The sequence below is a fragment of the Peromyscus eremicus genome, chromosome 3 (assembly GCF_949786415.1).
Source record: "Peromyscus eremicus chromosome 3, PerEre_H2_v1, whole genome shotgun sequence".
Taxonomy (NCBI): Eukaryota; Metazoa; Chordata; class Mammalia; order Rodentia; family Cricetidae; genus Peromyscus; species Peromyscus eremicus.
In genome coordinates, this window is record NC_081418.1 from 18,439,154 (window position 1) to 18,511,242 (window position 72,089).

Genomic DNA, 72,089 nt, shown 5'->3' on the forward strand with positions numbered 1-72,089 from the left:
GGACGCACAGATGGGCTTCAATTTGGACAACTCTGTTGCTGCATATTAAAGGCCTTTGATTTTAATATCCAGTAATGAATAAAACCACTAGTGGGTGTCCTCCTGAGTCATAATGTAATCAGAGGAGAATGGCTAAGCCTGCCTCTCATTTCTTTTCACTGTTGAATATTTGCTCTCAGCCAGATGTACCTATGCTGAGAACACAACAATGAATCATTGTGTATTTATCAAAGGCGACTGAGGAGATTTTGCCAGAAGGGAAGTAAAAACTGATTAGAGTCAGACAAAAAAGTGGGTTTGGAAATTATTGGAATTGTTGGGTTCCCTTAAAGAGATCAACACTGGACACCCATAGACCTTCAAATAAGTAAAAAGTTCTCTGCATTAAAATAGTTTATTGAAAACTTCATCTTCATTCTCTACCAGAAGTCCTAGGCCCACCCTGACCACTACAGCTTTTCACAATATCTAACTTCCCTAGGGACTCAGTGCTAATGGAGATCAGTTCCACTCTTTGCCAAGTTACAACTTCTTTTCATAACCACAAAGGTGTTACCCCTAAACGGTAGGTGGGACTGCCATGTACCTTACTTCCTGTACCTTTTTCTTTTAGCAAACTGTATTTCCTTAGTTGAGTTGGATAGATGGTAAATTCTGAAGTCCATTTTTCATTCTGTTCCCAAGTAAAACCATTATGTGGCCTCTATTCTCCCTTTTCTCTTCCACAGTCTTGACAATGTAATTCTGTAGCTGCTCCCTTCAAGCAGTGGAATTTATTTCTCCACCCTGCAACTGGATTTGACTGTTCTTTCACCCATTTTTGCCAATGTGATGTGAAAGTATAGAGTGCCAGTTCCAAGGGACATGGGATTTTTCTGACTTGACCCTACATTGACCATTGGGATGGAAAGTAAAAGGCCACTCACAGGGGTGCAGCTGAGAAAGCAGTTGTCCCACTCATGGTTGCACAGGAGTCTACAACAAATCAGCAAAGCCTAGATCATGTGAAACTGGAATGACCTTGTGCTGCTCAGTAGTAGGAAACAAAAACAAAAACACAATCATCCCCTTAGCGTGAGGGGGGAGGTGCTGGTCATTGTTTTAAGTCACTAGAGTATGTAGTCATTTTTTTTTTTTTTTTTTTTTTTTTTTTTTTTTTGGTTTTTCGAGACAGGGTTTCTCTGTGTAGCTTTGCGCCTTTCCTGGGACTCACTTGGTAGTCCAGGCTGGCCTCGAACTCACAGAGATCCGCCTGGCTCTGCCTCCCGAGTGCTGGGATTAAAGGCGTGCGCCACCACCGCCCGGCTGTAGTCATTTTTAACATAATGATATTGAACAAATGTAAAAGATGCAACCACCACAGTCTGTGTTCTGATGTGCACCCCAAAGTAAGCTGGAATTTTCATTGACAAAGACACTGTTTCACACTCAACGCTTCGCCAAATGTGCTAATATAACAAAAGGTATCACAGAACTCATATCATTGAGCACTTGGGTTGTTCTTTCATGTAAAACAAGATCTAACAAGGCTGAAGAAGATATATTTTGGTATTTATGCATGTAATTTTAGAACATGGGATTTTGAGGTAAGAGGAGGGTGAGTTCAAAGCCAGCATGGGTTATGTAGTTAGACCCCATCTCAAAACCAACCCAACAAACAGTCTTCAAACAAAAATGCGTACAAGTTTCAACCATCTTGGTTTTTTTCCACTGTGTCTCTTATATTCTTAGTTTAATATCCTTTCGTTCTTTCTTTCTGCTTTAATTTTTATTTAGACAGAAATGACTAATAAGTTTAAGAGGATAAGCTTTCTAAATTGTTTTGGGAGAAGAATTGTGAAAGTGCAGGAATTGGTGAGGAGGACATATAATTCTAACATGAATTAGAATGGAAAGTTTCAATCAATGTATGGATCTGATAATACAATTAGAATCACAGAACAATTGTTAGAGGTATTATTATAGAACAACTCTCTCTCTCTCTCTCTCTCTCTCTCTCTCTCTCTCTCTCTCTCTCTCTCCTTCTCTCCATGTATGTATATGTGCACATATGTATATGTGCACATATGTATGCATGTGTACATATGTGTATGTATAACATGCTTATCTTTGCATTTTAAGGAAGATACCATATTCCCCTTTATTTTTTCTTTCAGATAGAATCCATCAAATTTTAATTAGTCAATGAAAGCTTTATGTGGCAAGGCAGTGAGTATGTTTGGATTATTTTCTTTTCTGTACACCTTAAGTAGTGAAATTGGTGCTGGATTAAGAAAGCTATTGGACATTATCAAGATGCTGTAGATGTTGTTCACTTGAAGATTAACTACTTGCTTTCATATTTTAGAGGTGTATGAATTTTAGAAGATCATAAATATCCTTCTAGATGGTGCCAGTTTGGGGAAAATACTAAAGAGGAAACAACATACTAATCTAAAAAAATAAAAGTGTAAACAAAGGCCTGGAAGACTAAGCATTGACAGAGGAAAGGAAAAATATACTGGAGTGACCCACCATTGGTTGTCTTTAACAACTTGTTAAACTCCATATCTTTATTTTGTACACTTTTCTCTATATTTATTATTCTTGCATGTAAAATATTAATAAAGTGGAGATATATTAAGAATGTTGCAAAAAGAGAAACAGGACAGATAGTTATCAAAAAATGATTAGATGCTGCTAGGGAGCTGAGAACAATTATACTTCAGGAAGACAATTAAATTGTTATTTCATTTCAGAACAAATTAGACTGGCAGGAAAAAAAGAGAAGGTGTTCAGGTATGATTTTATTCTTCTCACCAGAGAATAAAAATCTTGTCTGTATGTAGATGTTACCAATTAGCTTTCTCTTGTACCCTACACTAAATGCAGTCTACAGTTTATTAATTTTTATATTGCCTAAGTTTACAGATATTGTATGCTTATTCAATCAAAACATGCTACTTTCTTTAACATGAAAATAGGTAATTCTATTCTACACAATCAACTTTTAAAATATCTACATCTAGGTCTTTACAGTGCCCATGAAAATTTTATCTGCATATTTCCAGTCTATCAAAATTATTTTTCATCTATTATTCATTCTTCTCCAAAGCTAATTTTACTGTTACTTGTTAAATCATTCAATGAATATTTACTAGATATTTCTTATGTGTTAAATGCAATTTTAAGTACTGGGGCTATAGTAGTAATTAATAGACACAGCTTTCTGCCCTTGTTGAACTTAAGTTATAAAGATGGAGAGTTAAAATTAAAAGTAGACAGAGGAGCAGAAAGTATGCAAGAAGGTGATAAGAAATGAGAGGCCAAAGAAGACACGTGAGATAAAAAGCATAATGGTCTGTAGACACTGAGATCAGCTTTGGGTGGGAGAGAAAGGGTGATGAGATCAGTAGAATTAACAGTGAGAGGGAAGTGAGAAGTGAATATAAAGATATGGAGAAGAACCAGACCCTGGGGAACATTCTGGAACATGGAAAGACAAACTTTTACTAAGTACACAGTGAAAAGCCTTCGGAGAGATTGAGCAGAGCTAAGATATAAACTAAACAGCATTGTAGAGAAATCACTCGAGTTGCTGTGCTAAGAGTAGACTGTAGAGGTGAAGTAATCAGACCTTGTAGCAATCCAGGGTAGGGTTCATATGGATTCAGACCAGGCAACATCAGTAAAGAGATATGGTCAGATTCTGACAATATACTTTGAAGGTTGACTCCTACAACTTACTGTTTGGATATGAAGCATTAGAGAAAGAGAATTTGAAGTTGATTCTACAGTTGTGTGCCAGAGCAAGCAGGAGGATCAAATGAATTATATACATGTATGAAATTATCCCAATGAGATTCACTATCTATAATTAATATATGGTAATGAAAAATTAAAAAATAGATAGTCAGACCTCCAGATTTTTCAGTTTCCAATAATGACTGCAGACATTCATGCAGCATCTTTATACAAAATATGTGAGTGGAGTGGCTGGGCATAGCATATGTATCTCTCACCCTTTTAAATATCACAAAATTGCCCCTTGAAATGGTGGAGCAAATTTCTGTTGGAGAGGTGCTTCAGGGGTTCTTTTCTGGATTGGTTGGCACTGCTTAAATCTGATGGGATGAAAGTAACATCTCTTTATTGTTTTACTATCCTGTTCCTAAATTTCTCATGCTATCAGGTCATCTCTCAGGTAACTTTGAGGTTCTTTTTCAGTGAACGGCCTGATCAGATATTTACTCATTCTATCATTTTGTTTGCTAATGACTTTCACATCAAATCTTGAGTCAAAAGATCTAGCAATAGTAGCCAACTTTTTCACTAGGGAACTCTGAGGTAAACAAACAATTTATTTTGCCATAGTCCCAGCCACTCCTTACTGCACACAACACATCTGCTTCATTTGAAATGGGGAGCTACTTTTACTTGGAAATGAAAATTCATCTGGATTCCTCTTGAAACTGTTGATTACCTGTTTAAGTGTTCATTTAAATTGGACACATGATAAAGATTTTTTCATTAGTAGAGAACAAAACAACAACATGACAATGTAACGTATCAATAGATGGATGGACACAAAACATCTGGCACATACACTTGATAGAATTCTATCTGATCACACAAAGCCTATGAAATCCTGTCTTTCGTGACAACATTGATGGACCAAGAGATCATTAAATTTAATGAAATAGCCAAACACAGAAAAACAAAAACCGTAAGATCTCTTGGTAAGTAAAGTCTCAAAAAGTTGATTTTTATAGACATTGACAGTACAAGAGTAATTGTCAGAATGAAAGGACAGTGGTTAATTCAATCAACAGGCACACTGTTATCCTTATAAAGGAGAAATGAGTACTGGTGTTCTATGGCACACTGAGGTGAATATAATTAACAGCAAGGCATCAAATGTCTCAAAATATGTAGAAGAGAGGATTTTGAATGTGTTTACTATACAGAAATAACTTTTTAAAAAATGTGGAGGTCATAGAAAAACTGAAAATAAAAGATGCATTCGATGCTCTCAAATAAGTAGGTTATTTTATAGACATAGTCACTGTCTGAGGAACTCCAAAGCATAAAATACAGATTGTTAAAAGAAAAGGTCATTTATTCTCCTCATTTAATAATAATCACTTCTGTGGGTGGCCCTCATAATATACCAAAACTCATTTGCTTTCTTTTACTAATCAAGTTCCCTCACTCCACTCAAAAGCATACATTATTGTTCTGCCAAAAGGTTTAACCAGCCTGCCATCACAGCACACTTTCTGAAAACATCGATCTCTTAAAGGATATTAATGTGTACCTTGTTGATGACAACTTTTTCATCTGCTTTAAATAAAAAACATACACTCATTAACACCTGCGACGCTTGAAAGTCAGAGTGATGAGAACCCTGGCAGAACATGGAAAGCCTAGAAACAAGAGCCAGAGAGAAGCTGTGAGAAGTTTTTACTGATCAACAAATGAGTTATTCTGAGGTTTTTCTTCACTGATGAGGAGCTGAGATGCAAGGCTGATCTGAGAAAGTGAATTATTTCCCCTGGGCACTCTGTCTGCTCTTCTGGTAGCTGCTACCACATAAATATTAATGTCAGCTTTGGATAGCATATCCTCAATGACGATGCTCACTTCAGGCATGGATGATGTACAGAAACAAGAATATAATACATTATTAATTTCCTGATGTTCTTTGCACAAAATAAACTTTAAAATGAATCTGCCTAAACAGATTAATTTCTATTTTGATTGATGTTCTATTATTCAAGCAAAGTTTGAAAACAAGACTGCCTTCTAAATTTGTACTGAATACTCTCAGTGTAAACTTTTTACCCCCTTCAACACTATTGTGTGTTGAGAGACAGAGACCAAACCATTGAAATTCTCTGCTTTATAGATGAAACACTCTTCATCTAGACCATGCTTTATACTGCATGACTCATGAGATAATGCTAAGGCCAACAAAGCTGTCACCTCTACTTCTCCTGGAAGCTCAATGTCTTGTCTGTGCTCTGTGCTCTTACTTTCTGTCATCCGTTGGCCAGTGCCAAGTGATAGAAGAATTAGGCATCGAGGAAAAGAATAATGAAAACATTCTCGAAAGGGTGCCATTTCAAAAGACACAAATAAAGAAAACACGTTGGCACAGTACTTGTTAATATGCTGATATGGTGCTAGAGGAAGCACTGTGTTAAAAAAAAAAAAAAGATAAGCATATGGAGACTTCCCAAAACAAGAATGGAAAGTCATGGCACATGCAGTGAACTAAGTCAGTTATTTGTTTTGTTGGTTGCATTTTACTGAGTAATTTCTGGTCCAACATAGCCCTCAAATAAGGACCTAGGTCTAGGCAACCTCACTGATTAAAGGAGGAGTTTTATTAGATATAATCATAATAATACCGGGATAGGTCTTGGATGATTGGAGTCTAATCATCCCTACCTATAGTTTAGAGCACTTAACAGCTGAGACGTTTTTTCATTTTTCTGCATATTACAGCCTTACTGGAAAACCCAAAAGCATTCCTGATCATCGTGGCTTCCAATGATTTGTATTCTTCTTGACACATCTCTGCAGTAAAGCTTGATACTCACTGTTGAAAACAAATTACTCTGCAGAAGCATCTAACTTTGTTTAATGTTGAAACAACTCACAGGGTTTTCTTTTAGATGGAAATAAATATTTTGCACTCAACTATTGGTACTGAAATTATATTGTAGAGCATACAAAGAATATTTGCTGCTACAGTAAATAAAGTTTATAGCTGCTTGTTTTTTCACATAAAAAACTGTAAAAAAAATTCTAAGAATGTTGAATCTACAGAAGATATCAAGGCATGTGTCTAATGATCTGGAGTTGAGAAAGATCGATCCTGTGTGTCAACTAAACAACATCCCTGCAATAGTTCTCACAAGAGACTAAGACTTCTCTGCTAGAAGGTGGTAGGCTTTCATATTTATTTAAGAAAGCATGCTTACCTCTGCGAGCTATTATTTTATCTCACATAGCATTTCATACTCCAAATATCTGTAAATCATTTTATATAAAGTAGACTTCAGAAAGACATAAGTTATACTTGTATTTTTGATACCTTTCTTTCTCCTGTACTGAATCTAGATTTTTACAGGGCAGTAGCTTGTTCTTCATTAATGATTCCAACATTGGGGACAGTGTCTCTTTTTTATCCTTACCATCACTGTCATGTTCTACCAGAAGATCCCACAGCTTACAAGTATTTCAGTTGATGGAAACCCCTAGCTAATTAGCCCTGGTTTCACACATTCAGTCTTTTCCTTGGACATGTCAGAATACTCCCACACACACACAAGGCATTTGCTTTTCTTGGTTGAAAGAAATGGAAGAAGATCCAGAATTTGATTTTTGTATATCAGTTTAGATATTTTTCAACATCTTCAACTCCATTTGAGTCCTATTATAGATTATTTTTACTAGATATTTATTTGACTCTTCTTTTTATCTGATGCATGTCAGATTTGAAATCTGGTACTATTGGTGAGGACCATGCCAAGACACTCTGTGACAGATGGTTATAGCAAATACAAACCTCTCACCACATCTTCAAAACATATTAGCTGTGCACAAATTAGAAATCTTCCTTTGACTATGGATGATTCACCACATCTGTGCTTCTGTAGCCTTCTTTACCCTTCAGCTTTCTCTCTCCAGCCTGACAGCAGCGTCACTTGGCCTGCAACAACCAAGTTAGTCTCAGCTTTTTCAATTTATAAAATGACCATCACCTTCTCATTTGCTCCCCTGGACACAGCTTCTAGACTTTGTAGCCTACAGCCCTATTTTGGGTTTCAATGGAGACTGACACTTTTTTTTTTTTTTTTAGAAAAAGGTATTGATGTCAAATAAATATTTAAAGACAACAAAGATGAAGTTTTGAGAATTTTAAAGTTTTTGGCTGTGTAGTTTTCAAAGTATGTGTTTAAAATCACCGTCAAATGCCTAAAGAAAATGGTGCATTGTAAATATGTCCCAGTTAGGACTTCTGCATGAAGAACCTTCCAAAATGAATGTTGTTGAGTCCAACATTGTCTCCAGTTAAAAAAAAAAATCAGGGCCTATAACCCTACTGACCTTTGTTAAATGAAGGCTGGTCATTATTTCAATCTTTGTGTCATCCATCAAGATCATAGTCCTAACTGACTTGCACTTCCGTAATGAAAGACAGTCTCTGCTATGGTTTTCAAAAAATAAAATGGCTGTGGCTTCAACTACATTTTCTGTGTTCTTCAAAATGGGACTTTTCACAGTAAAGAGGCCTCTCTGTGCTAGCGTCCTCATTAGGGAGATATATATGTTTACCCTGGCTTTGCTCAACAAATATAGGAAGGGTATTAAAAATGCAAAATGTGATCTCAGTATTTGCCTCTCATAGAAACAGCTAAATATTATCATCCATAATGCACAAGGGTTGGTAACTTTTTGCATATTACCATTTTCTCATTACTTCCCTTTTCAAACTCAGGAAATTAGTTTGGCAAAATGAAATTTATCAAAGGCTTCAGGAGGTGGTTTCTTGGTGTGAGTCATCGGCCTCATCAGCATCAAATCAGAGACAGAAAAGCCAGGGAAAGGTCTAGGCAGGCATGATTAATTTAAGCAAACATCTCTGCATGCCCATATCTCCTGCTTCTCCTTAGATGGCCTTTATCAAACTTCAGCCATTTAATGACACTTTCTCTTCCACTTAGATTCATTAATTGGTTTGAATTACTTCTGTTTTTAATTGTAAAATAATGCTTTTTTTGAGCATTGAGAAACAAAAGAAATTAAAGAAAAATATCACTTCTTGAGAAGCTCACTTGCTAAAGACAAACAGACTTTGAATTATCTTACTATCTCTCTATCCCTCACTGTCTCCCAGATTTTGTTGTTTTAGTCTGCCTTCAAAACAAACTTTAAGTTCTTTAATACTGAAAAAGCTACAAAATTACCTTGAAATGCAAAAGGTTCATATTGTTTGTGATTCAATACATTGTTCTCCCTCTTTGAATTTTAAAATTTGACTTTGCTGAGGGGAATTTCATTTCCTCTCATCTGAAATTACAAGCAGATCTCTTTGTGCCTGGGTTAAGCATGAAATTAAGGTAATTAAAGATGAGTAATGCTCAAAGTTCCCTGAGCAAAATCAAAGTACAAAAAAAACTGAGAGTCGTGACTGCAGCAGCGTTGCTCACAGATCCTCTGGGGCTTGTTCTTCTTCTGCGTTTGTTTTCATTTTCATATTCTCCGTTTTCTTTTTTCAGGGAAAGCTGTAGGTGAGAATTTGAGAACAAGAGACTGGTCAGCTAGAATTCTCTGCAGAATTACTACACTGGTCCTTTCTAACAGTGCTGTGTCACTCTTAATGCAAAGGTGCCTGACCATCACTAACCTACAATTCCTAACTTACCCTCTATGCCTTAGGCCCAATGCAGGAAAACCTCACGTGCACAATGGAAGAATGTGGATTTTGGTCTTTGCAGGGAAGAGATGCCACAGCATGTCATGGATTTGAGTGTGGGTTTAGTGACAAGGTCCAAGCAACGGGTTTGCTCTAGAGTAGGTGCTCTTTGAAACATGGACAGTCCTATAAGAAGTGTTTCACAGGTTTTGTCTCTGTAGGTTTCCCCATCATGATCTTGATGCTCCTTGCTCATAGACAACCAAACCAAACTAGTGGGAGCTCATGAAATTTAGACCAACACCTGTGGAGCCTCCATGGGACTGGACTAGGCCCTCTGCATAAGCGAGACAGTTGTGTAGCTTGATCTGCTTAAGGCGCTTTCTGGCAGTAGGATCAGGATCCATCCCTGGTGCATGAGCTGGCTTTTTGGAGCCCACTACCTACAGTGGGACACCTCCATCAGCCTTGAGGCAGGGGGAGGGGCTTGAACCTGCCTCTACTGAATGTACCAGGCTCTGCTGACTCCCCATGGGAGGCCTTACCTTCTTGTAGTAGGGAATGGGTTGTGGGTTGGGAGGATACTGGAGGGGCTGGAGGAGGGAAGAGGGGAATCTGTGATTGGTATGTAAAATGAATTAAAAATTTCTTAATTAAAAAAGAAGTGTTTTATAGGTGGCACAACAGCAGTGTTTTGGGTTGTGTGTTGGAAAGGTAGGGAATGCCCTTTCTCTGTCCCACTTCATCAATGTCTCAGGGTAAATGTGTCTGAGGTTAATTTTTATGTCCAAGATGAGAAAAAAAATGGCCTGGCTTTGGGTATCTACAATAACAGTTAAATCAACCTGTGAATATCAGATGATTTCTTGATATCAAAGAATACTTGTGTATAAGTGTGTGTGTGTGTGTGTGTGTGTGTGTGTGTGTGTGTGTGTGTAGATGTTTCCTACCCATAGACACTCTTCCTTGCTGTGGACGGGCTTCCAAAGATAGATGGTTTTATCTTTTAGTCTACTACTTTGGTATACTGTATATATTACTTCCCTTTCTTTTCCAGCACAAGTGACCTGAACATGAGAGGAAACACAGTTAGGCCTCTTCTTCACGTCCTGCATCAGGTGGGGAGAGAGATGTGCTGTAAGTATATATGTGTGTGTCTTTGAACTACAGTGCTCTAGCAAGCAGGTCCACAGCTCCACCTTCTCCCTTGGCCCCATAACTTATTGTCTATTCTCCTTATCTGCTACCATCCACTCACCTCCAGCTCCAGTGGCAAAGCTACTTCCCTGCCTGTTTTACCCATGTGGTCTCAAGCTACAGAAGAAATGGGCTCTATAGATCAACTTCCTCTCATATCTTCTCTCTATGTGGAACCCATTCCTCCATCATCTTCCCTGGAAACTCGAGTCTCCATCTACTCTCCCTTGAAAGCCTAGCTGACCCTGCTTTATAGATGAAGCCTCAGCACAAGGAAGCACTTGCTGAATGTTCCCAGAGTATACTGTGATTAACCCTTCATAACACTTGTCTCTCTTTGTTGTAATCACCCAACATCGGCTTTTTTGAAGATTGTGTATTGCAAAGAGTCTGTCTATGTTGGATACAGTTTTACCCCAATGCCTGGTATTTCAAAGATATTAATGAAAATATTGCTTGATATAAAAACATGCTCTCCTATTTTGTTACATAAATAGGACACCATAAATGCAATTGCATTATTTATCAATGTTAGTACTAAGGCATAGACAAGATTTTAAAAAAAGGATTAAGTAGATCAAAAAGACAGGTTGGACCTGGCTGTGATTGCCATACTATGACATATACATGCTGTGTGTGTAAAATGTCAAATATTGTTCTATAAGAAGAGATCTAAATTCTGAATAAATAAATGGATATTTTCTGTGACAATAGTTCCACTTAAACAGGTAGATTTCTCAAGCACTTTTGTATTAACTATTACTTTATATTGCCCAACTAGTTAGCTATGTTTCTCATTTCCCATTTCTTCAATTACAACATGGAAGCTTTCAAGACAAGGAATCTATCACATATTTGTACTTTTCACAAATGTAATCTGTTTCTGAGACATACCAAGACTAGTGTAAACTTTCTTTTCTGATTTTTGCACTCAATTAAATGGACATGGTTAGTAGAACTGATTTCCATGGAGGAGTAAATGGCACCTGCATCTTCTTTGATCTGTGAATTATTGCCCATTCCTTCTTCATTTGCTCACTTGTGTTTAATAGGGCCTTTGCTATTTATCTGGTTCTATATTAAGTATTTGATATCAGTCTATATCATCAATAAATAGATAATAGCAATATGAAAGTAATACTAACAACAACTTTGAAGGAAGAGCAGATATGTGTTTTTCACAGCATTGAGGTATACGGAGGCATGCAAGTTAGTGCCCTGGGGATAGTTAGAATAACAGCATAGAATAAAGCTGAAAACGAGACTGGATCTGGTTGAGATTGTGAGTTAACATTTTGTCCAGTTAATTTTTTGTCTTTTGTGATAGTTTCACTATGTAGCTCAGACGAGCCCAAAACTATCTACAATGCCAATGCTTTGATCTAATTCTTGACCCTTCTACCTCAGCTTCTTGATTTCTGAGATTAGGTGTATATTACCACCTCTGTCTTTCATCTTGTTGGGTTATAGGTATATATCATATTGTAGTATCTAGATCCTCCTTTAATGGGTAATGTCTTATACTCCGAGCTTCTTGGAGAATGACCAGCAGAAAACTCTTAGTGTTTAGCTTGTGTTAGTCCAGTCCTGGTTTGTTTTTGGTTTTTGTTTGTTTGTTTGTTTGTTTGTTTGCATTGTCTATAATGCTGGAGAGAGACATGGCCAAAGTCATGGCCTGCTTCCCATTGAGACCTACACTCGATGACTGAGTGACATGAATACTAAAGACCTGCATCCTTCACCATACTCAGGACAGGACAGAAGATTGTCTCAGCCTCAGAACTCCCTATAGAATTCTATGTAGCCATGACCCTTCCCTCACCTTCACTTCTCTGCTTTATTTTCCTAGTTTGCTATTTCTTTCCCTCATTCTTAACTCTTTCCCCTTTCTTTCTTCACTCTTCAAAACTATTCCTTAAAGTAGTGGTTCTCAACCTGTGGATCACAGCCCCTTGGGGATTGCACAGCAGCTATCCTGTATATCAGATATTTACATTACTACTCATAACAGTAGCAAAATTACAGTTTCGAAGTAGCAAAAAAAATAATTTTATGGTTGGGGATCAGCACAACATGAGACACTGTATTAAAGGTTTGCAGCATTAGGAAGGCTGAGAACCACTGCCTTAGAGAGATTCTTGAATGGGAACACAAGCATCCAGACCTGCTTACTGGATACTCAGACTGTAACAGGTGGTAGCAAGTTATCATCAAGAGTCTTAAGCAAGAGAGTATCATAATCAAATACTTATTTCTTCAACAAGAATTTTCCTGAACATATGAAAACAATTAGGTTTTAAACGAAAATTCATGTCAATTCATTTATGCCATCAGGGATTATTCCTGTGGGATTAAAAAAGCTGGTTCAACAGCTGTAAAAACATGTATTGTTTGTATTTTTCAATAATGAATCATTTTTCTTCATTACTGACACCATATTCATCTTCTCTAGGATATTTTAAAACATTAGAATTCATTAAAGTTTGTCTTTGAGCCAAGAAACTATAAAATAAAATCTTAATATTCAAAATTTGATAATTAGGAAATTATCTTGATTAAGAAGTAAACTATATTCCTAGTTTTAACGTTATTATCCTAGGAAATTAAAAAGCAAGGCATTCCCCAAAAATAGTATTTTTTTAATTTTTTATTTATAAAAATTGTTTTCTTTGAAATTGTATTATTTCTCTTCCTTTCCCTTTCCCTTTCCCCACTCACATCTTTCTCATGTGATCCATCTTGATCTCTCTCAGATTCATGTCCTCATCTCTTTAGCTGTTGTTACATGTATGCACACACACACACACACACACACACACACACACACACACACACATTACTAAATAACATAGCACTGATTTTTTTAAATTCTCTGACTTTACTATGGAAAAATCTCATGTTTGCATTCTGTAAGATTAAACCATTTATTTCTACCATTGTGTGACTAAAAATTATTATTTTAATTCATTAAAATTCTCAAATGTGTGGAAATTGAGAATATAGTAGAATGGAGTTGCTGGAGTCTGGGAAGAGTCTGTAGACGTAGACAGTCGAATGATGGGTACTAAATACTAACTAAGTTAGAAGCAAAAAGTTCTAGTGTGCTGCTGAGCAGGAGGGGGACTACTGCAGACAACAGAAATGATGCCCTTTGTATTTCAGAGAGCTAGAAAAAGAGGCTGTTGAATGGTCTCACCATAATGAAACAGCAAGTGAAAATATGGTCACTTTGACTTAATATTATAAAATGTATACCTGTAATGAAATAGCACATGTTATTGCACACGTGTGTGTGAGTGTGTGTGTGTGTGTGTGTGTGTATCTCAGTTAAATATACATTTGATCCAATTTTTAATGCCCCAAATTCTGAAGACAGAGTGTGAAGTATATGATGAGTCATATTAAGTAAATCTGCAGTAGACTTCTTGTATTTCTTCATTGTTCTTCATTCAATCTATACATATTGAGAATTGATATAAGGAAAGTATCAAGAGTGGTAATAAATTCAAGTTAACCAAACATCTTAAAAATGGCCCAGTCTCCAACTCTTCAACTCTTCCTCCTTTTATACTTCTAAGGCTTTTTTTTTTTTTTTTTTTTTTTTTTGGTTTTTCGAGACAGGGTTTCTCTGTAGCTTTAGAGTCTGTCCTGGAACTCACTTTGTAGACCAGGTTGGCCTCGAACTCACAGGGATCCGCCTGCCTTTGCCTCCCAAGTGCTGGGATTATAGGTGTGCGCCATCACTGCCCAGCCTAAGGCTAGTTTATGAGGCACCAAAAATCTATTAATGGCATCAACAGCCACATTTGGGGTTGTGGTCTGCTTTTTGCTCTAGCAGGCTAACGCTGAGCATTCCAACCTCTGACTTCTTCAGGAAATGCCTGTGCCAGAGAAACACCACAGCCTCCTCAAGGTGCTACAGTGGTTTACAAAGACTTCAAGAGTCCCTACAAAGCATCCTCACAAGCTAGTTTGTTTGGCCCCCTCTTTGGTCCTAAGGTGAAGGAAGCACTGGAGTGTTAGAGGTGCAAAGTTCTACTAAACTTTCTCTTTGTTCTATTTCATATGCTTTCTTATTTTTGTTTTCTTGTAATTAGCCCTCAGACTTTAGGAAATCTGATCTGGAACACAAGTATCAGGTCGAATACACTTGCTTTTGACTCAAAGATTAAGGATTGGTTAAGCTTTCCCTGTTTGAATTCCCCTTCTCTTGAGATGAAGTTTCTTCCTGACGTCCTCCAGGATCCTAACATATTGACTCATAGGATATTCTTTAGTCCATTCGGTATTTCTTAGTTTTTGTAGAAATTATGATTGGGGCCAGAAGTGCTAAGGTCAAAAGAGCATGCAATGTCTGCCTTGAGATATTCTAGTATTTCTATAATTACTAACTTATCTCAGGATGTGTTAAAACACCATTAAAATTTTGTAAATAACGAAGAAAAGGGAATAAATCTCTGCTATTTCAAATGACCCTTGCTTTTTCAATCTTGAAGAACTAAGAACTAGTGCTTCAGGCCACAGGAACATATCATAAGAACTCAGCTGGTTATGGGAAAGTCACTACCTGAAGGGATCAAGAAATTTCTTCAGTGGAAGCCAAATTCCAAGGAGCTTTTGGTGTTACTTGGCTTGTTATATATCAGCTGTCTTCTGTTATAAAAATCATGTGTGCCTTCATAGTTTTCCCAATTGATTTTTCCCTAAGAAGGGCTAACAGTGTGGACTGATCACTCTGGACATACACATTCAAGGTATTTGGAGAACAGCCTCAGGAAAAGCTTCCTCTGAAATCAGATATCTCCCTTAGCCACTTTCAAGGACAAACAGTAATAACAGTCCACATGCAAGTCTCCTGATTTAAGGTAAATTCCACAAGGAGACACCACCTAGGTCAGGTGGATGTTAAGTAATAGCTTTACACAATTTAGCTCGGACCCTCCTTTCTTACAGCCTTACTAACTTAATAGATCTCTAACTCCTTATCTAAACACTTCTAGGAATGTTTAGATAACCTTCTGTGCTGACAGCTATGCTCAGCCGGAACCCCAGTTCAAGCCTCCCTGTAATTATCATCATTAGCAGCATCCGGCCAGGTCCATTCCCAGATGGAGGAAAGTACCTTATCAGAGACACCTCTGTACTCTCTTAAGTGTCCAGACTACCCATCTGAGAAGGCCTGGCGGATGTGCCAATTAAGCTTAACTTCCTCCTTTCCCAAATCTTACCTCCATTTCCAGATCTCCCTTTAACTACCACCAGAGGCATCTAGCTGTACACAGGTTGCCTAGTGACTGATTAAGCACACTTTCCCCCACCCTGCAGAAAAAATGACAGATAGCTTGGACAGATAGGAGCCACAGGAAAAAAGAAAGCAGTTTTATTTTCTCCCATTGACCTAGCAACTTATAGATTCTTAACATTTTCTACCAATCATGTTTAAGATTGTAGTTGAGCACGTAAGATCCCTCTTCTTAGATATTACCCTAATTTAGCCTGTAGTTAATTCATTAGTCACTTCCCTTTTGGGTTGCAGATGATAATTAACAATTACTGCCCCTCTATGTGATTCTTATCACCCCTCCATTTGACCCTGGAAGCCTGGTTTTGCACTGCCAAGGGATTACTGCTTGTAAGTGTATATATACCATATATACCACAACTCCCAGGGCACGGGAGGATGAAGAAGAAGATTTGGAAGAATAAATGCCTGGACTAAGAAGAGCTCTGTGTGCTGAGATTCTATTTCCCGAAAATAGTCCTCACCATTTGTAGTTTCTCTCCTGAGCCCCTGGGATGTATAATATTAAGGCTGGTCCCTCTAATATTATACAAGAAACTAAAACTTACAGTCTATTAATACACTTTTAAAGAATAACTTTGAATATTTAAAATGGTCTTGGTGCATTTTGTGAACAGACAAACATCTGTATATCTGAGAAGAGCATATTAAAATGATCCTAAGAAGTCAGGGATGCTTAGTTGTTCTTGACAATAGAGAAGAAGACTAAAAATGACTCATTTGAAAAGTGAAGGGGGAATTGAGATACTTAAAGCAAGGCAAAAAAAAAAAGCCTTTAAAAGTTGTTATTGTAGGAAAGACAAATAGTTTTTCAGGAGAAAAACAATCTGTATTTGCCATTCAATATATCATCATTTGATATGAAGGACAGCAGAATGCACTCATTATTTGCCTGAATAAATTTGCATTTCAGAATATCTTAATTTTCACTAACATGATTTGGATGACTCAAGTGGAACAAAGAACTTAATTGAGCACATTATTTCAGGTACAAATTTTATAGAAATCAAAATATGTTGCTGTGTACAATGTGTATTTTTATTTTCTAAGGTAAATTTTAAGCACTTTAAAATGATAATTATGTTGCAAAAATCATAAAGTTCCAACATATCTGAACAAAGTAATTTCAGTAAGATGATTTTCTTTCCTTCATAATCATAAGCTTCACTTATAACTCAGGAAGTTTCATTGTTCATAAACCATTCAATTTCACTTGTAATTGTTTATTTATATATTGACATTTTATTTCATAGACTTATGCAAGATACATAGATCTGGTTAAAAGTAAGAAAACAAAGTAAATGCCAGTCTACCTTTGTCTGAACAGACAGCAGCCACAGTCCTGGCTCTCTGGATAGCCCACTCCAAACAATGAGGTCCATTTGACTTCCAAAGATAGAGAAGAATTGGCAGTAGCCTCATTCTGTCTCTGTGTCCATCTGCTGTCAGTCCATATTGCAGGAAGTTTGACACAAACACTTGCTGTGACATATGGCTAATGCTGTATTTTTCTGCAAAAAAATAAATAAATAAAAGGAGCTGATATTATTACATAGTGTTTTCTTGAGAAATCAGAAGTTAAAGGCCTGGCAGAAAGAATTCAAAGGGTAGGTGATTGCTAACACAAAGCAAAGTCTTTGCAGAAAAGCAACAACACTCTAAAAAAAAAAAAAAAAGCCTAATATATATGCAGGATGATTTGGAAAAGTCACAGCTATATCACTTTACAGTTTTTCAATATATTTGTACAGTTTTATAAGTTGGAGACTTACAACCAAACAACCCCATTTAGAAGAAATGAACTGTAGCTTCTTAGGGCAAGTGGTGTTTGCTAACTCCATGCTTACAGATGTCCAAGCAAGTCTGTGTTATGTATAACGTACCACGTAACTACGTAGTCAGGAGGAAGCTCCTTCTTACATTCACCACATACAGAGACTATTACAAAGGGTAGACCAACGAAATAAAATATTTAAATTATATACCCAAAGAATTATCTAAAGACCAGTAAGTTTAAAATTAGTGTGTTATGGGCCTCTTGAAGGAGTGAGAGGGGTAGTGTATAGAACATATACCTACACTACATTTTGTCCTCCATATTTTCTGAACAGTTTTAGCAATGTATTCTATATTATTTTGTTTTTTACCTACTTTGTATCAACTTTAAATAATATTTAAAAATTAAAGTGGTATCACTTACAAGTTCCCATTCTATTATAATTTAACAATAACAGGAGAACTGATGGTCATTCACAAGTTAACAGAAGTCTTTCTTTCTCCTTATCTGAGCTATCTCTTCTAATGATGCATACTTGTAATCCCGGGAGATGGGAAACTGAGGCAGGAGATTTATGAGTTAAAAAAATACAAATAAAAACAAAACAAAATGAAAAGATTTCTCACTCTATCAAAGCCAATAATTTATAGTTGACTCAACATTTATTAGTATAATTGAAATACATTTTAAGTCATCAAAAGACATTTTATTTCATCAACTAATCTGTAATTGTTAAAGCTTTGAAGTTAGAGGAATGATAATATAGCTGAAATATACCATATATTATATGTATTATAAAAATATTTATATTTTATTGGGTATTATTAAATAATTTTAGTAACTCTTCTGTAAACTAGCCAAAACTTTCAGGATACAATGAAACTACTAATAATCACTGTCAACTGATTTTTTTTTTAAATGTACAAGAATAAGTTACATGAGGTTAACAATATTATCCGGTAATAGCGTCCCAGTGCGTTACCTCCAAGGTTGATCTATGAATGATGAGATGGTGTCATTTGGAACAATAATTCTATGTTTTTTAATAGTTCCTGTATAGTTTTTAATATATGACACATACATCATTTTCCTTTTCTGTTAGGATGGACATGTAGCATTAAGGGAAACTAAAAATTACATTTGAAAACAGCAAAATTATTAACTAACAAACTAAAACAAAAACGTTTTCAAAGTTTATGTGTCTATCAAAAAAGTATAACCCACATAAGTTGTAATACCTGTAATTTTTATTTGAAAAATGTTTTCCACATTTTTATGAATAAAATATAATTAGCATGATCTAAAATAGCAATGCTTTCAAGTTGAAAGATATGAAGCAATTATTCTTTCTTCATATTCTCAATAATTTGATTTATTAATGAACTCAGAGATTGGCACTCTTTATTATTAATTTGCTGTTATTAATATTTATTTCATTTTGCAACATTTAATATTAATCTATTTTAACCAAGTTTAATTTGTCTTTGTAGTATTAGAACAGCCACCTTTCCTATTGCTTTTGATGGTACATGATCTACAGTCCCTTGTTTCACAAGGGCATATTTTCAGAAGCCTCTGCCAAGTTTTGTTCATTATGGCAGGGTCTGCTTTTGTAATGCTTTTGTTAGCTCATAATTCTTAGATGCCATTTTTAAATTTTTATTTTCTTTTTAATTAAATTATAACTAATTACACCATTTCTACTCTCCCTCTAACCATGTTCATGTCCTACACTTCCTCTATAATTATATATATATATGTGTGTGTGTGTGTACATATGAATAAATACATAAATACAATCTACTGAGTACATTTAATATTGCTTGTATGTGTAGCTTGAATCATAAAAGGTCTTATTAAAAACAAACCCAGAGCCAGGTATTGGGGTGAATGCTGAAAGATCAGAGAAATAGAACAAGCCACAGCTAAACTCACCTCTGCTAACTTCTCAGCTGAGCTTGTTTCCTCAAACTGGAAGCCTCTGTGTCCTCATCTGAATGGATCTCAGCTGAAATGCTGCTAAATGCTAAAAACTTAAAAAGGCCTCTAATTCCTCGTCCTCATGCCTTATATACCTTTCTGCTTCCTGCCATCACTTCCTGGGATTAAAGGCGTGTGTCACCATGCCTGGCTGTTTCCAGTGTGGCTTTGAACTTACAGAGACCCAGATGGATCTCTGCCTCTGGAATGCTAGTATTAAAGGTGTGTGTGCCACCATTTTTAGCCTCTATGTCTATCTAGTGGATATTCAGTTCTCTGACCACAGATAAGTTTATTAGGGTGCACAATATATTGAGGGACACAATATCACCACATGTATGTATACTTTTTTTTAGGCTTACCACTTGGTATTGGATAATCAATTGGTTGCTCAACTCTGCTGAAGACTAATTCTGGCTCCCTCGGCAGCCATTAATTGCCTATATCTCATCATCTAGGGATGGAGTCCCATGAAAATTGCCTCTGTCCATGTTGGCAAGTTAACTGGTGGCATTTCCAGGTCTTGTTTAGGCAGTCATATCTTTGAAATTTCATGGGTGTAGCTTCAATGTCATATCTAGAAGACACCATCTTTTAGCAGACTTTCTTGTCCTTGGCAACAGCAGAAACCAAGACAGTGAAAAGGAACCATAGGGGTGCACTCAAGCGTGTATTAGCAGGATACAAGCTACATGACGGGAGAAGTGGGGGAAATGGGGAGTGTAGCTAAAGTTTTCCTGCCTGGCCCACAGTCAGGACAAATCTCTCTCACTTGCCAGTCCCACAGCCACTCAGACCCAACCAAGTAAACACAGAGACTTATATTGGTTACAAACTGTATGGCCATGGCAGGCTTCTTGCTAACTGTTCTTACAGCTTAAATTAATCCATTTCCATTAATCTATACCTTGCCACATGGCTCGTGGCTTACCGGCATCTTCACATGCTGCTTGTCATCGTGGCGGCTTGCAGTGTCTTTCTCTCAGCCTTCCACTTCCCAGCTTTATTCTCCTCCTTGTCCCACCTATACTTCCTGCCTGGCCACTGGCCAATCAGTGATTTATTTATTGACCAATCAGCAACACACTTGACATACAGACCATCCCACAGCAGGGGGGCTTTAACTGGGGAGCAAGTGGGGAGGACACTACAAAGGAGAAGGACAAAGAAAAGATAAATAATTCTAAGGATATTTGAAAAAGTCAAAGAAATCATATTTCGCTATATTTACCTAAAATTACATATAATAAATATAAATGTACACACACACAAAAAAAATGAAGTTATGCCAATTGAAATAAAGATATTTTCCCCAAGAGCCATAGGGGAAACCTCAGTCCAGGCATGAGAAACCTCCTTTCAAGTTGATGGCAAGGGAGTTCAACAAACCAAAAGCAACATAGGCTATTGATATTACCCTCCATTGTCTCCAGTAGTAGAAGACAGGCCCTGTTTTTTAAGACACCACACATTTCAGACATAGGACTCAGAAGACTAAGCTGAATCTGATTGCATGCCATTTTCAAAATTTTTTTTATAAAATCTTAGAGAATTTCATGCAATGTGCTTGTTTAGAGTCGCCTGTCACTTCTCCCCATAACTCTCTCAAGATCCACTCCTAGCTCCCTACACCCACCCAACTCAACTTCAAGTCCTCTTTCTTTTCTTTTTGATAATGCATTGATTCCAATTTGTTCGCCCATATACTCTTGGGCATGGGGTCATCCACTGGAGAACGTGTACCTACTGAGAGCCTCACTCTTAAAGAAAACTGACTCCCCCTGCCCCCAGAAGGGCAGGTGCTCCTAGTTTTGAGGAAAGTTTACCATGTTTTGTACTAATTTACAGAAAGTCAAGCACTTTCACTAGACCTGAACATTTGCATCACAACCTCTCATCCAGAATATGATGCTGTGATGGAAGATGGCACATGCAGATCTTGCAACAATTCTTATGACTAGAACTTGTGCTGTTTAAGTATTTTTATATTTTTGGTATCAACTTGATTTTTTTGGTTTCTGTCATTATCTGAAGTTATTGTGCTTTACTTCAACAAGGAGCTCCCACTCTTTAACCACTAACTCATCAATTTGATGGACCACACTGTGTATTCGTTATCTTAAAACAAGCATGATTAATTTGAAATTGTTGTTTGAAACAAATTTATTAAAGTGTATCAGTAAATGTATTAAAAAATACATGTGTTATTGGTAATGAACTACTGAAAATCCTATGCAAAAGATACAATTCATATAGTAAATCTTGGTGTGACAGTAATATATTTCTGACTACCGTGAAGCATAGACTTCCAGCTCTGATGTCCATCTCCATTCTGTGCCACAGAATAGCACCTCTGAAAATCGGCATCTTTGAGCTTGTTTATTAACTTCTCTGTACCTCAGCTTCCTTGTCAATCAATGAGGGCAAATAATTACAGCAATTTGCAAGCTGATATACAAACTTGCATTAGTTTTCTATTGCTGCCGTAACAGATTACCACAAATTCAGCATGTGAACTAAAAAACAAGCAACAACAAAAACCATCCATTTATATCTCAATCTCTTGGCTTAGAATTCCGGAGCCAGCATGGTTCAGTTGGCCTGACTGCTGAGTGTCTCATAAGGCCAAACTAGAGTTTCACAGACAGTGGCCTTGAGGAACGGACCTCTATCTGAGCTCATTTAAGCCTTCAAGTATATTGTTTCCAGTTCTAGAACTGAGACCCCCCACACACATTCTTGTTGACTGTCATGCAGGGGCAGGCCTCCAAGCCTGCCTTCATTTCTTCTCAAATCACCATGTGTTCATTTTCTGCAGTGATATACTGAGTTTCTCTCACATTTCAAACTCCCTCGTTTCTGCCGGTGCATATTTCTGTCTTAGACAAAGAATTTCCTTTGCCTCTTAAGGCTCCTGTGACAAAATTGGAACCATTCAAAAAACTTCAAATGGTGCCTTAATTTTAAGGGTCTAAACCCAGAACAATGTCTGCCAAGCCCCTCCTGTCAGACTTACAACATGTTCCTACATCTAGGAACTCAGAGTGGATATCATGGAGATGTTATAATTGTGTCTGAACAGAATTTGATGCATCAATTCACATAATGTTTTTAAAATAGAGATTGTTAATAAATTATTGTTTTTTTTTAAATTGAATTAACTGCTTTTGCATCATCTCCCTGGAGCATCTTGTACATCTCCACCTTTGCTATTAGTCAGGATGATTGAATATGACTGCACTATATTCCCAGGATATTTAATGAATACATTACTCCGCCATCGTATTATTTTGTGCTATCATACTAAACTGCTTTTTAACTATATTTAAAACTAAAGTCAATTTATGATCCAAAGTGATAGTATGTAATTGAAAGTTATATCATAAATTGACTTTAGTTTTAAATATAGTTAAAAACCAGTTTCATATTAATAACTAGGAAAACAATTCAGCCTGAATATTCCACAATCTCTGGGCCACTATTATCACTTTGACACTGGGAAATGAACAGCAAGGAGGTGAGCTTGTCAACTCATTCTAAGAAAATGGTCATCCTAGACATTAATTTCATTAAAAACTCAACACAGCCATATTTGTAATTTTATTGTGATTGTTGGGCATAGCAGAGTCAGCCTGATATTCACAAATAGAATTTTATTAATATTTCTGAACAACATTAAAAAAACCTTCATGTTATGACATAAGGCTTCCTAAGAAATGAGCAACTACTTATGATACACAGATCCCAGGTGGAAAACACTGAAACTTGAATGGATTCCTGTAGAAATGACTGTTATACAACTATTTTCTGTGAATCCTGTCCTCTAGAATAAGCCTAAAAAAGGCAGCTGCAATTTTTATGTCCTGGAATCTCTTCATTAAACAAGATATATTCTATTACGTATGGTTAAGGAAAATTTAACCCCTTACTTAGTAAGTATACTATGATAAACCAAAAGTTAGTTAGACTCCAATATCCCAGACTACATCAGGATTTTCATTCTGGGTTCCATGTGAAGTATGATTATTTCTTCAATTTCACACAGTGAAAATCTGAATGAAGTGCATAGAGCAATTTTCTCAGGTACTAATTCTCCTGCTGTCTCTCAAAAGATTAAAATCTGGACGCCCAGAGTGTTATGCATTTTCCACATGCTTTCAAGCATTTCAGTTTTTGTTTATTACTGTGTAAGAGTCTGTTATTACTTTGATGCAGGAGCTGATGAAACCTAAAAGCTAGTTAGCATTCTAAAAGCTAATGCCAGAGCAAGGCAAGCAGAGAAAACAAAACATAAAATGCAAACACAGAAAATAAACCAAAATTCATAATCAGTCTGGTTTTCACACTTGTAGATTGGCAGCTCTTGAGTCGTCCCCTAAGTAACAAGGTGGTTGTTAAATAAATGTATGCCTTTTTAAATACAATAACAAATTGATTTGTTCTGAAATAACCTCAAGAACTTAGAAAAACTAATAGTCCTCTTGTTCTGACTCTGAAATCTATACTGAGTTGAAAGTTCATGAGAAAAATAAATCAGTAAAGGTGGGTGGCGAAGGTAGAAGAGAATAAATAAGAAACATTAAAAGAGAGAACAAATGACACACAATAAAGCTGTTCCAAATATTATGGATTTGTATATAATTCCCGGATATGCTTCTGTATTTAAATGGCTTGTCTCTTCCTTTCCAGGGCTGCAGTGTATCACCTGGTCACATGTTAAGCAGAAAACAGGCTAAATTAGAGCAAAATAGTGTTCAGTGGGAATGAGGTCCGTGGTGTGTTGCCAATTACATATAAAACATATAAAATAGAGGATTTCAGTTTTGTCACAGTTCGGAAAGTGCTCATTTAATCCAAATATGAAGCTGTTTGCTCAGAACATGGCATAAACATAGCTGGAGAGTCACTAATCTGAATATAAAAAAATACACGAGGAGGAAACCACATTCCATCTCCCGTCCTCACTTCCATGACAGTAGATCTTTGCTCAGGCACAGTGTTATTTTAATGATTTGTTGAATAACAAAAGGCAAATCTAAAGAAGACAGGAAATCTAAAATACTACTTACGTGAGTTAGATTTCAAGAGTTCATTAGATACTCATAGGTAGATAGGTATCAAACAAACGGATAATAAAGATATTGTGCTCAAAACTTAAGTCCAAGTGGATCAAGGACCTCAACATAAATCCAGCTACTCTGAACCTGCTAGAAGAGAAAGTAGGAAGTAGTCTTGAACGCATTGGCATAGGAGACCACTTCCTAAATAGAACACCAGTAGCACAGACACCGAGAGAAACAATCAATCAATGGGACCTCTTGAAACTGAGAAGCTTTTGTAGAGCAAAGGATACGGTCAACAAGGCAAAGCGACAGCTTACAGAATGGGAAAAGATCTTCACCAATCCCACATCTGACAGAGGACTGATATCCAGAATATATAAGGAACTCAAGAAATTAGACATCAAAATGCCCAACAGTCCAATTAAGAAATGGGCTATAGAACTAAACAGAGAATTCTCAACAGAGGAAACTCAAATGGCTGAAAGACATTTAAGGAATTGCTCAACATCCCTAATCATAAGGGAAATGCAAATCAAAACAACTCTGAGATACTACCTTACGCCTGTCAGAATGGCTAAGATCAAAAACACTGAAGACACCTTATGCTGGAGAGGATGTGGAGCTAGGGGAACTCTCCTCCACTGCTGGTGGGAATGCAAGCTTGTACAACCACTTTGGAAATCAATATGGCACTTTCTTAGAAAATTGGGAATCCATCTCCCCCAAGATCCAGCTATACCACTCTTGGGCATATACCCAAGGAATGTTCAACCACACCACAAGAGCACTTGTTCAGCTATATTCATATCAGCATTGTTTGTAATAGCCAGGACATGGAAACAACCTAGATGCCCTTCAACTGAAGAATGGATAAACAAAATGTAGTACATATACACAATGGAATACTACTCAGCAGCGAAAAACAATGACATCATGAGGTTTGCAGACAAATGGATGGATCTAGAAAAAAATCATCCTGAGTGAGGTAACCCAGACTCAGAAAGACAAACATGGTATGTACTCACTCATAGGAGGATACTAGATGTGGAACAAGGATGACTGGACTGCTACTCACATCACCAGGGAGGCTACCTGGAAAACAGGACCCCAAGAAAGACACGGGGATCGCCCAATGACAGAGAAATGGAAAGAGATCTACTTGAACAGCCTGTACATGAGTGGGAGTAGTGAAGGGCAAGGGTCGAGGGAAAGAGAGCTTGGGGGAGCTCTTTATTGCAAAATAAAAAAAAAATTTAAAAAAAAAGATATTGTGCCCAAGAAAAAAGGTCAAGACTAGAGACACAAATTGCAGAGTTAAGCATATGACTGCTGTCTACAACTATTGGTAGAGAGTGAGATAACTGTGAGAGTGCCGAGAAAAAAGATGACTGGGGTTTAAGTTCTGCAGCTCTTTGCCAGTAGGGATCAGGAAAAAGAGAAAAGCCAAAGGGTCACTAGTAAGAAGCATCAATTAAAGGAAGAAGGAAAGCAGAAAAGAGCCCTGTACACATGCCAAAGGTATTTCAGAGAGAGTGATGAATAGCACCAAAGGCACTGAGATGCCCAGCAAAAGAACTAAGAGTAGTCTACGATGTTCAGTCATGACAGTCATGGTGACCTGTCATTAGGATGCTTGGTAGGACAATGGACACTAGAACTAAGTAAAGGAAGGACAGTAAATAAGAAAAGACAGAGACAAGAGATAGTACTCTTTAAATCTCTGGGGAATTTTTGTTGTGTTTTGTTCTGGCTTGCCACAAAAAGAACCTGGAGAATATGCTGGCAGGTGAAAGGCAAGCTACTGTCAAGAGCCAAACTTCCAGATTTTTCAAAGGCTCTTCTTTTATGAAGGAGTAGTTATCTATCTGACTGCAGGCCCAATTTTCATGGGAGATATATATTGGAAGTAATGGAAGAGAAGCTGAAGGTTGGCTGGTTTGGGATAGGAGCTGAAATAAAATTACCATTCATAAATGAACTTCATTAGGAGAGACAGCCTCTCAAACAATCAGGCCTTGAGTGAGAGTGCCTGAGGGGACAAAACATTCTATCAGTGGCAACATGATGGGTCCTTAAAAGGGAAGAGAGGCTGCCCTTTAAAACCCAGAGAAGAGCTTCATTAAGAGGGATAGCTTAGAGTACAGGGGAAGTAGCCACACTGGACATGAAGACAGGGATATAGAGGGTCTAGAGGAAAACATTCAGAGAAATTCCCTGAATATAAAAAGTACATGACTTTTTTATCTAGTGTGAGAAAACATACAAGCAACATTAAGGATCCAGTACTGGGAAAAGTAATAAATTAGAAGCTGTAAAACCCACAGCTCAGCACTGGTTTCTTAACTCTTCATAGATAGAAATCTGGAAGTAGTGTGGGATGTGGCCTGATTTCTTCAGATTTTGAGGTCTGGCCACTTAGAGTGACCAGTGACCTACCAGTACATGGGGCAGTGAATAGAATAGGAAGGCTCCCAGACAGACAGACAGACAGATGCATACTAAGTATATATCTGTCTCTCCGACCCGAGGTCGGATTACACCAGGGAAAGTAAATCAGAGACCACAAAGAAGATTGGAGCTTATTCAGGTCTCCTATGGCTATGTATCTCAGCCAGGATTGTATTACAGGGGAGAAGTCAGACAACTCATTGCTGGTGTTGTTTTAAGTCAGTTAATGTAATGGGCTTGAGAATGTCAGAAAGAAAACATATCACCACATGTCTGAAGTTAGAAATGGTTAATGAGTATCAAAATATGTGATTAATATTGGGATGATTTTCAATATAATTCTCCACAGAGAAATTATTAATAAAATTGAAGTCATAACCTAAAAGGTCAGCATTAACTGGTGTCACTTGTTTTCATTTTGTGACAATAATCTTGGGTCTTTATAGTTCATAGAGCTATCAGAATCTAGGTATCCATTTTGATGAATTTGAATTTAAGAGACATGTTGCCTGAGGGGAAAAATAATGCAGCTGCTGAAACCATGTCTTTTCCTTTTGGTAGAAAATGTTCAGGCAGCTGGAGAGGAAGGTATAGAAGCCCACCCAGTCTATAACAATCAGCTATTATTTCTGAACTGCTAACTTTTATAAAAACTATTTAGATGGTGGTGTAATGGCTAATACTGGCTTCCGAAATAAAAAGGACACAGTCCCCCAAGTACTTAACAGGGTCTCTCTCTCTCTCTCTCTCTCTCTCTCTCTCTCTCTCTCTCTCTCTCTCTCTCTCTCTCTCTTTCTTTTCTGAAGAAAACTTGGGCAATAGTTTGGCATGGGCCTATTTTGCTTCAAGTAGAGTATCCCCCACCCCTACCACACATACCCCCATTAAACACTGTCAAGGATTGTTTCCTGAGGACACTCTGGCTTTTCGAACTTCAAATTAGGCCAGTCCCTTCAGATACCTGTCATACCACATAGTCAGTGGCTTCCAGGATGCCTGGAACATAGTAGGTGCTCACCAACCAGCTGCTGAGTGAGCAGAGGAGCAGGATCCGGTGCTTCATCTCAATCAGAGCTGATTGACAGCTGTGGGTAACGGGAAGGGAGCGTCAACAGCAAAATCAAAGCAAAGTATGCTTCCAATCACGTCGACGGCTTTTGGCTCCATGGTTGCATCTGTGGTTTTCTGCTTTTAATGTTGCTATGAACGCGTTCCAAACTCCCTATGCCAAGGAAGTTCTTAATTTTTTTTTGGTAGAAATCCAATTATGCTTTGTAAAAAGGAAAAATTTCTCCAAATCGTTTTAGTAGAGTTATATTTTACTTAGCTCCTATGACAATATGAGCTTGGAATTTTTTAAGGTGTTAACTGGCGATGCTTTTGAGGACACATATGGATTTTATGAAGCATAAAGAAGAGTTGTTGCACTCCTCTGAAAATTTTAACTCATTTTTCAAACGTTAGCCCACTAAGATGCTTCTTTCTCTGACCTGCTTTTACCCTGAGGTAGAAAATACATATATTTGCTTATGTAAAGGATCAATAGAAAAGTAGTTTTCAGAAAGAAAAAATCATTAAATCCTCCTCCTCAGAGGGAGATGTACAACAGTTCAATAAGTCATGGAGTAGCTTTGTTTCTTGTTAGTAATTCTAGACAATGATGTTTGGTTTTGCACCCACGTGTGTCTGCGGGGTGAAGTTCAGATGTTCATACTTCTGTGGGCTCGAAACACAAAATTGAGCCTGATTTCTGTGCATGTTCTCAGAGACACCTAGAATATGCACTCGAGAGAGATAATTCCCCTGCCCTACAGAATTAAAAATACTCGGCTTTTAGGAGAGATCAAATCCAGAGGGTTCAGAAAAACAACATCGCCTTCCCCAGCACCTTCCAAGCTAATGAGGCAACCGGAAGTAGCCAATTCTTTCTCAGAAACAAGTTGGCCAGAGGTAATGAGCCGTTTCTGTTGAAGCAGAGCACAATTTTTCTCCCTTTCACCAAGCATTCATAACCACTCAAATTTTGAAAACATACCACCTACAAACTACTCATCTAATAACTTCGACCTTTTCAAACTAATTATAAAGTTCTCATCTCAATAATATCTGCAAAACATGTCTGTGAGAAACAGTTTGCATGGAGAATTACCAGTGCACACGACAGGGGAGTGCTGTGTCTACCAGCACCCTTAAAATGTACTTTGGGATCACATTCACATTTCACTATTCTGAATGCCAGCCTGTGTGAATAGCTCAGAACTGCCCTTTGCAAGGAAAGAATTTAGAATTCTTATCTCTGCACTTATGACAGAGACATTTGGAAAAACACAAAATCACTAATTATCTACAACCTAAAGCAAAATTTTAGTTAATCTTTCCCATTTATTTTCAGGCGAAAGTTCAGTGAAGTTATTATGAAAATTATTTCAAAGAATAAAATCAGTTGGCAATGATGGAACCTAATGAGCAAATTAAACTACTACATTAGTTTTCTGAAATGAGTGCCCTTTATATTTCTTCCTTAAATGTAGCAATTTCTGTCAGAAGAATTGGGTATTATTAGTCCTTGACATCAAAAGCCACGAGGGACTAATTACATAAAGTTGAATAAATATCTTAACTTTGTTGTGTGCCAGGCTGTAGCCAGGCTTAGTTATGGAAAGCTACCAAGTAGATTAAAAAAAAGGAAAACACCTTGCATTCCTGAAGCTACAGGAGGTGTGTTCTCTGACTGAGGACAGCAGCAGCTCAGAGAACAGCTCAGAGAATCCATGGCCTCCTGTTTCTGCGCCAGTGACCACTGTTGCAGATGACATGACAGTTACAACTGACAGAATCTACAAACTGTCAGAGGACTCAGTGCAGATTTCAGGTCCAGTCCATAAAAACTCCTGAGGCCTTCGTTGTTTCCGGTTCTTGGTTCGGTAAGCACAGGGACTCTGAAAGCCATGTGTGGAAGACTACACAGCCACAGATGAGGGCAAGTGCTGAGCCCCAGGTCACAGGATTGTCCACCAGTCAAGAGCCCCAAGCTTGAAAGTTGCGCGAGAACTGAATGTCTGCAATGCTATTGAGTTGTTACTTACGGTGCAGTGGTTTGTGACATCACTTTCTGCAGCGCCAGCAACACGCAGTGAATGCACAGGAGTGAAAACTTAACGTTGTGAGGATTCAGCAGGTTTCCAGACTTGGAGTGCATGGGCGGCTTGTATGATTTTCGCTGAGTCACCAAATGATTGTCTTACATGGACTTGGAATCAAATTCATTAGTGTGGCCTTTGAGGGAGCTTGAAGCTTCAAGGTCAGCATGGCTGTCTGCTCTGGTCCACTTAGAAAAGGACTGTTCTGTCCTATGAGCAGGACAGGGACCATCTCCCCTTCCCTAGCTGCTCCTTCCTGAAGAATAAATAGAGGATACAAAGAAAGCGTGACCATTTTAATGTATCCTTATTACCAGCACCCCTTTCATATCCCTTTGACACAGGCTAACGTGAGAAGGTCTAATTGGCGTGGGTGGTTTTGGAATCAGCAAACTTTCTTGGTCATTCCTATGTGTCTTTATGTAAAATCTGGGCTCTATTTTGTAATGGCTATGGTCAATCCATTGCTGTAAATGAAACTTCAAAATTACTTCCTAGATTCTCTTTAGGCCCCTTGTACTAATTGTGTTTCTGTTGCTGTTGTGATAAGCACCATGACCTCCAGCATCTTGGGGAGGAAAGGATTCATTTTAGCTTATAGGTTATATAGTCCGTTATCCAGGGGAGTTAGGCAGGAACTGGAAGCAGAAACTCAAGCAATAGCAACACTTGCTAGTTTACTCCCAGCATCACGTTCAGCTAACTTTCTTATACAAGCCAGGCCCACTTGTCGAGGGATGGAACCCACAAGAGTAGACCCAGGCCTCCTATGACAGTTAGCAATAAAAGAAAATGTCACACAGATGTGCCCACAGGCCAATGTGATGGTGGCAATTCTTCAATTGTGGTTCCTTTTTCCTATGCGATTCTAGTTTATGTCAAATTGTTGATAAAAATCAACCAGTGCATCCCTACTTCTAGCCTGGCCACTGACCTGGGAGAAAGTGCTTTTATCTTCTTCCTTCTACTTAACAGTTTTAAGTGTTTAGACAGAAATATCATTTCCGAATGGCTATAATGTTACAGCCAGTCTTATTTTATAAATATGTAATATGTGACATGATAATATAAAAGTGGGAAAGTATGTATGAATTTAAGAAAATGTCTACGTTTAGAAAAAATTAAATTTAAATATTTTCCTATGTTAATGGCTGTAATCATGCCTTTCCCACTATCCATTAGAAAATATTGAACATTAGCTGAAATACAATTTTAAACCATGGGCTTTAAATTCTATTCCATCAACAACATTGATGTTTGATTTAGGGAAAATAATACAATTTTCTTACTGAATTATAATTCAATATGAGAATGTGTTACCTCAGGCAAGCATATGAAATGCTATTAAAAATGCAATTTATTCTGCTATATAAAAAATAACTAAAAATGTTTCAAATCACAGAAATGATATAAGCAATGAACTGAGACATATTTCACATTCATTAAACTCCAAAATATGTTCCTTCTACTTCTATACATAAACTAGCACTCAGAAAAGCTAATGCCACTTTTAAAAATCTAAATTACACTGTAAAGTGAAAGTGTTTTTGAAAATATTGATAATTGTTGAAGCAGGCTGCCCTTCACTGCCTGACGACTCACTAGTCTCTCAAACTTCACATGTGTTTTAAAATTAACATAATAAAAACTTTTGTTGTGATAACTATGGAAAATATTATTTGAATAACAAGACATTTACACTCGAGCCAATTAACTAGTTGTAGGAAATCCATACGGCTCTTTCTCTGGTAGTCAATTTCTGGGGGGAAAAATAAAAACAAAAACACAATAAATAAAAGAGCCAAAAATCAATAAAAGTAGCAGACAGTAATTTCCCAATACCAAGTTTACATGTAACATGACAATGAGATAATCCTGAAATTAACACAGTGTGTGAGCAACTTTCTTCCAGATGAAATATCCCAAAAGTACAAGTTGACTCAGTGTGCTCTGCTGAATTTAACTGGAGATTTGCACTTCAAATACTTTGGTCCTCTGAATCTGCACGTAACTGCCCACTACAGTGCTGACTTTTGTAAGAGGAACTACCTTGTCCCTTGGTAGTGACATAGAGATTTATTCCTGAATTTTGTATTGCCTAGCTTTGCCAACTTTAAACCTTCACTTAAATGGGGTGTACTTTATAGACGTGTGTCTTTCATTTGGAAGGGTGTTTGAGAGCTCCATTGTGATGTGCTTAACTGCAATTGAGCCTTTACCATGTATACCCAATATAGTCCATGAAACATGTCCACCTACTTCCAACCTTTCCCATCTGGTAGCGACAAAGCATCAATAGGGCCAGCTATCTTCTCTGATTACATTCAGCCACTGGAAAAGCCCAAAAGAAAACAAGGGAAAGAAATTTCACTCTTGTAGAAAATATGGTCTGTCTCTTATCCAGGAGGTTGGGTCTTCCCACAGTACTCTGTTCCACTATTTGGGGGTTGGTATGCTGTTTTCCCTCAGTCAACTGAGGACTGAGGATGGTGTGACTCTTGTCATTCCAAGCTCCCAAGGTACCCAATATCCTTTATGATTTCCTTATACCCCAAGCAAATTTGAAGCAGTTCTTCAAATACACATCTGTTTCCTGTTGGGACATGTCTGAGACACTACTCTAAAGCAGACAAACTTTAGCGTGCATCAAGTCAGAGCACAGAGTGATGGATATCATCTCTGGAGCTTCCGACCTGGTAGGTCTGATCTGGGACTTGAGAATTTATGCTTTTGAGTATTTCCAAAGTGTTGCTACTGGATCACACATAAAAAACAACTGTATGACACTCTTATAATGTCTCTTGGTCAAATGACTTTGCCACCACTCTTTTGGGAGAACTGCCAGCTAGCTATTGAAATCTCAAGGTCCTTTGAGGAAGCCATTCTGTTTGAGTAGAGGATTGAACCGGCGCCCCTAGAACCTTAAGATACCAGGGGAAGGTGGTAAGGCAGTTTAGGTATTAACAGTCATGTTCTGTCTCTGGTTTTAGTGAATATGGGTAAAAGAAGGAAAAAAGCTATTTCTATAATTTTGCCGTTTCTTCCTTGTAAGAAGTAAAATCTATTGCAGTAGAAAATTTACCATGTAAAAATTTCTCCTTGGAAGCGCAAAGAGTAAAATGTTAAAGTACATAGCTTTATAGGGTTAATTTTCTTCTCCAAATAGCAAGTCAAACAAAATGTATAAAAGTAAAAACACCCAGGTGAAAATAAAAGCATATATTAATCTCTTTGAAATATTGGGAGAGAACCAATATTTATTGAGTACCTACTGTTTGTCAGTATTTCACAAGCACTAATTCATTTTGCTCTCCCCCAAATTAGATTGGTAGTGGGTTAATGAAGTGATAGACAGTGTGAAGTCAAATGTATAGCCCAATAATGTGCAGCTCATAATAAACTCAGTGAGTGGAACCTAACTCTACCTCTAATGACAGAACATTCTCACATCACACAGATTCCGAAATAGAACATCAAAATCATTAGAGAACTAGTCATGGAAACTAAAGGATGTCAGGTACAGGAGCATTGCTGTCTTACTGTCCTTGGCCAGAAAGAATTGATCTGCAAGATTGCAATTAATCATGGGGGATTACTGAGCTGGTGTGAAGTCCTGGCACTCCCAGCAGGCCACAAGCTAGCTAATCTCTCTACACTGTGCTCCCTTTTCTTTGTTTCCATGATGGCTGATCCTGAGAGCATTCCCTAATTAATTTTTCACATGTCAATTTCCATCTCAATGGTTGTTTCTTGAAGAATCTAAGCCGTGGCAAAGATAGCCTCTTTACCCTTTTTAATTGATGTGAAAATAAATAATGGTTCATAAAAACCATAAATTTCCCTATATTATGTTGTAACTCATAATTTGGATGTTGAAAGATCCATTTAAAATTGTGAACAGTAATTTAACTGAAAGGTCAATAACTCTTCATTGCCTTGAATGTAAATGAATTTCAAACATTAAAAAAATTGGGACCCATGCAGAATACTTAAGACTATCTGAATATGTATTTTCTTCATCTATTCTTTAGCTGATATTTATATTCTCACTCTCCTTTCCCCTTCCCTCCCTCCATTCTCTCCCTCAAATATTCCATTATTCTCCAATTTGTGTCTCTTTTTAAATCTTCTTTTTCTATAAGTACATGCCTTTTGTTTCAGAGACTGTAATTTTATTCTTCCCCATGTTTTTTCCTTTCAAACTTTAAAGGTAGGATCAGCGTTTACCAAAGTCATTTGGTTGTGGTTACCTTCTTGCCCGAGGTTATTAAATTCTGAAAACAATCATTTTTCTTGAGTGTGGTAGCAGAAATTTTATGAGCTTCTTGTCCCTGGAGATTCCTAATCTCTTTTGCCAACAACCTTAGTCAACCTTACAAACCCCTAGAAGAGGTTTGCAATTCCAAAGTTGCTTCTTCAAGGAACATTGATTTTAATCTTGGTATGAAAGTTGCTCACTTATCTAAACATGATTGGAACCCATAGTTTTCTCAGTTAGCTAAGAAGCCAGTTAAAAGGTAGAATAAGCCATACAAGTAAGACTACATACTTAACTTTTTTCTATAATGCGTGGTTATATGCCAATATATGTTTACCTTTTGATGACAAGTTACATTTTACATTAAATATAATCAATTGGTTAGCATGTGTGTCATTCTTGAACAAAACCTATAATGCATCATCCTGTTTCCAGTTTCGCTTTCTTTAATTAAAGCAAAATAAATGAATAAATAAATCATAAAAATAAATAACAACAAGAATAAAGTGAACACTTATAAAGCAGCTAAAATTAGGGAATCTCCCCTTGTATATGTCCTGCTTTGTTGATGTTTTTGTTTTTTTGTTAAGTGCTCATATGAATATTTTTTATTGCAAGAACTATTTTAAACAATCCACTTTTATTAAATATTTCTAAAGTATGCAATTTAGGTTCTCTTTAAAACAATATTTCATCTGCTAGTATATGTCTACATATAAAGATTTCAACACCACGAGCAGTTGCTACTCAGAGATCGAGACCCATACAGCTGCCTGTCTTCACCATGGAAGACTGGAAGTAGCTGGAAGTAGCAGTACTCAGAGGAACGAAGTAGTCATGAGCGCCTCATTTGCCATGCCCACCAATCAGTATGAAATTAATTTGGTTGGCAAAGTAGATAAAGCAAAATTGCTTAAGAAAGCTTCTACTTAATTTCCAAACCCAAGGAATTCCCTCATCCATATTATTTGACAATTCATCAACTTTCTTTACAAGGGCTTTTTCTTCTTATGACCCTTATCCAACTAACTCACCTGTTACCAAAATCTATTGCTTTTAAAATATTGTGGAAGAATAATGTTTTGTGTGATAATTACTGTGCTAACTAATCTTGGTTGTCAACTTGACTACATCTGGAATCAACTAAAATCTAAATGGTTCAGTATACTTGTAAAGGATTTCTTGACTGGATCATTTAAGGTAAGAAGACCCACCCTAAATCTAGACCACATATTCTAGCAGCAGTCCTGGAAGAAGAAGGCATCTCTTTTTTGCCTGCTTGTCCTCACTTTTACTGGCAAAACCATTTATCCTGTTCCTGAGGTGGCCATTCACTGGTGTTAGGACCCTCTTCAGAATTCCAAGATAGAATGGTGATAGGCAGCTCTCCAGGACTTCCCTGCGACTCCAGTAACAGATTGAGGCTGCTGAGACATTTAGTCTTGTAGACTGAACAACTACCAGCTATGTGGCCTTTCCATCAGGAGGTAGCCGTTGCTGTACTATACAGATCACAACCTGTGAGGAACTCTAATAAGTCATAGGCAGATTATAGACAGACAGACAGATAGATAGATAACCCTCACTAAGACATTTGCTATCATTTAAAAACAAGTGTGTGTGTGTGTGTGTGTGTGTGTGTGTGTGTGTGTGTAGCAGTAGTAAAGAAATACATTATAGCACTCAATTCAGAAGAAAAGAAAATCATAACATTAATGTCTATATTATAAATAATCTCTGAATTTCTTTTCAAGAAGTGACCTTGTTTTCCTGTGACACAATTGGTTTTGGTATACCGCTCTTAATATCTTAGATATTATAAATGAATTCAAAAACTAATTGTAACTATTTGGGTTAATCCTAACACCAAGTAAGTATGTACTTCCCATGCCCAAATATCATTTTACAAAATATCATTGTTTTTCTGAGAAAGTCAAAGTGAATAATACTATCTATAAGATAATCACTAAATAAATTCCTTGGGAATTAAAGTTGAAAATGTTTGAGATATATTGTCAGATAGAAATGTGAAATTTTCCCTGAAAGTACAACTTTGCAGTAGGTAGGCAAGAAGAATATCTTAGTGTATTCTAACCGCTTACTATGCAATAATAATAGAATTCCAATAGTGTTTTAGAGATGATCTATTATCTGTGTATACAGAAACAGGCTCCAAGAAGACAGCAACTTTTCCAGTGTTATGCATTAATGATAAAATAGAATTAAAAATCATGCTTATGTAGAACCCTACTGTTCGACTTCAACTCAGCTCAGCTCTTAGACCACCAATGATTCTAACCATCAGTGTGTTCTTTTTTTAAAAAAATCTTTAAAAGAATTCCCATTTGGACTTTTAAAAAAAAATCTATGGCTGAAATATATCATATTTGACATCAACAAAATTACAATGTTAAAAGAATAAAAAAAATCTGGTTTCTCAAAGCTACAGAATATATTAAAAATTCTAATATTTACATTAGTCAGCATATTCTAAGTTCTTCTGCTGTGACAAGCTACCTCAAATGCAACAAATGTTATTGTTTATGCCACATTCCTCTATATTTCTACACATAGTGAAAGCTAGGAGAAGTCTCAGTGTTTTTTAGCTTTATGATCTCCTTCAATATGTGGTATCAGATGCAAATAAAAATGTCTGGCTTAGAGGCTGAAAAAATTGTCTGATAGTGTGTGGGCATCCAAAGGCTCAAACAGAAAAATGATACAGTGATTTTCTACATGTTTAGGACGAGCTTCTCAGATGATGTGGCTGAAAGCAACACTTTAAGATTCAGGAAAACATGGGGCAGGAGAGATGGCTTAGCAGTTGAGAATGCTTTCTGCCCCTGAACAGGACATGCACTCTGTTCCCAGCACCCACACTGGGAGACTTAAAATTGCCTGAACTCCAGCTCCAGGGAATCCAATTGCCTCTTCTGGCCTCCCCAGGTTCCTGTACTCACATGAACATACCTACACACACATACACACGTAAACATACAATTAAAAATTATAAAAAAGAAATCTTTTTGCAAAAAAGATCCAGGATATCTTTTCATGAGTTTTCTGGAAGATATGGAGAAACAATGGGAGAACATTAAGTCCCCATTGCCATCCACCTTGACTCCTTACAACACTGCTATTTAGACATTACAAGATGAGAATACACAGATTGTATTTTGTGCTTTAGGTAGCTTCATGCACTCATGAATATGATCTCTAAACTCTAGTTATATTGCCTATATTTTCTTGTATTTTATATATAACATACATCAAAAAATAAGTTTATTACAATCCTAAAGTTATTATTTTTGAAAATGTAAAACATATTTATTTTACATTAATTGTATGTTAAAATAGAAATGTTGGATATATTTGATTGTGTTAAATACATGTTAAATTAATATATGTAAATATACATTAAAATAATATATATTAAATATATTATTTCAAGCAATGACATTCTTTTCACTATATCAAATATGGCCCATGGTCACGAAGATTTGAGATTTTTTTAAGTTACTTTCAAGCTAACAAGTTAGCTTTTCATGGATGCTGAGAAAAAGCATTAGTCAGAAGTGAAGGGCTTAATTATACAAGATACAGCAAACAGCAAGCTCAAAAAAGAACATCAAAAGAAAAAAAAAGAGCACAAAAGGGCAGTTGCTGCCCCATAAGAAAAATGAGAGATCATGAACAACTCTTTCAGAGAAGAAACTCCTGAAAAGTTGAGAATTGCATAGAAGGCAAGTAGCATGTTGCTCTGGAAGTACAACCCTGTCACATGGACAACTTGTATGGGGAAAGCCCCTTTGGGCTCATGTATGGAGCATCTCCTCACTGTATATTAAAGTCATATCCAGTGATCATCTTATCTGGGTTAAATCAATGGTTGTCTTAAAACTTTGTTTCATATAGCTGAGTCTGTAAAAGGACTACATAAATCTTAGTGGAATTATGTCTAGTTTTGCCTATACAGGAGAGAGATGTAAGGACTCCCTTAATAGTCATGACGTCCTTTCCAGAGTTTTCATTTCTTTCAAAAATGCAAATAATGTTGAGCCAGTCTTTTCAAGAACCTGGAAGCAGAGACATTAGTACCTCTAATTAGATCTCTCTAATTGTGTGGATGTCAATGGGACACACAAACCATAGTAAAAGTAATCTTCTCTACAGTGCACCTTATGCACACAAGGTAGGGAGTGCATTATTGTGCATAATCAACGTAAGCCAAGCTTATGGGGAAATTAAATACAGAATTGCTACTGTATCTATACTATCTACAGTGGGAGATAATTATTGAGCCAAAAAGGAGACACAATAGACTCTTGTTTAACCTTGTACGGGGGTTAATTTTTCTTGTCTACTGGACTGGGCTTAGAATCATCTAGGAGACATATTCTATGTATGTCTGTGAAAATTTCTTCAGAGTAGCTTAACTAAGGAAGGAAGGCCCACTCTGAATGTGGGCGGTATCATCCCCTAGGCCTGGGTTTCAGAATGCACTCCTGTTGTTCACTTCCTGTTCCACTGAGATGTGAGAAAGTGAGGAATCTCAACTTAAAGCCCTTTCCACCAGTGCCTCCCACTGGGATGGACTGTCCCCTCAAACTGTGATCCACACAAACCCTTCCTTCTTTGTGCTGGTTCTTGACAGGCATTTGCTCACAGCAGCAAGTAACTAAAGTACCCTGGATAACTCTTCTTCTTCCCAATGTCTAAAGAATGCCTTGCATTTCAGGCGATAGTCCCCAACTGTGAGGTGATAGTCACTGCCACCCTCTACAGGTGAAAGAAAGAGGTTAAGTTGCCCATCTGTCAACTACTGTCACAACTGTTTCCAGTATTGATAAAGCATCCATAGGACATTATACTAAATGTGCTCACACGCACATGTGCACGCACACTCGCGCACACATGCGCGCGCGCACACGCACACAAGTATACATGTGAATTTATAACATACATTTAAATAAACTCCTTAGTTAAACTTTTATTTATTACTTTATTTTTTTAATTTTCTAAAAAGAGCACTTGCACTTTCAGTCTTTATTCAGAACTCAAATTCTCAGTCCCAAAGCAAGAGACACTGAGGAACACAAATTTCTAACTTTTACTAGTCACTCTTACTAACAGAAAAAAACAAAACAAAACAGACAACTAAACAGTTTTGAAACTTTACATGCTTAGAAGTGTGAAAAGGAGGTCTTGGCAGGAAGTATCAATAGAATATAGTATTTCAGTATCTGTCATGTTAGGATGAGAACCCAAAACCAAATCATACAATGACCAAATTTACTAGACCCCAAATTATGAGATGCAGTGAGATCAGGTACTCATAAGGTTGTGTGATGGCAACATAAATTGGAGAACCTGCCTGAACAAGATAAGCATAAGATAAAGCCAATAAAAAATGAGGACGAGCATGCTTTCAGATACTTTTTAGAAATGTTTCCTATTGTATCTATAAATTTAATAACGCCTTACACAGTTTTTCTGAATCAACCTTTTAGAGCCCATAAGTTGTTGTGATTTTGTTTACCTTCATACTTGCTTCATTTCAGTCCATTCTTGTTTGAGTCAAGGTTCTATGGTGACGAGAGATTTGGGGGCACAAACCTGACCAGGTTGCTTCACCCCCAGCTCTTACATGAAGTGAAGCTCTTACCTGCTGTGCCTCAGTTTCTTCCATTCATGAAATAAACAACAATCACTCCTGCTTATAACGTTACAGCGAGGCCAAAGCATAAAACAAAAGGAACTAAGACATAAAGCGTTGCTATCATATCATATCAAGCCTTTTGCCACAGTTATTAAGACTCATTCAAAACCACCTCATTTCATGCTCCAGGGGATCTGGAAACATGATCACATAAAGACAGTGCCCATCACTATTTCCTTTTCTTTCTGCCTCTCCAAATAAAACAGATCTCACTTTTCTGGCTTCTTTCATAATTTCTTTGATAAGTACCATATTCCAAGCTCCTTTACTGACACATTGACATATTCTTCTCTTCATATTCTCAAAATTACCCTCAGTGATCCCCTTGAGCCTTCCACTTGATATAACCACAGCTTCCCAGACAACTCTAATGACAGGAATACTTTCTATAAGTTAAGAAAATAGTGGGGTTCTTTTTTAAACCAATTTCACATTGACAGGGTGATTTTCAAAATCACTTTGTCCTGGGGATGTAACTCAAGCAGAGTTACAAAGATTAGTGTTGGTCTAACCTGCATAAGTCCCTGAATTTGACCCTCAGAATTACAAAATAGAATATAATAAAATAAAAGGCTTAGTTATGTTTAAAATTCCAAAGCCAGTGCAATTTTAACTTACCACAATAAAACATCTATATGTATAAGCATACTTATTATTGAACAAAGCAAATGATTTGATTACAGAGAATGCATAATTTCTTTCTTAAATTTTTAGAAATAAATTATTCACACTTATCTATGAGAACTTTAATTAGAGTACTGAGCATAGAAAGAGGATATTACAGGCTCAAAAGGTCGGTGGAAAATAGTCAACAATACTGAGGGCAACATTATTTGTTAGTGGAAGGGAAATCCAGAAGCTTCCTAGATAAATAACTTAATAGTGATAATGTTGACTCTAGTAGAGAAAGCCATATGGTCCTTCACATTCTATTCTTTGTCTACAGCTTACACACATTTGCATGTGCTATTCCAAATGCAATAAATGTCACTTCCTTCTTTCCTTTTCTGCCTAGAAATTTTTTCACAGACTTAAAACCTTTCAACTCTTCTGGAAGGCTTCCATCAGACCGCCAGATAGCTACAAGCTCCCTTCTCTTCTTTCTCATACACTCTGTATTAGAGTTGCTTGCAAGTCCATCTCCTGATCCTTAAAGCTGTGGTTGTGTTTAACTTATCCTAGAGCCACCAGAACATCAAACAAAGCCCTGGTGTGTGATACACATTATATAGTTGTTTACCGAAAATGTTAAAGGAAAGATAATAAAGTAGGTTTAGTTTGGTTTGACTATGACTGAAAAGATATTAAATATGCAGTCAGATACATACATCAGTAGTACAAGGGGAATGGATATTGAGACAGGCACACACAAGTGAACAGGATTGATTTAACTTGTGGAGAAAAGACAAGTTTTGAAGAAAAATAAACATGAAAAAGTCACTTTACAGAAACTAAGAGGAGAAGAGCTGCTGGTGGATAAGTTGTTGATGGTAGCAAATGAAGCTACAGTTCCTCTTCATAAATTATGGAATACAGTTCTCAAAACACAAGATGATGCGGCTGCTAGATCAAATAGTATATGTGACAGTGCTTCAAACAATGCCAGGAGCAAAATACTTGCCAAACAGTTCTTTCAAAATTGAACATGAAAATAACCGAAATGATAAAAACAGATCTCGCAATGAGGAAGTAGATGGTGACGAGCATCCGAGGAAACGCTTTATTACAAAGGAAGAGATGGAAACTCAGTCGCTGTGGGACAAGTAATGAAAAGGACATGAAAAAAATCGAGCAACAAGTAAGTACTTTGTATTTAGCAACTATATTTTTGAAGGAGAAAATAGTTTGGAAAGTTGAAGAGCGGACAGGACTCTGTGAGAAACTGTTGAGTGGAGAACAGGAAAAATTTGCATAGGGAAGGAGACAGAACCAGCAGAGGGGAAGAATCAGACAAGGGGAGCAAAAAGGGGGGATCCATGAAAGCAAGGGGGTCACTGTATATTTAGTGGGAAATTAAAGGGAACTGCAAGCACTCTCTGTTTTCCATAGAGTGGGAAATTAAGTTTCTTGTAACTAAGAGGGACTTGAGAGTAGCTTGTGGGGGGGGGGGGTAAGGAAAGTCAGAAATACGTGAAGCAGCCATCTTAAGAAGCATAAAGGGAAGCCATTGAGAAGAAGGAGCGAGGAAGGCTCGTGAACCTGAATGAGGGCTGCCAGTCTGTGGTTCCCAACCCACCGCCTTCTACTCACAGTTTGGCTATTTATTACTGATGCTCTTTGACCTACTAAGGGTGATTCCAGAGATGACTTCCAAAATCAAGAATAAGCAACATCATGGGAATTGAGAATTGACTCAACTGCTACCACAGTACTGAGGACAGTGGGGTAATCCTCATCTAGTTCACCCAAACTACAGTTCAGATCACTTGGATTCACAACGAGTTTATGTTCATCTGAGAGGAATGTCAGCCCATGATTTGAACAAGAAATTATTGACTCCCAAAGACAATATAAGACATCCACCTCTCAGCTATGTAAAAATAATCCTTAATCACAAGAAAAGGAAATAGTTCTCATGTGCTTTACTGCATCCAATGGCTTCAAGTTGCGGCACATGTCTGTCTCCAGACTGCAGGCCCCGCTCTCCATCTCCTCTCCACAATAACCTATCCTAATTTTCAACAAAAAGAAATTTTGATTAATCAATTTTTTTCAGTTTTTTTTTTTGCAGGTTTCTAATAGCAACGGTACCCAATTAATCAGACAACTATTCAGATGTTAGATAAATTATTGATAGTTGAAATAAGTTAGTGTCACACACACACACACATACACACACACACACACACACACACACACACACACACACATACACACTGCCAGATGCTCAGTGGCTCTACATCACTTTGTCTGGCACATTCCTACTTTCGTTTTCTACCACAAAACCAGATTTTAGCCAGCTTTCCTCTCCATTCCCAGAGGCTAGCTTTCTAACTCTCAGGTTTCTGCACGCTCCTCACTACCAGAACTGGACACAGGGTGGGTCATACTCTTCACCCTCCATCTCACACCCATCCTCCTAACCCTCCCTTTACTTCTACAAAAGAACCACCCTAGAGTTCTAATATTGAAGTGTAGTGGTGAAGTTAAGGGGAGATGAGCAGTAAAATATCAATGGAACAAATTAGCTGGCAATCAAATCTCATGTCTCTCAATGTTCTTACTGTGAGTGACACAGCTGGATAATTTGTGACTCATGCATGAGGTAGTAGTTGAAGCCTTTGAGATTCAGCTGTCTCCCAAGCCCACACAGATGCCAAATATCACCTAACTCGTGTGCACATCAAGGCTTTAATCTCACGTCAGCCAGGCTTCAAAACACTTTCTCATAAAAGCTCTGCTATTCTGGTTCAAAACAGGAAGTAAAGACCTACCAAGCTATATTTGTACTTATTTATCAGATTCACTCTTGAGGATAGAAAGTTACAACTTTCAGATACTTATGTGTAAGCATAGGCCATAAGACACCAACTGTATTCTGATGTAGATCTCCCAGTGACTTTCTCACCGAAATGCCTTCTAGACATACAGGATGAAGGTCCACCCAGTTCCAAGTGGTCTGTGATTGCACAGAAAACTATAAAATGTTCTCATGGGTTCTCACTTGCCTTTGGTCCAGCAATGACCCTTCTATAAGAAAATATCCAAATGAATGTGGTGAATAGATTGACAGATGTTCTATTCAGAAGAGCATTTGGTTATCTATATGAATGCTTAATATTCACTGCTTCAGCAAATTATGAATATGCAAACTGAATACAAATTTTTTTCAGGTCTACAGGTTGAAGCCAGAACTTTATCGTGCTAGGTGAGTAAAGCAATGCTGAGCTGTATCCCAACATCAAACTTAAATCTTAGAAGTCCAACAGGTGATTCTAGGTGAGGCCCACAAACACACAGAGAACTCCATGTCCTGAGCTGAAGCCCTGGGAAAGAAGGAGCTTCCCCAAGATAAGGCCTCCAGGTGCACCAGCACAGCAGAAATTGGGACACGGGGTATGAACCTGATTTGATGCACATTAAAGCCCCACAGACACGTGGGGACTTTTAAAATTCACATTGGTCAAAGCTGTGGATGCAAGGAGAAAACTGGAGTGGCCCTCAAATAAGACCCACAGGGACAGGGACTTCTGCATCTCCACACAAAAGTTGCAAACAAGGCATGAGGTCCGTCCTGACCTGGAACATCACCGACCATCATGGGAACACTAGAGATAGCACCTCTGACCTCAGATGCAGACCTACAGAGGAAAGCAGGACCTCTGCCATACTAAGACTTTCGCTTCTCCTGAATGTTATAAATTGTTCCACTAAAAGATAAAAGGAGAGTAGAATTTGAAAAAAAATAAAGAGGAAGAAAAGCTCAACCAACAAACTCTACATTTATAGGTCCCAGGACAGAAACACACACACACACACACACACACAGAGAGAGAGAGAGAGAGAGAGAGAGAGAGAGAGAGAGAGAGAGAGAGAGAGAAGCATGTCTTTTCCCCAAAGCCTATAACAATAATTCCCAAGGAGAACAATTTAGAAAGATTTCCAGACAAAGAATTTAAACAAATAATTATAACAATTGTCAGACAACTCAGAGAAGAAATGAGTGCATTCTTGGAGAACAAAATCAAAGAGTTGTATGAAATAAGGGAATAAATTTTGAAAAGGTGGAATTCAATAATAAAAAAGAAATGTTGAATAAGAACAGAACTAGGATTAAAGTGGTGGTAGAAATGAAAACCTCAATAATCTAAATAAAAAACACAGGGAAAGCCTCGCCGACAGGAGGGACCACGTGGAAACAAAGTGCCGGTGCTAGAAGACAAGACAGAGGAACTGATTACCCAGTATAGGTCAGTGATAAATTCACAGAACCCCACTAACACAACACAGAGCTTTATGACACCATGGAAAGGCCCAAACTATAGATTGTTGGCACGGAAGAATGAGAAAAATACCATATCAAAGACATAGAATGCATTTTCAAGAAAATCATAAAAGAAAATTGTCCACATCTAGAGAAAGAAACACCCAAACAGGTAAAAGAGGCCCATTGTACTCAAGAAGGCAGGAAGAGAGAAGAAATGTCCCTTGACATACTACAGTTAAAACATTAAAAACAAGCCGGGCGGTGGTGGCACACGCCTTTAGTCCCAGCACTCGGGAGGCAGAGGCAGGCTGATCTTTGTGAGTTCGAGGCCAGCCTGGTCTACAGAGCGAGATCCAGGAAAGGCGCAAAGCTACACAGAGAAACCCTGTCTCGAAAAAAACAAAACAAAACAAAACAAAAAAAAAAAAAAAATTAAAAACGGAACAAAGAAAAGGTACTGAAAGCTGCAGGAGAGAAAGATCAAGTCATTTACAAAAGTGGATCCATCAGAATAACACCTGTTTGGAAACTTTTAAATCCAGAAGGAACTGGAAAGGTGGATTCCGGGTTGTGAAAGATGACAGCTGTTAAGCCAGACTATCTTCCATACCCAGCAAAACTATCCTTTAAAGAGAAAGAGAAACGAAAATTGTTCATGATAAAAACACACTAAAGGGGCTTATGACAACTAAGGTAGCTCTACAAAGGATACTGGAGGGAACATTTTAGTCTGAGGGGATAAACACACCCATAAGTCACAGGGAATAAATAAACACATGATACCAAGTCTGTTAATAAAAATAATTTTAAAAAATATACAAAATCAAAAAACGACAGGAATTAACATAAATCATTCTACAGTAACTCTAAATATTAATCATCTTACTTAACTCCCAACCAGCAAACGACACAGACTAGCAGATTGAATCAGAAACCTGAATCCATCTTTTTGCTGCCTTCAAAAAACACGTCTTACCATCAACAATAAATTCCAGCTTAGGGTAAAATATTGAAAAAAAAAAAAAAAGTATTCCAAGAAAATGAACTAGGACATAAGCAGGTTTAGCTAGTCGAATATCTTACGAAACAAACTTCAGAACAAAAGAGATAAGGAAGGTCTATTCATACTCATGAAAGAAATAATACACCAAGGATATTGCAATTCTGAAAATGTATCAACCAAACACAGGTACACACAATTTCAAACACTTTCTACTAAATGTAAAACTAATGGTTAATTCCAAAACAGTGATAACTGGTGATTTTGGTATCCTGCTCTCACCAGCAGACAGGCCACTTGGGCAAAAACCAAACAGAGGTAGGTGTATTGGGACTAAATGACATCATAAATAGAATGGGCCTATCAGACATTTACAGGACATTCCTCCCAAACACTAAAGAATACATATATTTCTTAGCAGACTATGGAATTTCCTTCAAAATTTGCCACCAATTAGGATACAAAGAAAGTCTCAACAACTATAAGAATATTAAGATGGCATCCCATATTCTATAATTTGACCCTAATGGAGAAAAAGCAAGATTTTGGGAGAAATAAAATTACAGAAAATATATAAATGCATAGAACCTAAACAAAACACTATCGAATAATAACTGTGTCACTGGGTAAATCAAAAAGGGAATTAAAAAAAAGAATTGAAAGAAAATAAAAGCACAGCATACAAATATATATGGAACCCAGTGAAGGCAGTCCTGGGAGGGATGTGTCTAGCATTAAGTGCCTGCACACACACACACACACACACACACACACACAAAAAAAAAAAAAAAAAAAAAAAAAAAAAGTGAGAGATCTCAATAATTCAATGATGAATCATAAGGCTTTGGAGAAACAAGAACAATCCAAACCCTAAAACACTAAGCAGGAAGAAATGACCAAAATAAAGAGGTAGAAAAAAATTTAAATTATACAAAAAAAAATCAGTGAAATGAAGAATTGGTTCTTTGAAAATACAAAAATGATTAACAAACCCTAAGTAGATTACTGGATCCCTTAGGAGAGAGGGGATCCAAATTAGTAAAATAAAATCAGGAACAAAAGGGGTGAGATTAAAACATATTTGAAACAGATATCAATGAAATTCAAAAAGTCCTAAGAACATACTTTTAAAAATTATATTCCAGCACTAGGTGGTGGCATATGCCTTTAATCCCAGCATTTGGGAGGCAGAGGCAAGTAGGTCTCTGTAAATTCTAGTCTATCCTACTCTACTTAATGAGTTCCAGGCCATAAAAGGCTATATAGCAAGACCTCATTTCAAAAAAAAAAAAAAATCAAAACCAAAAAAAAAACCTATATTCCATTAAATTAGAAAACTCTAAAAGGAACGTAAGAATTTCTAAATGCATATGCTATATTGAGATTTAGCCAAGTAAAATAGGTAATTTAACCATATTCATAATCAGTTACAAGACTGAAATAATAGTAAAAACTCCCCCAACTGTAAAAAGTCCAGGGCCAGACATATTTACTGCAGAATTCTTCCAGAACTTCAAAGAAGAATCAATACTAATACTACTCAAGTTATGTCATGAAATAGAAAAGGAAGGAAGTCTCTCAAAGTCTTTTATGAAGCCATTATTACCATGATACCCAAACCGAATGAACATAAAACAAAACAAGAAAATTGCAGACCAAGCTCCCAGGTGAACATAGATGCAAATTTTCTCAATAAAATACTAGCAAATCGAATCTAAGCTCATATTAAAAGACCTTTCATCAAAACCAAGTTGATTCCATTCTAGAAATGTAGAGATGGTTTAACATATGTAAATCAATAAATGGTATTCATCATGTAAATAGACTCAAAGACATAAACTGATTACATGAGTATCCCACTAAATGTGGAAAATGCCTTTGACAAAGTTCAACATCCCTTAGTAGGGAGATCATGGAGAAGCTAGGAATAGAGGGAACATATCTCAACATAATAAAGGCTACATAAAAAAAAAACTATAGGCAAAAACATCATGTTAAATGGAGAAACACTCAAAAAAATCCCTAGTAAGATCAGGAACAAGGCAAATATGCCGACTCCATTCTCTTCACTCCAATTTTAGCTTCAAGTCTTAGCTAGAGCAATAAAACCAGAGAAGGAAATAAAAAGTATACAATTAGGGAAAGAATTCAAGAAGAGACTTTAAAGACTCCACCAAAAACTATTAGAGCTGATAATTTCAGCAAAGTAGAAGAATTCAAAATTAACAAATAAAAATCAGTAGCATCCCTGTACATCAAGATGCCAAGGAAACAATCCAACTCACAGTAGCCACACACAGAACCCAAATACCTGGCAAGAAACTTCCCCTAGGTTAAACATTTTAAGAGACTAAAACAAAAGTTTCCTATGACAAAAAATAAGACATTAAAGAAAGAAATTGAGAAAAATAACAGTAGAAGATGGAAAAAATCCTGCGCTCATGGATTGAAAAAAAATATTGTGAAGATGAGCATCATACTAAATGCTATATACCCATTCTATGAAATAACAATCAAAATTCCAAAACTATTTTTTGGATACATGGAAAGTAATAATTAAAATTTTAATGAAGAGGCACAAAAGACTAAAGAACTAATGAAGAAAATATTCTTTAAATAAAAAAATCAGTTTCAACATGGACTTTGGGGCTGAACAGAAAATTCTTAAAAGAAGAAATACAAGTGGCTAGGACACCCCAGGGAAATAAAAAATTAAAAATACTTTAGGATTCTGTTTCACTCTAGTCAGAATGGCCATTATGGGGAAATACAGATGATAACAAATGCTGGTGCCGATGTAGCAAGAGAAGATATACTCTGCGTCCATTAGATGAAATTAGTCCTGCCACTTTGAAATTTAGTCTGGAGGTTTCTCAAAGCAGTAGAAATAGACCTGCCATTTGACAGAGCTATATCATTTCTAGGCTTAAACTCAATGAACTCTATGCCCTAATACCGAGACACTCACACATCCAGGTTCATTCTATTCACAATACCTTGGAAATAGAAGTCAAACTATACATCTGTCAACTGATGAATGGAGAAGAAAATATAGACTATTACTCAGTTATAAAGAAAAATGAAATCATGAAAATTTCAGGTACATAGAGGAAACTAGAAAAATTATACTGTGTCATGTAGCTAAGGTCCAGAAATGCATTTGTTACCTCTCCTTCGTGGATGGATCTTTGTGTCAAATCTCTTGTTTTGTATGTTTAACTTGCAGCAGAAGTAGAAGCCAGGAAACTGGAAAGAGGTCATCAGGGGCACATTATAGGAGGGTGGACAGTAGATTATAGGTAATAGGGAAGTAGAGGGCTGGAACATTGAGGATGGAAAAGACTCAAGCAAGGAGTGGTATGGGAGTATGAGGAAATCACCAGTGTATGGAAGGGATGGCCCAAAGTAAGGAGGTCTGAAAAGCCACCTGCAAGTCTGATTTCTCACAACACAGTTTAAAACAATCAGAGGGATAGTAGAATACATGCAAAATGGAAGAAGAGTGGAAGGACTGAGTGCAGTTGGGAGCAGAGAGATAGAGAGAGGAAGGAGTAGTGAATGGGCCAACAAAACTAGCCATCTACAAGAAAGCCATATGGAAATCTTGTTAGTAAGTTAATTCCAAAATACTGATTTTACAAAAAGAGTTCAATCAAATTACCTGCATGGATGAACAGTGTCTCTCTCAGGAGACATGGGCTATTAAATGAAAATTACAGTACAAGGCATAGGATACCTCCCTGTGAGTTACTGGTCAGGGAGGCACCAGAGGTCTCCAAATCGACACAGGCTATTGCCATTGTCCTTGGTTACCCACACTAACTACATGGTAAGACCCTACTGTTGAAGATGCCTCATACTTTGACTGTAGACACAGAAATAAAGCTCAAACCAACCAGAGGGTTTTTTCCCTGCTGACTGACTCTTATAGTATTAGAAGGTGCCAGACTATCAGAGAAAATGTGACAGTGATCTTCCCATGCTTTGGTGGGTGACCCCACACCTCACACATATGAGCAGCATTAACTGGACTAAGTGGGTTATAGAAAGAGACCGAGACACACACACACACACACACAGAGAGAAAGAGAGACAGAAGCAGACAGAAAGGAAGTAGGGAAAGGGATATGTTGTGGGCGGATATGGGGGGATATTAGAGGGGAAAACTGGGGGTAGATGTGACGATATTCCATGGTACACCTGTATGAAATTCTCAAGAATAAAGAAAAATAGAAGAAGCCCAACAAAGGTCACACTGCACTGAAATCAGAGTGTTGTCAGGCAGGACTGTGTTGCTTTGTAAAGACTTCTGGAAAGAATTTGCCTCCTTGCTCCAATTTAAGAATATGATCTCAATGAACCTGATCAGATAACCCAGGGTAATCAGTTCTAAATACAGCTGGCAAGCAACCTCAGGTCCACCAACAACCTTAATCTTCATTGGCCATATATGGTCATGTGTTTCCTGGTATTAAGGCAAGAACAAATTTGGTTACTATTATTCCCATGTTCCACACTGGGGGAGCTTATACATGAAGAGTAAGGCTCACATTTCCAGAAAGACTAAAGACAATAGCATACAGGAGAATTCTTGAAGCAAAAGAGAGCATCATTACTGTTTTATTATCTAATCTCTTTCTAATTCCCTCCTCTCCCAAAGCTTTCCTCTCTCTTCCCTCTCCTCTCCTCCCTTTCTTCCATCCTCCCTTTCCTTTCCTAACTCCCTTCTCTTCTCTTATATACATGAAATCTGAAGCAAACTTTAGCTAAGAGTATTCCTGCAACAGGCAAAACCTTCAAAAGACTATCACAGACAATTGGGAAGTTCATCTTTCTTCTCAGTAGACTGGAGTTGCTACTTCCCTCACACATTTTCATGGTGTTCCAGTGAGATAATGGTGAATTTCAAAGGCCAAAGAAAATGAAATGTTTCATTTCCACATATTGAGGAGGGGTACTTAATCGTGAAGAGCACAGTGAACTATAAGAGCTAATTGGTAAGTGACCTAGGATTTACTAGTTTGGATATCTTTAATAATATTCAATCGAATACATCCTCAAAAATGTTTTTCTGTACTCTTAAGGCAAGTCCTGGCAGGAGAAATTAACATAATCTCCAATGTTGCACACACTAAAACAGACATTTAATCATAATTGTCCCTGGCAATCATGTAAAATGGACTATTCATAGTTACTAGTAATGTGAAAACCCATAACACACTCCAGTCATCATAATAATACATCTCACCTCCAGCAAATGTGCAGCAAGCTGCCCCACTTAACTTTGTGTTAGCTCACTTTGAATACAGCCATAACTCTTGCCCTAACCTCACTTCCAGCTGGCCTATAAATTCATTTATTTATGTGACTTAGCCCTTGGGATTAAATAATTATTCCAAGTGCCTTGAATTTGCCTAAATAAATAATTCACCCTTGATATAATTAGTCCAGATATTATGAAGCAATATGGTATTTCATGAAAATGCATGCTACAAAGAAAGAAACATTTGACTTTTTCTAGTATAACCTAATCAATTTTAGCCTACTACCCTCCCATTAGAATTTTACAAAGTGGAATCATTAAATGCAATGTTCCCACAGACTTGGAAATTTTGGCAACAGGACCTGAACTTTCTATGATACTGCTAAATCTGCTTGCTGGGGTAGAAACTCCTTAGCAAGGACTTCATCATGCATATCAGACAGATAGTTTGCCAAACCACTGACTATAACTGTTTCTGCCTGTATGTAGTTAACTGAACAAACTCCTCTCTGGGTCTAATGTTATATCCCTGGTCCTGAAACCTCAGGACCAACCTGTGAAATGTGCTCAGCTTTTTTCTGTAACTCAAGAATAGTCTGTGTGGTGCTGCAGCTTTCTTCCTCTCCATTCTGAATTGTCTGCATTTATTCAAGGGGCAGGAGTATAGAGCGCTTGCCACGTACATCTTTTCCATGGAATAAGGCTCCTAGGTTTGAAGTGGAGGTGGCCCTATCTAGCTCAGATTGGACATGAACTCACAATCTTCCTTTTTATCCTTCCCAGTACTGGCTCAGATTTTAGGAATGGGAATGCAGAGAGAAGATTGCATGCTTCCTGCTGAATCAAAGCTATTCTTTGAACTGGACCAGTGAAAGACATATTGTAAAAGGTGCTAAATTTGTGTTGATTAAATCAATAATAAAAATACTTTAAAATTAATTAAAGAGTATTTCTTTTGTATTTGGACTCAAAAGTGAAAACTGATTCTTTCCATGGTGTGGAAAAATGGATCAATGCTATCAGACGGTCTACAGAAAGAGTACCTCAGAATAGTGCTGTTCAAATAGATACACATCAGGCCAGAATGCAGCACACCACTATTCAAAGCATTTAAATAATCACGCAAAATAACTTCCCACAAATATGAATACTAACCAACCTCACATCTCAGTTTTACATTTTTCCCAATTTCTAGAATTCTGAATAGTTGGTCATTTAAAAGACACTTAGGTTACTTAATAGATAAAATGTTATCTTGTAATCATCTACTATAGTAGCTAAATTCCTACAAATAATATATGTACTTCCTGGGCATTTATGTTCACATGGGCCTGTGTATACTGTTTTTCTCCTCCATAATATTGTCATGCGCAGAGAAGTTTTTCTTGAGGTGAGATCTGTAATTACTATTTGTTCTTATCAGTCTCCTACATAATGTTTTTCAAGCAATCTAAAAAATTGCACATAGAGTACATTTATTATTAATATAACCTTTTGCCGCTAGACAGTTCAGATTGAATCACTAGTATTATTTTCTGTTCTCTCCTACTTAAATTCACTCGATAATGGAATGTCATATTATGGATTTATTTTCTTTTTAATTGTAATATAAACACCAAAAGGTGAAAATTGAGCTTTGTAGAACTTTATAAACACCTGAGTTAATAAGTGAGCGCGTCTTTCCCCGGATCTACTCTGATGATCTCTGACAAACACAGTCCCCAGCACCTCCCACCAGCCCATACAGAGCCAGAAAAGGCCCTCAGCCCTGCCCTGCTGGCCTCCTGCTGTCTCTGCCCTCTGCCCTCGGCTTTCTAACGAACTGTAAGAAACTTCCTGCGGAGACTGCATGCGGTTGCAGCCTCGTCATCCCCATGGTAACAATGAAAATGGAAAGAAAGTGAGAGGTCGCCGCTAAGAGTCAACTAGGATGGGAGAAATTCTTTCCTGCTGATGAATAGGTTTTTGTTGTTTTGTTTTGTTTTGTTTTTCTGCTACTGAACTTCCCTGTCTTTAATGTAAGAAATCCTATTTTCTTCACTCCATAAGTGAAATTCCAAACAGCAACATCCCTTGCAATGGGGGGATGGGGGTGGGGGGAGGGGATAGTCCAGACACAAAGCATTCATGTGAGCATTTTCTTTTTCAGTGTAAATTTAGAGTGGTCTGGTTTTTTGTTTGTCATATTTCCTAGCATTTAAATAAACAATTTTGGAAATGCGGTGTTTTTTCTCACTAAAATACTATTTGTATATAGAATCTTTTTGTAAAATACTTCCAACTATCTAAATTTATATTGAATAAAATATTATTTGAAATTAGTAGAATTTCAGTTTAATTCTGATCGTTATTTCATCATTTTGCTACATGGAAATTTTTTGTTGGTTTTGGTAATGCTAGCAATCAAACCCAGGGCCTTGTACATGCAAGGCCAGTACAATAGCACTAATGCTCATTCCTCGGCCTTAGGAATGCTTTTTTAAAGACCGAGTCTCCTTTAGCCCAGGCTAACCTTGAGCTCACTATGAGAAGACTCCTGATCTTCCTGAGTGTGAGAGTTACAGACATGAGTCACAAGATGCTGCTTGTGCCAACCTGGAGACAGGATCCAGGGTTTTCTGTGTGCTAGACAAGCACCCTACCCATGAAACAACACCCTCAGCCTCCTGGGAAATTTATCTTACAGTGATATAGTTCACAATCATACAATTCATTCCTTTAAAAGATATACTTTAGCAGTTTTTAAGTACCAACAGAATTATGAAATCATTGTCACAATTAAGTTTGGAAATTTTTTATCACCCAAAAGAGTGTTGCCTTATAGCCATCCCCAAGTCCTAGCCAGGTACTAATTCTTTTTCTCTCTAGAGACTTACCTCTTCTGGACATTGCCTATAAATAGGATAATTCTATAATCTTTCTTGATAGCTTCTTTCACACACAATGTTTTTAATTCACATGAATCTCTTCATTCCTTTATAAGGCCAGATACTATTTCGGGGTGTGTGTGTGTGTGTGTGTGTGTGTGTGTGTGTGTGTGTGTGTGTGTGTGTATTCTGCATTTGAAGGATCATGTCCACCTTTAATCTCTTATGAGTATTGGCTGCTATGAAAGTTAGTGCCTGTGTGTGAACTATTGTACCCAGTGGGCATTTTATGTGGAAATGGGTTTTTAACTCCCAGATATACTTTGAAAAGGAATTTCTGGGTCAAATGTTAAATCTTGTTTAATTTTTCAGGAAACTGGCAGGATATTTTCAAAGAGTCCATACCATTATATATTACATAGAGACTTAATTTAAGGGCATTTGACCTTGCCGTTAGGGCCCACCTCAGTTTTCTGAACTGGTACTCTGTCTAACATTGCTGAAGGCTACTTGTTTGTTCTCCTCAATTACTCAGATTCCAATAGAAACCAGAAAAGAAAGGGAAGAAAAACCCCAAGGGGCCAAAAATAATACCAAATTGTCTATCCACTAAAATTCACATCAATCCGTAGAAAATACCCTGAAGCTCTCAGAGTTAATTTATTGTTTGCTTGGGCCAGTTATAATGAGCTGCTTTTTCTGTTTTTGTTTGTTTGTTATTTTGGTTGGGGCATTTGTCGTTGTTGTTATGTTACCTGAAGATGAAAATTATCCATTATTGTGAAGACTGGACTATTGATGGCAACAAGAAAAGACGACTAAATGTCTCACGATAGGTGAAAGTAAATACAGAACTATGAAGCTCTGCAGCTTCCAAATGCTAGAAACTTTAGGATCAGTCTTGAAACGCCTAACAACCAATCACTCTGAGATGACACTCCCTGTCTCACAGCCAAGTGTTGATCATAGTATTTGTAGTGTTCAGTAATCAAAAATAGAGTATTATGCTGTTACAAAATTGGGGAGTGGAACAGAGAGAGCTACAGCAGGTAAGATATTCACTGTGAAAACATGAGAACCTGAATTTGGAACTCCAGAAGCCATGTAAAGCAAGCCGTGATAACCAAGTCTCTATTTCAAGAAATCCTAGGGTGAGATGAGGCAGACACAAGAGACTCTGCAGAAGTTCATGCGCCAGGGAGCCTGGCACACGCAGCAGTGAACAGCTAGAGTGCTTGTCTCGAAGAAGGTGGAAATTTGGACCAGCTCCCAAGCTTGGTCCTCCATACCTGTACTATGGCACATGCATGCCCATTCTCTCCATTCTCTCTCTCTCTCTCTCTCTCTCTCTCTCTCTCTCTCTCTCTCTCACACACACACACACACACACACACACACACACACACACACACACACTAAAATAAAGACGTGTATGGAAAATTTCCATAATAGATTGAAGTGCTGTGCTCTAAAATGATGTAAAAAGTCACCTGTTAAAATCATAGGTACCATCCCCACCACACATCCACACACTAGGGCTAGATGAGACTTCACTGGCCATATGTCACTTAATGTGATGCCATAGAAAATCTACTGTGGTAATTGTGAAGAGCTTGTAGGTTTATAGGTTTGTGGGCTGGAGCACAAAACAGGAATGTTGTGTCTTATTCAGTATCCACAGAGTGCAGTGTTAAAAGGAATAACATAAAGTGCTGCACAGGGATTCTTTTAACTCTATTCCTCCCTTTCTTCTCAAGGGAATCTGCATGTGTGCTTAGACCTATTCTAATCTCCATGTCAAAATGCTCTGAAAACTTTGAGAATCATTTTAAGTCATAGACTCATCAATAGAAAGAGGCATTGAGGAAGCATTAAATGCCTCCTAAGAGATAAGCTTCATAACAGGTCCTTGAGGCCAAAGGGAATGAAGCTTTGTTCCTTTGGTGGCATGGCCACAGTGTTGATCATGTTGTTTTAGCAAGTGACAGAAGCCCACACAGAGATAATAATGCAAATGGCAAGCTTTATTATTGTTTATTGGGTTTCTGGAATTGCACTGGGTGCTTTACTTGCTTTATAACTAATTTTCTTAACTCCACAAAGCAGATACCCACTATTATTTTTAGTCATGAGCTTGAAGTAACTTGATAAAGATCAGAGAATGGTTCTGTCTCTCATTTTGTAGGAAATAGGAAAGGAGTGATCACCTGGTCTTTCCATTCTAAAGCTTTTAGACTGAACTGCTCCAGGAAGCTTGAATAGGGATGAATCCTGCTGATATATGCAAGTTCCACAGCAGGAGCCAGAAAACACTTGCATGGATTTTTTCAGGAAAGAATTTAAAGCGGGAATCAGAAAATAACTTCATTTAGGGTGGGGTGGGGTAAAGGTATTTATCAATTTGTTGCAAGATCTACAGGAGCAGGTCTTCGGGTGCACCTCCAGGAATGACTCTCATAGCCCCACAGAGGAACTGGCCTTTTCAGGGGATTTGGGATTTGGGGCCTGGTCTTCAGCCATATCCTGCCCTGTGTCTTGCTTTTTCTGGGTTCTGGTACCAGAACCACAATACTGCTCCCATAGATTCCAAACCCACGCAAATTTTGCCAAACTCACAAAAAGTGAATGCCTCATGCTCAGATATTAGCTAACTCCTTGGTTAACTTGGTTCTGAATCAAAGCATCATATGAGGAACATCTCATGGTCAAGATGTAAACCCTGTCTAGAATCCAACTTCAAACCTAGTGAAGTCTTCATCATCGTCTCTTCTTCTTCTTCTTCTTCTTTTTCTTCTTCTTCTTCTTCTTCTTCTTCTTCTTCTTCTTCTTCTTCTTCTTCCTCCTCCTCCTCCTCCTCCTCCTCCTCCTCCTCCTCCTCCTCCACCTTCTCCTCCTTCTCTCCCTCCTCCTCCTCCTCCACCTTCTCCTCCCCCTCCTCCTCCCCCTCCTCCTCTTCCTCCTCCTCCTCCTCCTCCTCCTCCTCCTCCACCTTCTCCTTTTCTCCCTCCTCCTCCTCCTCATTCTCCTCCTCTTCAGCTTAGAGGGAGGTCAAGACAGATGTTTGGAATGCCTAGCAAAACCACTATAACCAGAAATAATTTCTAGGCAACACCAACAGCATTTCATTCTGAAGTTCTCAATTTCCTTGTGGTTTCTGCTCCCCCGCTTCTCAGATTTTAAAGGCTTTCCTTTATTTTTAAACATGTACCTCATTAAAACTCTAATTTTTGCTTTGTTTTATTTCTTCTTACACATAAATGAACATGCCAGAAAAATATTTAAATACAATTATCTATATAATGATTTAGTCTCTAAAATTAGCTTTAAATTTACAGTATACATTTTTGAAAGAGTAAGCATCTGCTAATGTTATTTTTTTTATTCTTCCAGGCTGTTATTTTGTTCAGAGTTCTATTTTAATCTAACAAGCTGCCTGATTTTTTTTATTATGTTCCAGGATTTAATAAAAAAATATAAGCTTTCTATAACCCCTTTGCTGTGAGACTAACACTTTCACAAAACTGATACCCACTTGGTAATCCCTCCTCAGGGCTGTTTTGGGAATGCCTTATGCTGTTAGGGGCTGCAGATTCCCTTTCCAGGCTTTCACTTAGGGACCACAGGATGTCATTAGGGTTTTCCACTGTTCAAACCACATTTCTTGCCCTGTTAGGATTCCACTAGTGTGTACTAGCTAGTATTTATAACTTTGATCACAGTCCCCAACAGACAGCTTAAGGGAGGCAAGGTATTTTGTTGCTCACAGTTTCAGAGGGTTCAGTGTTCAGTCCATGGTCCCTTATCCCTATCCACTAGGGAAGATTACCGTGGCAGTAGAATGTGAAATAAGCTGTTCTTTATTCTTTGTGGGCAGGAGGCAGAAAAAAAAGGGCATACAGAGAGGCACCAGGGTAAGACAGATCCATGAAGGACATTGTCCTAATAGCCCACTTCCTAGCCTCCATTCTACTTTTCACTATTGCTCAGTAATAATCACCATATTATAAATCCATAGATGGTAAATCTATTTATCTTATCATCCTCTTCAAGATAGAATAATATTTAGAATTGCCCTACATCCAGAGTGTGCTTCATTTAGCTCCTACACGTTTTTAACTCAGCCTAATAGACAAAATTAGCAGTCATAGCTATCTTGACCCACAGCATAAATGCAGACCTTTCGTAAATACAAAAATGTGAGATAGGCAGCAGATAAAAGTGCTCGCCACCAACCAGTTGGTGGTGGTGCATGCCTTTAATCTCAGCACTCGGGAGGCAGAGGCAGGTAGATCTCTATGAGTTCAAGGCCAGCCTGGTCTACAGAGCAAGATCCAGGACAGGAACCAAAACTACACGGAGAAACCCTGTCTCAAAAAAAAAAAAAGAAAAAAAATAGGACTTGCCACCAAGCTTGAGTTTAATGTCTGAGACTCACATTGTAAAAGGTGAAAACAGACTTCTATGAGTTGTTTTCTAGCTTCCATGCATATGCTATGGCACGTGTGTGCCACCTCTTACACTAAATAAATGTAGCTTTTATGTAATAACATACAAAATTCAGAAACAATACCTAAACAAGGAATTCCGAAACCAAGTTAAATCATGATGAACTACTACAATAAATTTTGAGCTTCCAAAAATATTTAATAGGGTAGTCTTAAAGCTATGAAAATATTCTGTATAAAATGTTTATTGAAAGATTACATGAAGTACATATAAAAGCTGGAAAAAATGGTACCTCAAAAACAGCCAGGAAACTTGATAGTCATCACGATCTTCATCAGTGTCTTCTTAATTTTTTTCTTCTCCACAGTAATATGTTCCCTTGCATCTTTAAACTCATGTCATTTAAAGACAGCATCAGTATGGCCCTTCATACTGATCTCTCCAGTTATATGGGAAGATAATGACATTGCAAAGACACTTTTTTTTCCCAGAGTCTTTTCTTGGTTTCTAGTTTTTAGCTCCTATGATCCCAACTAGTGTCATTATGCATGCATTATCTTTTCTAAATGTCGACTATAATATAGAAACAAAAAAAATACTTATGAGGCCATTTTATTGACTTTAACAAGCAATTATCACAATCATAAGTCCCAAACTCTGGATGTGACTAAGATGTAGCACTGGTGCCCTAAGAAATAGACTGAGTTCACATGCTAATCAAATAGTCACATGGCTGACATCCAGCTGGGCACTTGTGAATCTGGTCTGCTCTCATCATGAATGGAAGTCAACCACATAAATGTAAGCACTATACGTATTTGGAATTGCTGTGTCTATATTTTCAATTTAGACAATCTTATCCAGTAAGAAGAAGACTTGGAACTCTACTGGGAAGTTAAAGAGATTGACTGGTTTTGGTCTTTATCACATGTCACCTGGCTTAAGTGGCAAGCAAGTTCTTATGCCTGCTGGATTTATGTCACTTTCCTATGAAATAAAGGCATTAAACGGTGTTTAAATCTAGACTCTGTGTATCTGCAACTGAACATGCCATTTATTTTTAACTCAAACATAGTATTAGAGTGTCTCAGAAGAAGCTGACTAAGATTAAGGTGTGCCGTAATATGGTCCCCAAACTGCTTGTATTGATATCACGTGTTTTCAGTCTTCTTTATTCTGTCTACCCTATAAGCTACAAATATGACTCAAAGCATGCATAGTTTGAGACCTACAGAAGGAAGAACAACTTTAAGAATAGTGAGAGGTATGAACTCTTAATAAAATTTATTTCTTTGTTGTATATTTCTGAAATAACTAAAATAGCCAGTAATAATTATAAAGGCTCCTTTCTAAATTATATTCATTTAGATTTTTGGAGAGCTTAGTGAAACAACGTCACGGCATAGTTTATTATACAGACAACAACTATAAAGAAAACTGGCCTTAAGTTTTTAAAAATTGGTACTTTCGGTAGAAATAATAAAAATTGTAATTGACATTTACTGTTTCACACTTACAGTTTAAGTAATACATGATTGAAGTATGTTCAATATGGAGAGTACAATCATTATTCAATTTAGGTTTTTTTTTTTTTTTAACAACAAATGCTTTACATAAGGCTCTGTTAATTATCACTCACTTTTTTATTGAAATAAAATTACGTCACTTTCCTCCCTCCAGCTCCTCCCAGCAACCTACCCTTTCTTGAACACCTCCCGTGTTCCCCTGACTCTCAAGCTGATGGCTTCTTTTGGTTTGGTTACTATTGTAACACACACACACACACACACACACACACACACACACACACACACATAGATGTATGAATGCATGTATATGTATGCACAGATAAACATTAATACAACCTGTTGAGGTTTGTTGTTGTTGTTGTTTTGTACAATGGTTTCAAGGCTCACCACTCTGCAGTGGAGAAACAACAAGGCAGAGGCTAATTCTCCTTCTCCCAGCAGTCACCAGTTGATTTCTGTCTTTGAGAAATAAAATGCCATTCTGGGTTATAGTGTTTCCAAGTCGCATTTGTCCTGCATATGATTTCTGCTTCCAAAAACCACAAGAAAGAATTGTTTTTTATCATCTTAGGCTCTCTTCCAACTCATTGCATCTTGATTAGATTGAACAACATGCTTCTGAGTTGACCTAATCATCTTTGTTGTTTCCTATTTTTTAATTCTCTTAGAATGTTATCATTTTATAGGATAATTTGATGACTTTTTATACCACATACTCATAGTTGTAATGGCAAACAATATACATTGTTACTAAAAAACACCATGTATTTGTAAGAAGCATTTACATAATGGTTATAACATGATGTTGGAAACAGGATGGGCAGTATAAACCCATAATGTGCTGCTCAAAATATATTATGAGCAAAATTAAATGAAATACTGAACCCATTTTAGGTGGTTGTTTATTCAAAAGTAAATTTGAAAGACTTTATATTAAAACAAACATGTCCATATGACCTTAGAATTTAAATTATCTTGGTATTCCACTTTCAAGTACCTTTACTTATTATAAATGTGTTTAGATGTTTTCCTAAAGAAACTGAGACCATAACTCAGTGGTAAAACATGTGCCCAGCACACAGGCCTCTGAATCTGATGCCCAGCATCACAAATACTGTTTTCACATTTTATATGGTTTTTAACTTATGTGGCTGTATGTGTGCCTGTGCAAGTTTTTGTGCACTTATGTGCAGATGCTCACGGAGGCCAAAGGCAACCAGATCCTCTGGAACTTTCAGACAGTTGTAAGCCACCTGACATGGGTGCTGGGAACACCAACACCACCTTTGTCCTCTGCAGTGGTTAGTGCTCTTAACCTCTGAGTCATCTCTCCAGGCCCACAAATATGCTTTTCTGAAGTAGTTGTCTAATTCATAAATCTGAAGAATAAGGATTGTGTACACCTAAGTGTGGAGATGAGCATTGTTCAGTGATTTCCTAAAAGGCCTTGGTTGTAGAGTGCCGCATTTTCCCCAAGAGCTCCTCTGTATTGATGGCCTAGTTGAGCTCTTAAGATTTTTCTGGGTACTTGTTTATTCAACATTGAGTGCCATTTACGGGGCATCTACTGTTTGGAGGCATGATATAATCAGTAAATAAGCAGAAAGGCCTTACTTTCCCAGAACTATGAGTCTAATGTGGCACTACAGTTACTTTATAAGGTAAGTATGCTGTCATATTTTAGAAAACAACAAGTGCTTGGAAAAATTAAGATGGGAACTATGAAATGGCAGAGATGGTTATTACATGCTGAATGTTTTTGTGATATGATTTCTGTCACCCCTCCTCCTAGCTCACTTTCAGTTGCTATGAGAAAAACTAAAGCAAATAGCAACTTAGCAGAGGAAAGGGTTTACTTCAGCTTATGCTTCTAAATCACAGTCCATTTTCGGGGAAGACAGGGAAGTAACTCAAACAGAAACTGAAGCAGACCCCGTGGAGGAACACAGTTTACTGACTCACTCTATGGCTTGCTTACTAGCTTTCTTACATAGCACAGGCCCACCGGCCTAGGAATAGTGCTGCCCACAGTGGGCTGAGCCCTCCCATATTAATTATCAATTAAGACTACCCTCACAGTCATAACCACTGACCAATCTGATTGGGACTATTCCTAAACTGAGATTTCCTTTTCCCAAGTGACACTAGGTTGTGTTAGATTGGCAAATAAAACTAACCAGCACACTCTCTTTCTCCATAAATGCACACCAAGAAGAGTCGTACAAACATGTAGTGAGAGATCACCCGGAAGCTTGAAAGCTCTCCTCGGCGGCGGACACTGGCCCTGCTGGCACTCTGATTTTGGACTGTGACTCTCCAGAACTGTGAATGCACATTCTTGTTGTTTAAGCAACCCTGTCTATAATACAGTGACCTTGTAACTCACTGTGGGCATTCTGACTGAGAGGCACAAAGCAAGCAGGAAATGGAGAGATGTAATCTGGTTTCTTTTCTTACTAGACACATGCAATGAGCCAACATCAGAAGAAGGGTAACCAGCATAGAGATGATTAGAATAAAGCAAGGATGACACATGGGCTTAAATTGGGTTAATTTTCTTTTTGGAATGATAATATGCGAAGTATGCCTAAGTTCCTCAGATGTGATACAAAGAAACTAACTGGGGTTGTCAGAAAAACCAGCGGGTCCCTGTGAAGAGTCTTCCACTAGTGCAGGATAGTTGATTCATGACTAAAATAATAACGTCGGTTGTAGATTGAAGCATATTAAGAATGCTATGTGGGCCAGGCATTTAGGAGACAGAGGCAGAAAGATCTCTGTGAGTTTGAGGACAGCCTGGTCTACATAGGTAGTGAGTTCCCGGGAAGCCAGGAGTGCTTACATAGAGAGACCCTGCCTCGAAAACCAAAGCAAAACAATAAGAGGAGGAGGAAAGAATTAATTTTAGGTGGGGAGAAGGAAGGAAGGAGAGGGGAGAGGAAGAGGTGGGGAAGAGGTAATTAACACTAACGATGTTTGAAAAGTCATATGGAAACCTATTACTTTATAAGCTTCACATGCGTTTTATATCAACATTCAATCAAAGTTGTCCTACACAGGGGATAGTCCTCCTCTCAGAACCCATAGGTTACCAGATAAAAAGCCCAGTGCCTGGTGTAGAATACTTCCTTTTGAGTTGTTGGTCAGGGATGATGTTCAAAACAACACAGCCTATTGCCTTTGCTCTTGGCTGCCCATAAGAAGTTGATGGCAAGTCCTTATTGCTGAAGGCACAACACGTTTTGCTCTTGGGTCCTGGAGAAAACAAGCTGGTACAAACCTGGAAGCTTCTTATTTGCTGGTTAGCATGTATAGTAACAGAAGGTGCTGTTTGGGATGCTGTACGAGATGCTGGGGGAGGAGGAAGATCATTAACCCAGTTGTGAACCAATGGCCTCTAGTCATAGCCAGTGGGGCAAGAAATGTCCATGGGTGAAGTAGTGCACAAGTGTTATGGAGGCAACCAACTCCTGGTTAGTTTTACTGATTAGATCGAAGGCTTATTGCACAGGAGGAAAACTATGTTTGGTACTATAAATCTGGCTAAAAACCCATGGTTTGGTAACTCACGGTCTCCAGGGATGAATCTATTTTGCTAAGCAGACATAGTATCCAAGGGTCCCCTCAATTCTCATCTCTCTATCCATAGATCAGTGAAGTTGACAGTGGTTAACACATAAATCCACAACTGGTCAAAATGCAGAACATAAGTGTCAGTTGAGTGCTTAGCCATGGACAGGACATCTATACAGCACCCTCCTGCAAGACTCAGGGAACATTGTGAAAGGGGGGAGTGACTGTAAAAGCCAGAGGTCAGTGAGAACAGGAGCGAAGTAAGGACTGCTGCACTCATGAAGTCATAGCTGCTGTGGTTGCCTGTTCAAGATCTGCTCAAGACCACACTGGCCACTCAGCAGTCTAGAGTGTGTAGGGGAGGGACTCACACATCTCCTTCTGAAGGAGCTATTGATATTTGGCGGATTAGGGGTGGAGTGGGGGAGGGGAGTTAGTTTTCTTTGAGCATGTGGCCCCTGGTAAGTAGACCATGATCCAGTACATGGTTCTAAACCAGTGAGAATATGGACAGCATAAACTGGACTGCGTGAGTGGGTGAGTTATTTAAAAAAGACACAAAAGGACACAAAGTTTAGAGGTTAAAGGGTAGTGAGTGTGGATCTTGGAGGAATGGTAAGGAATAAGGGTAAATGTGATCAAAATGTGTGAAATTATCAAATAGTTCACAAAAATATTACATCTAAAACAAACAAACAGAACTTTTTACAAGGATCTAAGGCCCTTTCATAATCTTTAGTCATGCTTAAAGGCTCACTGGAAACCAATTCATTATCCAAAAAATGACAGCAAACAATCAAACCAGCCCTTCCTGTGTCAAACCTAAGGCTGACACAGGAGGCTAGTGACTAGGATCTGGGATATATAGAAAGACCCTTTCTCCAAAGAAGGGGCAGTGCATCTATTTGGATGTAACCAGTGACTTAATAAGAAACATTCTTTAAGAAATTCTAGATAATCACTGAAAATGGAATGTCTAAATGAGAAAATGGTAGTTTCATGGAAGTATTATATAGTGCCCAATGAACTATAAGAACAGACACTGAAGCAAGCCATTTGCCAGAGTCATGAGCTGGAGAACTTTATTATCATCACCCAGACCAATCTGGTTCTTGATATAAATAAAAGGAAACCAACTGATACATATTTTAAACAGCAATCTTACAATATCCCTTACATAATATTCTCATTACAATATTTTAAAAATTCATAATATCCCATTACAATTTTTTAAATATATAGAATTGTCGAATGAATATCAGGGAATCATATAATAAATTAAAGAACATATTGGAAAGCAATAAGATGAATGCAAATTTTGGGAAATTGCTTTGTATAAGTGACTGCATTCTTCAATTTTAATAAAGAGAGGAGATAAAGGTAACAATTTTTCCAAAGAAACAAAACAATATTATGAACCAAAAGCACAGAACAAGCTTAAAGTTTTGATGTAGACAGACCAGTTCTAAACATATTTTTGGAATAGTTCATGTGGGCCAAATATGAGATCTTAACAGATTATTCTAGTTAAGTTTTATTATAAAGTCCATTTTGCTAAGGATACTTGTCAAAACATTTGGATAAGAGATTATTATATTGTTTTTTATGTTTACATACCCATAGTAAAAGTGCATGATTGGGAAGGTGATGGGGGCAGGAGGGGAGAGAACAAGGGAATCCGTGGCTGATATGTAGAACTGAATTGTATTGCAAAATAAAAAAAAAGTGCATGATTGACTAAGCCAAATTATATCTTGAGACAGACAAAACAAAATTAGCAATCAGTTATTATTAAAGTGGGTTGAGGCTGTCGATGGTCCATAATACTTTTTTTCTCTATTCTGAAATGTTTAAATAAAATGTCTATTTTCAGAAGAGCTACTAGGCCCCACATGATCTCTTGCCAGCTGCATTGTGGTAGGTGTGGTTTCTAAAAGGTCTCCATCTGTTGCAAACATAAGCTTTTTTTTGTGATGGGGGCTGAGAACTATACTTCTCTGGGGGTATAAGGATAAATATTTAGAATGTATGGAATGTGTGCTTTAGCAAAGTGGCAGTCGTATTTGTGTGTTTAGGAATACTATGCATATCTGTGACAACATAAAGAAAAAAAAGGCCACGGATTTGAGAAAGAGCCAGGGAGTACATGGGAAAGTTGGAGAGGGAAATGATGTAATTATATTGTACTTTCAATAAATAAATTATTGTTTTTTTAAAAGAAGATATACATTGCAGTGAACATCAGTGCTTCCGAATCCTCCCACATATTTATCCATTTAGTATAATTACTTAGAACTGTAGTCACATATTTCAAGCTTTGACATATGTTTTCAGTCTATGTCATAGAAAAGAGTGTCAGTTTATACTCATTGCAACACAACATGAGAAAACCAACTTCCATTTTCTTGCCAATCTAAGTTTCTTAACAGCTTTTTTTTTAAAAATTGCCAGTCAGAAGACAGTAATAGCTCACTGTGTTGTCGCTTGTGTTGCTTAGATTAGCGAAGATGAAATGTAAATCCACGTGCATATGTGCACCCATTTTGATCATGTGTGTAATCCACTGGCCAGTTTTACTTCAAACAGCTACGATTTATCAATCATGTTTTTTTCACTTTTCCTAATTTGCCTCTTTTACCTAATTTATTTACCTCTCCCCCTACTTCTGCTCCCCCATACCTCCATGCCCCTCTCGTGCACCACTTCCTCCCACAAACAATGTCACTTCCACTTCCACATCACATTTGTTCTATACCCTCTGTACTCCCAAGACACATGATCTCTTCCTCATCTCCCACGGTCCCCTTTCCAATTCCATTGCTTATACCTCAAAACACACAAAATTTGAATCTAGATTCTGCACATGAAAGAAAATAAACTATCTGTCTTTCTTAGCCTGGCTTACTTCACTGAACCCCGTGGCTTGAGGTTCTATCATTTTCCTGAAAATGTCATTACTTCATTTTTCTTTGCAGCTAATAGAAGTCCATTCTATAAACACTAAAGTTTCCTTACCCATTCACCTGCTGGGGGGCACTTAACTGGTTTGCATTATTAGCTTTTGTGCATGGCGAAGAAATAGACATGAATGTGCTAATATATCTGTGATCTGTTCACTTAGAACCTTTGGGGTATTCATAGTCAAGGGTGGTAAAGCAGGGTCAGACACAATTTTTGTTCTGTAGGTTTTTTGGGGTTTTTTTTAGAATTTTGCATCTTGTCCTGGGAAATTGGTCTACAGTTTTCTCTCACTGTGTCCCATCTAGCACTGGGGCAATGATGGCTTTGTTAGTGGGCTGAGTAGTCCCTCTCCCCTTACTACTTTAGAGAAAAATTTGAGGAGCTTTGGTGGTAGCTCTTTTTTAAAGGTGTGGTAGAACTCAGCAGTAAATCTGTCTGATACTAGGCTTTTCTTTGTTGGGAGATTTTTATTATTGTTTCAATGTCACTTATCTGTTTAAGTGATTTTATCTTCTTAATTTTAGTAGGCCATATGAGGCCATATGTAACTCAGAATATATCCATTTCTTCTAGTTTTTTTTTTTTAAATGCCATTGTATCTCCACCAATTCAAATGATACCTTTGTAGTATATGGCAATCTTGTTTGGCAATTATTTATTTTCTGGCCTTGAAATATATCATTCATTGCTTTCTTGATTTTAGATGACAGATCCGATGTATGTTGATGTATTCGCCTTTGTAATAATGAGTTAGCATTTCCCCCTTATAGCTTTTTTTTAGCATGTATTTATTTCGTCTTGTGTGTACATATAAGGAGGTTAAAAACAAACAAACAAACAAACAAAAACAACTTGCAGGAATTGGGCCTCTCCTTCCATTGTGCAGATTCAGGGGGTCAAACACAAGACATCAGTTTTAGCAGCAAGTGCCTGTAGCCACAGAGACATCTTACTGCCCTCCCCATTAACATTTTTAAAGATTTATTTTTCTTTCATACTTCTGTACATGTGTTGGCAGTGGGATGTCTGCAGAGGTCAGACAAAAAGCATCGGATCGCTGGAGTTGCAGTCAGTTGTGAGCTACCCAAACACATGGGTGTAAAAACTGGGGTCCTCTGGAAGAGCAGCAAGCACCCTTTACTGCTGAGCCATCTCTCCAGGCTCCCCCTGCCACTTACAGCTTCTTGGTGTTACTCTTTTTTGCTTTGTACTTTTGATGTATTGAGTACACATCAGGCATGGGTTCTTGGTTGCCTATGTCTCTTTGTAGCTCTAACTGGCTCTCGTGTTTGGATAACGGTTTATTTCTCTGGATTGGGTAATTGTCTGTTGTGATTCCATGGGACAGACTCTCCTTTCCTTTAGCTTCTATCTCAGCTCCTTCTGCTGAGCTGTGGATTCTTGTGTTTGCTCTCTTGACTGTATCTAGAACTCTTAGGTGCTGTGATAGTGTTCTTTTCTCACAGATGTTTAAATGTAGTATGCCATCAGCCTCCTGTACTCTGACATTAATTCTCTGCTTAGTGAAGTCTATTGCTGATGATTCAATTTGGTTTTATACTTGACTAATTGATTTTTTTTCACAGCATTTCTATTTGGTTTTTCATATCTCAATTTCCCTGCTAATTTTTTCTTCCATGTTGCTGACTTTCTTCCATTATTTCTAATTTTCTCACCCATTTTGCTGTTTGTATTTTTTCCCTCTATCTTGCTGACTTTCCTCTCCAGTTCCTGGATTGAAACCATCTATTTGTTCCCCTTGCAGGTCACTGTTGCTTTCCATAACAGGCTTTTGTAATCTCCCCCCTGAATTCTACCTAAACCACGTCTTTGACGTCAGTAGGGAGCATTGTAATTCTTTTGACTCACATTGCTTTGCATTTCTTATACTTCTCCGTTGTAAATTGTATCTACTGATTCAGGTATCTCTTCCAGTTTTATCTAGGAATTTATTTTTTTCCTCATTTTTTATTAGCTTGAGAATTCAGTACAGTGTATTTTAATCGTATTCACCCCTCCCCCTAATTCCCTGCCCTCCAACTTAGTGTCCTCTTTTTCTGTCAAAGCCATCAAGTTCAGTAGATACTTCTCACACAGTTTTAGATGTATGGCCTTCCTCTGAAGCATGCTCAACCCACCTGGGCCCACACCTGTAAAGAAAATAGACTCAGCCTCTCTCAGTAGCCATCATTTGCTAATAGCTCTTTCTAGGACCTCCAAACGCCTTAGTGGAAAGCCTCCTCAGCAGCCTGTTCTAGAGGACTCAACCCTCAGTACCACCTAGAGGAGAAAAAAACAGCAAGAATAGCAAACCATGCAAGATATAGAAATAGTCTTGGAAATGACTAAAGCCCACGCATGGATGGTGTGAAGGAGAAAATGGTAATATTTACATAAAAAGCACTATGAAGAAAGATATAAAGTGTGGAGACAGGTAAAGGAGAGAGAGGTAAGTTCAAACAAGGAAGCAGAAGAGGAGTGCAGAGGGATGCTAGGAGAGAAAAGGAGCAAGAGATGAGGAAGAAATTATGAGTGAAGGGAGAACTTTAAAAGTCCTAATAATGAGAAAGTTCAAAGGCAAAATTGATTCATTAGAAGAAAGGGAGTACAAATAAAACATTCAAGTATCAATAAGGTAAAGTTAAAATACTGCTGGAAGTTCAGTATAGAGAAAGGACGATAAAGGGGCCAAAACAAAGGCAAAGAAAGCAAATTGCTCAGTAATGAAAACTGCATAAGCAGTGTCAATGTATTCTGGGAACTAATACGTACAATTGTGTTGTAAATACATCAAAATAAAAGTACTGCGGAAGTACACTGTTATACGACACTTTTTCTTCAGCTTCCAAGCACCTGTGCATCTGAGAGTGTGTCAGTTTACCCCTCCCGACCCTGTACCCTCTAGGTATCCTGCCCGCAGCGCCGTGGATTTTTGAAGTGTCCCCTCTATGTCCCATTCTGTCACAGAACCTATTTTTTTCTTATTCTGATGCTCTCCATTGCTGTGGCCCACAAAGGCAGCTTCCGCTCTGCAAACTCATCCAGAAACCTTGGCAGATCATGTTTGGAATCTCATTCCTTATAGACGAGCAATTCCCAATTTTTCATGAACGTTTTTGCCTTCTGGGCATCTTCTTGGACTGATCAGCCCCCTTTCCCTTTTCTTTTTGTTTTAATTAACAGAGTTATTCCTATGTACTGCATACAAACAAGTCCTTTCAGTTCTTCTTTACAAGCATCATCTCCCATTCTGCAACCTGTCTTTTTATTCTCAGGACAGCATTTTCCGAAGAGCAGCATCTCCAGGTTTTGTTCTACTTTCACTTAATAAATTACTCTCTTTGTAGGTCATGCTTTTGGTTTTCTTAAGACACTTTTTACCTAATGCAATGGTTTTTCAACCAGGGCTCTTTTACTCCCCAGGGGATATGTGTCAAGGTCTGAAGACATTGTTGGTTGTCACAATGAGGAGAATAGTACCTGCTTCTAATGTGTGGTATCTCAGGGTGCTACTTACCGCCATGACGCACAAGACAAGCTCCTACAACTAGGACAAGATAATAATCCTGGTGTTGATAAAACTCAGCTCAACTGGAAGTCACAAACGTTTTCTCATGTTTCATCTTAAAATGTTTCCAATTTTAAGTTTTCCACTTAGATCTACAGCACATTTCCAGCTAATTTTGAATGAGTTAATTATGTGAAGTCCACTTTAAAGGTGGTGTTTGTTTTTTTCCAAACGGATATTCAATTCTACTCACTATAAAAAGACAAAACAAAACATCAAACAAACAAACAAACTCCTCTCATTCGTCTAAATGCCTTTTCACTTTTATCACCAAACAGCTGTTCTGGTACATACGGAACATGCAAGACCGCTGGATTCTGTTCCCTTAATCGATTTCACTTATCTCATGCTTATACCAAGTCTTGCTTACAAAAGGCTGAAATAAGAAACTCCTCAGAGTTTTAGACCTATGAATGCAAGCTTATTTTTAAAAGATGTTTTTAGTTCCTTTCTCTTTCCAAAAATATTTTTAGAATTTGTTGTAAACTTTTCTAAGGCTGTGTGCATGGATTTTGATTGGACTTCTTGACCTATGGACAGTTTGAAGAGTGACAATATTAATCAAGTCTTGTGGTCTGGTGTTTACATCTTTACTCTTCTCATATCTGTCTCAAACATTTCTGCGCATTTCTGAGTTTTGAAATCTTTTGTCAAATTTACTCCCATATGTTTAATATTTTTGATACTACTGAAAAAAAGTGTGGATGCTACTGAAAAAAGTGTTGGCTATTTAATTTTAATTTATGATTACTTGTTGCTACCATGAGGAAACACAGCTGAATTTTGAACACTTATCATACAAGCTACTGATTTATTATTATTATTTTTATAAATATTTGGTTTTTTGAGACAGTTTCTCTGTGTAGCCATGGCCGTCCTGGAACTTGCTATGTAGACCAGGCTAGCCTTTAACTCTCAGAGATCTGCCTGCCTCTGCATCCCAAGTGCTGGGATTAAAGGCTTGTACCACCACCGCCAACTAACTACAAGCTACTGATTATAATTGTGCTAAGTTTATTATTTTGAATACTTTGCTCTGTAGGTACTATTGAACACAGTTGTATTTTTGAAGTCTTAAGTCTTAGGGTTTCAGCATGAATTAACAATTCAGCAGATGATATTACATTACCTGGTGGATTTTATACATTTTATATATATATAAATTATTTTGTTTTGTTTTGTTTTATCTGGAGCTGAGGACCGAACCCAGGGCCTTGTGCTTGCTAGGCAAGTGCTCTACCACTGAGCTAAATCCCCAACCCCGGATTATATATTTTTATCTTGCAGTTTTTCCATAATTGATAATTTTGGGGTTTTTTTCTTTGAATTTCATGTTTTTGTTGTTAGTGTTATAGTTGGGGGGATTTTTTTTCTGTCTACCTTTTATCTGCGTATGTATCTTCATTGTTACAGTAAAGCAATGCCTCTGGAAACATTTAATATTCATTAAACTTCAAATTTGTTTTTATGTGACCCAGATGTTTTTACAGAGTGCATGTGCATCAGATATGTATATACCTACACGTGTGTGTGTGTATAAATACACATACACTTCTTTCCTTGTGACTTCAATGTTTTTCTTTCTTACCAACTGAGTTTCATTAGCTGTCATTTAAAACTAGTTTTAATCGGTTTAATGCTTGCATGAGCCTGGGTGAGGAGATT

The 72,089-nt window shown here is 37.6% G+C and overlaps 1 long non-coding RNA gene across 1 annotated transcript; it reads right to left on the bottom strand.

Moving 5' to 3' along the window:
• Positions 1 to 5,441: 5,441 nt before the first annotated feature.
• Positions 5,442 to 30,255, bottom strand: LOC131906654 (uncharacterized). Its single transcript, XR_009378172.1, has 5 exons — positions 29,868 to 30,255; positions 17,219 to 17,416; positions 8,958 to 9,275; positions 7,556 to 7,699; positions 5,442 to 5,621 (listed from the first exon to the last, which is right to left on the bottom strand). It is a non-coding gene; the product is annotated as an uncharacterized LOC131906654 (long non-coding RNA).
• Between the last annotated feature and the right edge of the window lie 41,834 nt (positions 30,256 to 72,089).